Below are 60,948 nucleotides of genomic sequence, written 5' to 3'. Positions count from 1 at the left end.
TCCACCACGGTGTGGTATGTTGGTGAAAGGGTGTTGTGTGGGAATTCTACATGTGCATGATTGTTTTTTAAGTTCACAACCTCTGTAATAAAAACTTATTTTTTAAAAATAGCGTGGGTTGGGGGAAAAATACACCAAAGTAAGATAGGGACTATAGTTAGTAGTAATATTTTGACTATGCTCTTGTATAGCTCGTAACAAATGTTTCACAACCATGCAAGGTGTTGGTGGAGGTTTGATGTATGAGACCCCTGTATGATGTTATGCAGGTTTATTTTGTCAGTCAACAATCTTTACTATATACCTATTGCTTATGCATGTTCTTATATGAAGGATATACTTCAATAAAAAATTTTTTAAAAAGTGAAGTGACTACAACCTTAAATAGGTCCGAGTGGGCTTCATTCAGGCATCTTTTGAGCAAAAGCTTGAAGGAGGTAAGGGGGCAAGCTGGGCGGATATCTAGGGGAAGGTGCAGAGAGGCCCTGAGTGGAAAGTGCCTGGTGAGTTCAGGGAAAAGCAAGGAGGCTGGAGAAGGGTGAGTGAGGGGGGCCAGAAGAAGGTGGGGCAGCAGAGAGGAAATTGGGGGGGGGGGGGGACGACACACAAGCCTTTTCATTTTCCCTGGCCTCAGTTCCCTCATCTGTAAAGTGAGTATAATAATACTACCTACCTCAAAGGGCTGTTGTGAAGATGAAATAAATTAATACGTACAAAGGGCTTAGGAGAGTGACTGGCCAATGGTAAGCGCTATTAAGAGTCCTATTACTAGAGCGAGCGTCTCAGAGCCCGGCTCCTCTCTGGAAGGGGGCTCGTGGGTGCATATTCAGCCTCGGCCACCCGGGGGCAGCAGCAAGTTCGGGACAGCTCTAGTTCCGCGCGCGGGGTCAGGCCGGGTGAAGCCTTTCCCAGGTGCCTCCCTCCTCGCGGGCCGCCCCAGCCGCCGCCTCCCAGCAGCTCGGGTCCGCGCCGCGGCCACGTGCGCGCCCACGCCTGGCGCACGCCCAGCACGCCTCGCCGAGTCCCTCCTTGTCGGCGTTGGCTGTCTTCCCCACCGGCAGCACCCTTAATTCGCCATTCGGCCGCGCCTCCCCCCAGAGTTGAGTGGCCTCCTGGCTCCACCCGCGAGCGGTTGCCAGGATGTAGGAGAGGCAGGGGTGGGTGGTCTATGCAGACCTTTCTCCAATTCTCCAGGCGGTCTCACCACCTATGAAGTTTCAAGACAGCCTTTGGGTTCCAAAGGTGTCGCCTGCTTCACTTAACGTTTTATTTTTTTAAATTTAATGGTTATTAAATACTTAATGGTGGTAAAGGAAAACTCAAACAAATACAAACTCAAATACATACAATGAAAAATCTCTCTCCCCTCACCGCAGGCCTGGACAGTGATTGTTCTCTCACTGCTTTCTGCTTTTGTTTTTACTGCCCTTCACCACCACCCACTCCCCACCCAATCACAATAGCCAGAGAGGTCTGTCTAAGGGGCCGATCTGACAAGTGCAAAACCTTCAGTGGGTTTCAATCAACAGATGGTTAAACAACGTGTGGTCTATCCATACAATGGAATATCATTCAGCCACAAAAAGAGAAGAAGTGCTGCTACGTGCTACAAACACGAGCGAACCTTGAAAACATTATACAGACACCAAAGGACAAGTATTGTATGGTCTCACAGGAAGTATCTAGAATAAGCAAAGTCAAAGAGACAGAAAGTAGATTAGAAGTTACCAGGGCTGAGGCAATGGGGAGTTATTACATAATAGGCATGAAATTTCTGTTCCAGGTGGTGAAAAGGTTTTGGTAATGGATGGTGGTAAAAGCACAACTCTGTAAATGTAATTAATACCACTGAGTTGTACACTTAAATGGTTAAAATGGCAAATTTTTATGTTGCATGTATGTGACCACAATTTAACAGTAACACCAACAAAACTCCAGTGGCTCCTCACTAAGGACAAAGGCAAACTCCTTACTGGGGCTGCCAGAGCCCTTCGGGACCTGCCTCCAGGGGTCACCTCATCCAGCCCCTCTCCTTCCCGGACTCTATGCCCAGATTGTCCAGGCTTCCCTGACTTGGCCAGGTCCTATTCGTGCTGCCCCTGTACCCATGTCCCAGCCCCGCTTTGATGCTCCCACTGCCTCCTGTAGATCACATGGAAACTCACCTGTCCACAACTCTGTCTTCCTCTGCAGGACAGGAAAGGGTCTCTTTACCCAATCAATGTTTTCCTTGCCAGCAGGACTAACAGTAACACCTAACACAGGGTGCTAGTGTCACCCTGGCGCTGTCCTAGGTACTTTACGTATAGGAATTACTGTACTCCACACGATAACCTCGAGGTTTTACTCACACGGAAATTAAAGCACTGAACAGTTGAGTAACTTGCCTCAAGTATTAAATGCACGAACTGGGACAGTCTCGCTTCCCATGAACGAACCAAGGCCTGAAAGAAGGTTAGGAGCCCAGGGCAGGACCAGAGCTTGCTTGGCTCGAAGGGTCTTCCCGCCCTCTTCCGTTTTGCCCCCAGGAGCCCGTTTTATGAGTCAGGAGACAGGCCCAGAGATAACTCCGGGCGCCTGTGCGGGAAGCGTGGTACTTGTCCGGGGCCCGGAGCCGGGGCGGAGTCGGGATCCGCAGGCGCCCCCAGGTCGCGAGGCCTCCGCGCCAAACTTCAACTCCCAGGAGGCACCGGCGCCCGCGGCCTACGCGACGTCACGGCGACCGAGGACGCAAGCGGCTCGGCTCCCGGGGCCAGTCGACCGTTCGGGCCATTCCGCTCCGACCCCAGCCCCGGCCGCGGCCCCGCGGTGAGTGGAGCAGCGCGCGCAGCCCCCGTCCCGTGAGGCGCCGCCGCGCGCGGCCGCAGCCTCCACCAGGGCGCGGGAGCGCGCGCGGGTGGGGGCGGGGAGAGGGGCTGGCATCTACCATATGGAGGGGGGGATCCGGGCCAAACCAAGTGACCCCACGGAGGGGGAACCCGGACGGGGACTCCCGGGCTGCCGCGTCGACCCGCCGGCTGTGCTGGGCGCCGCACGTACGCAGGCCAGGCCCCCGGCGGCCCGGGTCTGAAGACGCTGGGTAGGGGTCAGCCCTGCCCCCGAACGAGGGTGCCCCGTACCCGAGGGAGATGGGTCGCGGCTTTCGGGGCTGGACGGGTGTGAGGGGCCCCTGCTCCCCCCAGACCTCCAGACAGAGCCCCTGGTTGCAGACTAGTGTTTCCGGAAAACAAGGTCGTTCGGGCTCGGCCTGGATGTGTCTGGGGAGGTGGCTGAAGGGGTGGGCAGGGGATGCCTGGGCTTGGGGATACCGGTGCCCACGTGGAGAACTAGCTCGGATCATCTGGACTCAGATCCTGACAAACCTCTTTCCTGCCCCGGCAGATGGGAGCTGCTTCCCGGGGCCTGAGCTTGTCAGCATCCTTCCCTGGCCCCTGCCCCTGAAGCCAGCCCACCCCCTTTTGCCCTGTTTTCGGGTCACCTCTCTCAGTCCGGCCCTAGCTGAGTCCGACAAAGGAGCGGGGCAATGATGCTGGCGTCGGTGCTGGGGAGCGGCCCCCGGGGTGGCCCATCGCTCCGGCCCCTCCTAGGGCCGGCACTCTTGCTGCGGGCCGGCTCCACGTCAGCCACCGACACACACCACGTGGAGATGGCACGGGAGCGCTCCAAGACAGTCACCTCCTTTTACAACCAGTCTGCCATCGACGTGGCAGCAGAGAAGGTGTGCAGCTGTTGGGGTGGGGGCGGAGTGGCCCGGGAGGTGGGGGTGGGGTGTTAGAGGTCCAGTACTCAAGGCCCACCTGCCCCTCCAGCCCTCTGTCCGCCTCACTCCAACCATGATGCTGTACGCCGGCCGTTCTCAGGATGGCAGCCACCTTCTGGTAAGATTCCTGCCATCTATTTTTCCTTTGGCCCCTGGAGCTCTGGCCTCATACCTCAGGCACCAGCCTTGCCTTCTCTTCTCTTTTTCTCCTAGAAAAGTGCCAGGTACTTGCAGCAAGAGCTACCAGTGAGGATTGCTCACCGCATCAAGGGCTTCCGGAGCCTGCCCTTCATCATTGGCTGCAACCCCACCATTCTGCATGTGGTAAGGTGGTCTTGAGGGCGTGGGTTTCCCCAGTGGGGAGGGTCTTGGATCAATGTGCTCCAGCCCCATGGGGCAGCTGGGGACACTAGGGCCCAGAGGCAGAGACTTGTCTGCCAAAATGTTTCAGGGCCATAGAGCAGCTCCAAGCCTTCAGGGGCCAAGGCTGTTTTCACGAAGGCTTGAAAGGCCATGAGAGAGGTCTGAACCAAGTCAGTTGGTGGTGGTGGTGATGGTGGGGTTTGCCAGGGGTATGGAAGGGGCCCACGCAGCCCTGTGATTCCCCACCTCTCTTCCTTGCAGCACGAGCTGTACATTCGTGCCTTCCAGAAGCTGACAGAATTCCCTCCGGTGAGGGCTGGGCCAGGGCAGGGTGAGGGGCTGAGAGGTGAGGCCCAGAGCAGCCATGCTGATGGCTTTGTGGCCTACAGATCAAAGACCAGGCAGATGAGGCCCAGTACTGCCAGCTGGTGCGACAACTGCTCGACGACCACAAGGACGTGGTGACGCTCCTAGCTGAAGGCCTGCGGGAGAGCAGGAAGCATATAGAGGTCAGGGCAGCGCAGTGGGGGCCAGGACTGGTGGGGGCTTGGAGGGGGTGTGGGGGTTCTAAGGTCCAACTCTTCCCCAGGATGAGAAGCTCGTCCGCTACTTCTTAGACAAGACGCTGACTTCACGGCTCGGGATCCGCATGTTGGCGACACACCACCTGGCGCTACACGAGGACAAGGTGGGGGGCTGGAACATGCAGTCTGATTGGGAGTGGCAAGGGGGCCCCCGGGGCTAGAGATCTGGGTCAAAGGCCAAGGGGAGAGGCTTGGGGCTGCTTCGGTACAAGCACTTGGTGGGTGAGGTGGGGGTGGAGGTGTTGCCTGCTCCTGACCCTCTTTCTCCTGCCAGCCTGACTTTGTTGGCATCATCTGCACTCGCCTCTCACCAAAGAAGATCATTGAAAAGTGGGTGGACTTTGCCAGGTGAGGCTAGAATAGCCACGGGTGTGGATGTCTTGGGGACAGGGAAGAAGTGGGTCTGAGCATTCACCTGGGGTTTCCCAATGCCAGCAGTACTGATATTTGGGGTCAAATAAGTCTTTGTTATGTGCAGGGGGGTGTTGTGTGCACGTTAGGACATCTTGCACCATCCCCGGCTTCTACCCAGTTGATGCCAGTAGCACTCCCATTTATGACAACCGAAAATGTCTCTGGACATTGCCACATGTCTTTTGGGGACCAGAATTTTGCACCCTGTTGAGAACCACTGGTCTGGGGACACCCGTCTGACCCTTGCTTCTATCCACAGACGCCTGTGTGAGCACAAGTACGGCAATGCCCCCCGCGTGCGCATCAACGGGCATGTGGCTGCCCGCTTCCCCTTCATCCCGATGCCGCTGGACTACATACTGCCCGAGTTGCTCAAGAATGCCATGAGGTGGCCGGCTGGATGTGCTGGGGGCAGGGGAGGAGACAGGAACTGGGGTGGGGCTGGGGTGCTATCACCTACTGGCTTTGTCCCCTCTGCATAGAGCCACGATGGAGAGTCACTTAGACACTCCCTACAATGTCCCAGATGTGGTCATCACCATTGCCAACAACGATATCGATCTCGTCATCAGGTTTGTCCTGCGTGGGAGCTGGGCTGGGGTGGACGGTGGGTTCCAGGCACCATTTCTGGCTTGCTATATGTCCTCAAGCCAGTACCCGCCCCACTCTGGGACCTGGTCCCTGGTCAGACACGACACTCTCTGGTCTTGAGATTCCCATGAACTGGATATGAATGGATCTGGGGCCAGCTGCAGGCTCCAGGACCCTGCCCCTGGCAGCAACTCAGGGGCGTGGAGTTGGGAAACTGGAGTAATCAGCTCATGATGATGGGCTGGAGAATAAATGTCCAGTCCTGTGAGAAGGGCTGGGCAGCAGTGACCCTGGCAGAGAAAAGGTAAAGAAAGGCAGCTTCTGCAGAAACATGGCCAGAGGGTCTGGGTGGATCACATTCCACCACGGGGTGGAAGGGACCCGAAGGGAGATTTAACACTGTCTGTGTGGGAGGTGGGCCAAGCTCGGGCATCTGCATTCTTCCAGGATCTCAGACCGGGGTGGGGGAATTGCTCACAAAGACCTGGATCGAGTCATGGACTACCACTTCACGACGGCCGAGGCCAGCACCCAGGACCCCCGGATCAGCCCTCTCTTTGGCCACCTGGACATGCACAGCGCCCACCAGTCAGGACCTATGCATGGGTGAGGTCCCCCTGACCAGGATGGAGGGAAGGGTTCCCAGGGACTTGAGTGTCTGAAGCCCCCTCTCCTGTCCCTATGCCCACCCCCAGCTTTGGCTTCGGGCTGCCCACATCACGGGCCTACGCGGAGTACCTCGGGGGCTCCCTGCGGCTGCAGTCCCTGCAGGGCATTGGCACGGACGTCTACCTGCGGCTCCGCCACATCGATGGCCGGGAGGAGAGCTTCCGCATTTGACCCCAGAGCCCTTGGCCCACTCGCCTGCCCAGCCTGGGCCATTCTCCCTGCAGGGACCTTCCAGGCCAGGCAGGGAACCCCTGCTCCACACGCTGCTGCATCTTGGGTCCTAGGTCCCCAGACAGATGGACTTACATGGAGCTGGGCACCCAACCCCCTTCGGCAGGGTCCATTGCTTCCCTGCCTCCAGGCCTTGGAGTGGGGATGTGGGAACTCCTGAGGCCTCCAGCATCAGCTCCATCATTCTCACTCCTGGGGGGCCTCCCACTCTGACCTGCTGTTTATTAAAGTTCACATTTTGAATGCCCTTTTGGGCCCCGTGTGTGGGGAGGGCAAGTGAGCTTTTGCTTCTGCCCCTGCCCAGGTTCCCTGGGCCTTGGGTTTAACTGGTTCACATCCCAGTCTTTCATATCCTGCAACAGCGCGGCAGACCAGAACTGGAAGTGGAACCAAGTTCTCCTGGGTTTGGTGGGAGCGGGATTGACTGGCAGTTTGTGCCAAGACTTTTCTTTCATTTAACAAGCATTTCTGGGTCCCAGACAGTATTGAAGGCCCTGGTCGGCCCAGCTCCAGGCCTCAGTTCTAACTTTTTTCTTCCTGCTAAGTCATGGGTCCTAGAGGTGAAGGTCACTACGTTAGGCAACTTCCTGAGCCACCTGACTCTTGAGCCTCAGTAAGGTTAACAATACTGCCTGCCAGCCTTGTCTCCTGCTGCCAAGGAAAGGAACATGCAAGGTTGTGTCCTTGCAGGCCTTAGCAGGAACTGGGTGCCCCACCAGAGGAAGAGAGGCCCTGACTTGGGCAGGACAGGGCTCCAGGTAGCAGGTGGGCTCAAGGTTAGACTTGAAGCAGAGCTTCCTGTGAGAAGCCAAACTCCAGATCAGATGGGAGTGCTTGCCCATCCTGCCAGGGGAGAAGAGGGAAGGCCTGAGGGCCTGTCTGTGGGTCTCGGGAAAGAGTCTTATCCCTATCCCCTGCCTTGCCACCCCTGAGCCCTAGTGGCTAACTGAGCCTGGCTCTAGGCCTGCCCCTTCTCCTGCCCTTCATGGTGATGGAGACAGGACGTTGTATCTGGAAGGCAAATGGCAAGTGTTGGGAAATCAGTGGCTTTCTGGGCTGAAAATCCTGTTGGCTGCAGTGCCAGGGGTGAGGCTGGAGAGGTTGGTCAGTGGGTGCAAAGCCTTGAATGCACAGCCACGAAGCTTGGGCAGTGGGTATCCATGACAGTTTTAAACGATGGGAATGTTAGTGAGAAGGTGCTCCTAAGAGAGACCCAGAGGGGAGAAAGGGAGGAAGTCAAGCAAAGATGTGCTCTCAAGCCAAAGTCCAGAGCCAGTTAAAATAAGCATCAGAATTGGAGGCCAGGGAGCTAAACTTGGTCATTAACTACTTGACTATCAGTGGCCAAATGCTGTGTTGGGAAGTGGGGGTGGGGAGGTACTTAAACTTCCCTGATTCTAGGCAAAACAGTTATTGGCCCCAGGGCAGTTCACCAAAGAACCCCAGGTGGTGGCCTGTGAAAGCACAACAAGCAGAAACAGCCTACCGGAAAAACAAGGGATCTCAATCTTTACCTAGTTTAAGGAAGAAGAGTGTGGGGGCTGGTGGTATGACCCTGAACAGGGATTTAAAAGGTCTAGGCTAATCCTTAACTAGAAAGGACAGCACTGATAACTGAATATGTCAAGGGAAGTAAAAAATGAGGCTCTGGGATCCTGCATTGGTGGGATATCACTACAAGGATCTAAGGGAAGGCGTAAGAATTTCGATTTTTCTTCTTGCCTGATTTTTGGTTTGTTGTTGTTTCTTGTGCTGACACCTCCATTTCCAAAATCCCCAAGTTATCAGCACTTCCCACTGCCACTCTTCACAGCTCTCAGTTATCTATTGATACCTCTGACTCCCATCCTCAGGCCGTGAGCATCCCATCCCTCTCTGAATTAAGCCTAGTAAAAAAATTATAAATCAAAGAAGGTTCCCAGAGTGGCCAAAAGTTTATTGAACACCTATCCTGACAAGCTGGGCAATATATTTATATGTGTATCTGGCTTAACCTTTACCGAGGTTCAAAGAGAAGGGACACTTGTACACTGCCCAGGGAATTAGGGGCAGCGTACCGTTAGAGCCAAGGATTCCTGAGACACTGCCTTTACTAATCTCTAGTTTGGAGGGACCTGGGCCTTTCTTCTTTAAGAGTGATTTGTTGGCTATGATTGGACACACCCATCGTACTTCCTCCACCCCGTGTTTCACAACCTGGGAAAGGGTGGCAGTTTCTACACTCTTCAACAAAGGGGTGACGTCTGTTAGGTTGGGGGGGCTGGGCAGCGGGGGAAAAGGGTTAATTCCAGGCTCAGAGAAGGCCTGAAGCAAAAGGGAAATCTACTGCGACATTTACCCATAACCCTGATTGCCAGGCAACAATGGAAGCCACCCAAATTCTGCCCGTTCACTTGGGGCAGCGCCGCTGGTAACTGGCACATCTTGGCTTCCTCTGGCACCAGGGCCTTTGGAAAGACAGAGCTGAGTCACCACATCAGGGAAGTCTTTCTCCTCTCTTCGACTCCAGGGCGCCGCCATGTTATTGGAAATTAAGAAAGGCCAAGGCTCGCCGCGCGGTAAACGTCAAGCTAGTCCCGCTGCCGCACAAATACATGAGCTCCTGCCACGTCACAGGACCCGCCCACACCAGTGAGACGGCCGTGTAAGCCAATGAGCTCCTGCCACATCACAAGCCCCCCCCCCCCCGCCCCGCCGGGCCTGAGGCTGCCTCCACCACGCAGAGCTGACCCGGAGCTAAAAGCGTGGCGCGGCGCCGGCTTCTGGCGTCACTTCCACTACAGCCATGGCGGCGCAGGGGGCTGCGGCGGCGGTTGCGGCGGCGACTTCAGGGATCGCGGGGGAGGGCGGACCCGGCCCCGGGGAGAATGCGGCAGTCGAGGGGACTGCTCCGTCCCCGGGTCGCGTCTCTCCGCCGACCCCGGCGCGCGGCGAACCGGAAGTCACCGTGGAAATCGGAGAAACGTACCTGTGTCGGCGACCGGATAGCACCTGGCGTGAGGGCGGGGCCCAAGACTAGGGGGCGGGGTTTTGGGATAGAGGGGCGGGGCCTGAGAACGGGTACTCGGAGGGACCGAGCACTGGCTGTGAATTGTTGGGGGCGGGCATGAGGAATGAGAGCTTGAAGTTGGGGACTTGAAGTAACCTGGCTGGTAATGGGAGGCTTTCACCATCGGGGTTATCCTCGACTCCTTTCAGGGCATCGCCTTCAAGCACCACCAGTCAGGCACTCACTAGAGTCTTCACTATCTATCTACAGCTCCCAGGTCACACCCTTATCCAGTCTTAGGCTTCATTCCCTATCGTGTTCACCCTGCTTCCTCACCGTCTCAGTTGTCTTTGCGTCTTCCCCTTCCATCCGTTCCCTATAGCCACCAAAAGAGAGGACCACAAAAACGAGCTTCCCATTCTCTTCCTTTCACTCATCTCCAAAATGAACCTCAAACTCCTTAGAATGGCGTTTGTCTCTGTGGCCTGCTTTCTGGTTATTAGCCGCCCCTGAAAACATATGATCAGATCAGGCTGTGCCATCAAGACCACCTGTGGCCTCTGGCTGGAATGTCCTCACTTCTCTTGTTCACCGGGCTAGCTCCCACTCATCCTACTCATTCCGTCCGCTGGGATGCCATTCTTGACCTGCTTCGGGCAACGTGACTTGTTCCCTTCTGTACGTTCCCACGGCATTCTCATACCTCAGCTGTGGTATTTATAATATTATGTCGTAATTGTCTGTCAGTGCCTTCCCCTCCAAACTCAGAACGTCTGGAGGGCAGGACCTGTTGTGATTCATTGCTGTGTTCTCTGTACCCAGCAACATGGGATAGGGTCAGACACAGTGTGGTTGCCTTCCTTGTTTATTAGTCTGCTAGATGTCAGGTGCTGTGCTAAAAACTTTCAGGTGTTAAATCACCTTCCAAGGTGGGCACTATAATCCCTGTTTCACAGATGAAGAAACTGAAGCACAAAAGCTGAAATAATTTGTGCAGTTATGTATAGCTGGGAAGTGGGGGAGCTGGAATATAAAACTCAGGCTGTCTGAAACCAGAGCTAGCTTTCTAGATACCCCAAATGAATGAATGACAGTATCAATCGTTAAGCATTGAATTTGGAGTGATACTTAAACTCACCTAAGTATTTGCTCATCCCACTTTTCAAATCTGTGATCCTGGATAAACCTCAGTTTTCTCATCTATAAAAGAGCCTGGCCCACTGCACAGTGTTGTGGGAGTGAATGGTTGGAGTGGCAGATGTGAATGGGTGAGGTTAGGTTACATGTGGCCCTAGATACTGGAAACTGTGCCTCAGTTACAGGTTCTCTGTTGTCCCAGATCTACCTTGGTGATCCTATCCATTTTTCTTCCCAGATTCCGCTGAAGTGATCCAGTCTCGAGTGAATGACCAGGAGGGCCGAGAGGAATTCTATGTACACTACGTAGGCTGTGAGTGACTTGGAATGCCCAGGGCCTGGGTGGGGGTAGGGGTAACAGAGCATCACCCTCATGACCCATCCCCACAGTTAACCGACGACTAGACGAATGGGTAGACAAAAACCGGCTGGCCCTGACCAAGACAGTGAAGGATGCTGTGCAGAAGAACTCAGAGAAGTACCTGAGCGAGCTGGCCGAGCAGCCTGAGCGCAAGATCACTCGCAACCAAAAGCGCAAGCACGATGAGATCAACCATGTGCAGAAGGTCCGGGCCCCCTACCCTTCCTTGGGGCCCCAGGAGGCCCCGCTACTTCTGCCAACTCCTGTGTGTCTCTTGGGCACCAGTGCCAAAACCACAGCACCTCCCATTTCTTGATCAACTATAGTGTGTCAGAAACTTTACTTCCTCTAATGTACTTCTCACAAATGAGAATCTGAGGCTCAGAGAGGGAAGGGCTTGCTTACAGTCCTATGGCAAGGAAGTGGCACAGCTGGGACTAGAACTCAGGCCTCCTGTACACCTAGTTTCCTCTAGCTCCTGTTTGCTGCGCCACCTTAGATTGACTGACTTGAAGTTGAAAGGAAAAAAGGAAGTGAGTAGTGTTGGGCACTTGCTATAGCCAGGTACCATGCTGAGTACTGTATGAGTTTTTGAACTCATCACGTTCTTCCCAGCAGTTTACCACCACAAGGATAATTATCTCTCTTTGTAGGTGAGGAAGCAGACTCAGAGAGGTTAGGTAACATGCCCAAAGTTGCACAGCTAGTAAAATGGTGGGCTGGAATTGGAATAATAATGCCAAACGTTTATTGACCTGTGAGCCAAGTATCATACTAACTTTATTACATCTCTGATCTCACTGAAGCCTCACAGCAACCCTATGAGGTAAGCATTACTCTCATCCCCAGTTTACAGGGGAGGCACATAGGTTTAGCAACTTGTTTAGGATTACCCAGCCAGGAATTAGATTTACACCCAGGCAGTCTAGTCTCAGAGCCTGAGTCCTTGACCACAGCTACACATTTTAGAAACTCAGACCATTTGTCTCCAAAACCCCACTCTCAGACTCAGTTTCTTGATCTATAAAATGAGGAGTGCAAATCAGACCAAGATTTATTGAGTTCCCTAGGCCTTCAGATGTTCATTTGTTTCAACCAAAGTGATTTCATCCTTCTAAGTGCTCACTGCTTTGCAGCATTGTATTTCAGACAGGGGCACAGACTGTTAGTAGATTGGAAAACCAATTCAGTAGGTTGTAACCACTGGAATTTTAAAAAGGAAAAAAAGTAGAATAATATAGAAAATATCAGTACATTGCACTTCTTTAAGGGTAAGTATTGTTTTGAGAAACTTTTATTTCAGGTACAAGTGCATGCATGTATTTACCCGATATGTCAACTGGTTTACAATGCCAGATACTCTTCTTTCTGTGAGTTGTGATTAAAACAAAATTTGAAATGCCTTGAACTAGAAAGATCTCCCAGGATCTAAGGCAGCATTGTCCAACAGAACTTTCCGTGATAATGGATATGTTCTATCTCTACCAGGTATTGTAGCTACTAGCTATATGTATCTGTTGGGCACTTGAGTTGTGTGTGGTGTGGTTAGGAATTAAGTTTTAACATTAATTTAAATTTAAATAGTCACATGATTAACAGCTACTCTTTTGGACAGCACAAGACTACTTAGGGTCCTATTAGTTTCCTGACCAGTTGACACTGGGGAGTTAAGTCTCAAAGATGTGTTTCTAAGCTGTCGAACAGCAGGGTGGAAGACAATGGACGGGTGTTGATAAAATTAAAGAATGGATATTAAAATAGTAATTTAATGATCAGCAAGGTTCTTCAGAGCCTAATTAATGTTTAACTCTAAATAAATTACAGCATTTAAGAAAAGTAGTGTTTTTGTAGTTCTTTAATACATTTGCAGAAGAGGATTGTGTTTTGTGAGAGTTGGGGAAATGCGTTTTAAAGAGGTGGGTGAGAAGAAAACTCTTTCTTCCCTTGTCTTTGTGGTGGTGAAACTCAGAGTTGGACAGACTAGGGGCCCAAGCTGATTACCAGTCCTGTGAGCTTGGGCAAGTGACTTCACCTCTCTGCACCTGAGTTTCCTCTTCTTTACAGTGGGGATAATGTGCATTCTTAGAGGCTCATTGTGAGGACTGAATGAAATAAGGCCTATAGAGTCCTTGGCACTTGGAGTCAGTGGCAGCTTAGCTAGGCCTCAAGGGCACCCCTTCTCTCCTTGCCAGTTTACCTCTCTGTAAAATAGAAATAAGAATCCTTTATCTCAGGGTTCCCGAGAGGGTTCAATGAGGCCATGTAGGCAAAGTGCTTAGCAGAAGGGGATTCCGGGAAAAATGCTGGCTCTTTTCTCCCTTTTCTCATCTGTGGGGCAAGGCTGCAGTTTACTCTGGTGTAGGTTAGAGGCCTTTTTGGGTCCCCCCCTCGATTGGCAGGCAGTTTTTGGTTCCTTCTACATAGTCTGGCCACGGGATGGGATGTTGTGAATGTGACTTGCCTTTTAGGTCCTGCTTTCTAGGACTTGGGGAGACAGGGTGAGGGTAGTGGGAAGACATGATTGATTGCTGCACTGCTGACTTGGGAAGGAGGGGGTGCATTCTGGATAGAAAGAATCCAGTCAGGCTTCCTGAGGGGACGGGCGGGGAGGACAGGGAAGAGCACAGAAAAAACAATTGCACATGATAGTTCTCAAAACCCTGCCTCAGCACGGACTCGGGGCTCATGCCCTGTGCCGCCTTGAGTAAGCACTTCCTGGCAGCATAAGGGGAGGGGGGCATTCCACGTGGAAGTCACTGCACATCATGCAGAGGCGCAAAAGCTGGAAAAAGGAAGCGTGTTGATAGCGGTTGTATCTGAGCAGCTAAGGCTGGAGGCAGCAAGTTCAAGGAGGCCTATGCAATGGTCCAGACCTAGAATGGTGGCCATGGCTGTGGGGAGTGAGTCAGAGGGACCAGCTCCAGAGATGTCGAGGAGGTAGATTGAACAGGACCGCGTCACTAATTGGACACCAGGCCAAGAGAGGGAGGAGCCTGAGCCCAGGCCTAGTTTTTCGTCTCAGACAGTTGGACTGTGAGGCGGGAACCCAGGAGGGGGAACAAGATTGGGAGAAGAAAATGATGAATTCCTTCCTGGATGCCTCGAGTCTGATGTGCCCATGGGAGGGACCTCTGAGGCAGTCCCATGTGCAGGCAGCTGCTCGAGTCTGGTACTCAGGAAAGAGGTCCGTCCAGGCCAGGGCCCACATTTGGGAGTCAGCAGCAGTTCCTGCCATGGGCACGGAAGAGACCCATGATTTTATCCAAGACTCAAAACAGCATTGGCAGAGCTGGACTGGTCCCATTGTACAGCCGAAACTCTTATCAACCCAAGAACCAGAACCAGGTCTCCTGCTCCTAGCGCCGTGCATCCGGTGAAAGGTCCAAACATGGACATCTGGGACATTGGGGATGTGTGGGTGGGCGGCTGGGCGGGCAGTCGGGAGAGGAGCTTGGACCGGCTCTCTTCAGAAGCAGGTGAAACAAGTTAGCTGTTAATATGGTTATTACTGTCATGCAGGGGATGAGATCTGGAACCCACGTGGGTTCTGGGACAAGGGAGGGACAGCCTGACCACCACTTCTGTTCACCTCTGTCTATTCCTCTTTCTTTGCCCAGACCTATGCAGAGATGGACCCCACAACGGCAGCCTTGGAGAAGGAACATGAGGCTGTAAGCAGGGGCAGGGGTCTGGGCTGCGGGCACCCCCTCACCCCTTCCTTCTGGCCCCTACTGAGCCAGCCACTGCTCCCCATTCCTACCCTGCCCTCAGATCACGAAAGTGAAATATGTGGACAAGATCCACATTGGGAACTACGAAATCGATGCCTGGTACTTCTCACCATTCCCAGAAGACTATGGGAAGCAGCCCAAGCTCTGGCTCTGCGAATACTGCCTCAAGTACATGAAATACGAGAAGAGCTACCGCTTCCACTTGGTGAGGCTGGGCAGGGCTGGGCAAGGCTGGGCTAGGCAGGGCTGGGCTGGGCAGGGCTGGGCTAGGCTGGGCCTGGTGAGAGAGGCAGGCTTGGAGGCTGAGGGCAGCCGAGTCAACACCACCAGGAAACAGGGACAGGCCCAGAGGAGTTGAGTAGAAGGCAAAGCGGTCCCTGGGTCAAGAGACCTGGCTCTGCTGCTTGTGTCATCGGCCAACTCATGGCCCTCTCAGAACTGGGAATGAAGACCGTCCCCCTGCCCTCCCTCTTCCTTGAGTCCCTCGCCCTTCAGTGCGTGCTAACCAAGGCCAGCCCAGGACCAGTCTCGGTGTAAAGAGGAAGCAGATGGCACCCCTGAGCAGTGGGACCTTAGGGTGTGGACAGGTGGGAAGGACCGGGACCAGGAGCTTCCAGGCCAAGGGACTTACCACACTGCTAGGGCAGTGGGGTGCTTCTCAGAGTGTGCAATCTGAGGCAAATGTATGCCGTTTGAGGAAAACCAGTGTCAGAGATGAGAGCCCTTTAGAGCCAGGCTGATCTGGTCTGGACACCCATCTGGCTGTGTGAGGCAGGAGTGAGTTAACTTAGCTCTCTGTCTCGGTTTCTTCGTTTGTAAAATGGGGCCATCTCTTCAGATGGTGGGATTGCTCGATGCAGGTGAGGTACTGAGCCCAGGGTCTTTAAGTGGGGACACCGTGACTCAGACATAGCGCTTGGTGGAGGGTAAGCCACCAAGTAGAGAGCCTGGGGGTCTCGAATGTACACCCTTCCACCTCCAGGGCCAGTGTCAGTGGCGGCAGCCCCCGGGGAAGGAGATCTATCGGAAAAGCAACATTTCTGTGTATGAGGTAGATGGCAAAGACCACAAGGTGAGCCTGGTGGCCGGGGGCTGGGGGGAAGCACCTCCTGGATGACCCTCACCCCAGGGGAGCAGCCAGCTTTGGGGTGAGCACTTGGCCTGTGGCGGCTGTGTAAGACACCCATGGGCCCGAGGTGCCACCCGCAGGGTCTGGTTTCTACTCCACACCTGCCCACTTTTCTTCCGAAGGGGGTAGTTCAGGCTTGGGCAGTTCTTGAGCCCAGAGTGGCGATCCTCTTGCCTCAGGCTACTCTTAGAAATCCTTTCTCTTTCTGCCTGAAGGAATTGAGGTTTGTTTTTCCGGGTGAAATTTCCTGCCTGAGCACTCTGTGGTTAAGATGTGCTGAATTCCTTGTTGCGGGAAGACTGTAACAGGGCTGGGTGGCGCCTGTAGCCGCTGCTTTTCTATTTTGAGAACTTGACATTTGCCTGGTCAGTCTGGGAATGGTCTCCTTAGGTGTCCTGGTTTCCCGAGAAGGGGCAATGGAGTGGAAGATGAAGAGGGCAAGCTTTGGAGTGGCCGCCTGCTTTCAGACCACCCTGGCGCTCCCTAGCTGACCTTGGACAAGTTACTTAATGTTTTTGTTCCTGTTTCCTCATCTATAAAACAGGAGTTATGGTCAGGTTTACCTCATAGGCTTGTTAGTGGAATAAATGAGACAGCAAATGCCAATCACTTAGCACAGTGCCCATTATCTAGTGGGTGCTTAGTAAACCCAGGCTTTGGTTACCACCGGTGGCCTGCTGGGGCTCCGTCAGCCATCGTGAGCCCAGCTTTGCCCACTGCTCTTGTCTTCCTGAGCATGAAAGGTAGGGTGGCGGAAAGGGCTCAGCTGGAGACAGGGTCCTGTGCCCAGCTCTGCTCTGTGCCAGCTCCCAGGCCTCGGGCAAGCATTTCCTTTCCCAGAGCCTCAGCTTCTTCGTATGTAAAATTGGAGGAGCAGGGAAACGGACTTGGCCCAGTGGTTAGGGCGTCCGTCTACCACATGGGAGGTCCGCGGTTCAAACCCCGGGCCTCCTTGACCCGTGTGGAGCTGGCCCATGCACAGGGCTGATGCGCGCAAGGAGTGCCGTGCCACCCAGGGGTGTCCCCCGCGTAGGGGAGCCCCACGCCCAAGGAGTGCACCCGTAAGGAGAGCCGCCCAGCACGAAAGAAAGTGCAGCCTGCCCAGGAATGGCGCCGCCCATACTTCCCTTGCCGCTGACGACAACAGAAGCGGACAAAGAAACAAGACTCAGCAAAGAGACAGAGAGAACAGACAACCGGGGGAGGAGGGGGAATTAAATTAAAAAAAAAAAAATTGGAGGAGCAATGCCAGGCTCGCGTATTTGGATCACGTGAGGGAATGGATGTGAAAGTGGTGTAAACCACAGAGCTAGGGTCGCTCCTGACACAGTCTCTTGGACCTGCTTAAGCAGGCTGGTGAGGCCCAGTAGAGGATTGCAGCCAGGAAGTCAAGCAAAGATCAGGCCTTGGAGTCAGGCTCAACATTCCGTTCAAACATTTACCAAGCACCCAGCTTGTGTGCTAAGTGCTGGGAACCCTGCCTTTATGGAACCCACTGGAACTCCTGCCCTGGCACTCACTAGGCCTGGCACCTTAGGCCAGCCTCTTACCTTCTCTGAGCCTGTCTCCTGGTTTGAAAGCCAGAGATAACAAAGTGAAGATTGAACTGGATTCTGATCCTAAAGCAGCCCCTAGTTAGCACCGCATGCTAGCAGGAATAGGTCATCTCTGCCACCGCCTCCCTGGGTGCTGAAGGCTCTCTGGCCTTTGGTTTTCCTGTTCATCAAAAACCAACTGTCTTTCAGAGTCCTATCAATTCTGAGAATGCCTGCTCCAGTGAGGAGCCAAGTCCTCACCAGCCTGGCAGTGGCTGCGCCTTGGAGCCTGGCGCAGGCAGAACCGAGGGGCGGCTTCTGCCCACGCCCCTTGAGGGCTAATCTGGGGAGTCCTGCCTGCTCCCTGAGCAGGCTCCCATCTTCCCCCTCCCCCCTCCCCACCTCAGATTTACTGTCAGAACCTTTGTCTGCTGGCCAAACTTTTCCTGGACCACAAGACATTGTACTTCGACGTGGAGCCCTTCGTCTTTTACATCCTGACCGAGGTGGACAGGCAGGGGGCCCACATCGTCGGCTACTTCTCCAAGGTGCTGCTGGACTGGGAAGTGTAGGTTGGGGAAGGGTGGGGGTGGGGGCTGAGCCTCCCCAAAGGCCCTGACCACCCATCCCCTCCAGGAGAAGGAATCCCCGGATGGGAACAACGTGGCCTGCATCCTGACCCTGCCCCCCTACCAGCGGCGTGGCTATGGAAAGTTCCTCATCGCTTTCAGTGAGTGGCCCCTGGCCCGTGCAGGAAAAGGGTAGCCATGGGAGGGCAGGTGCTAGGGCCGGGTCCTCAGGACCCTCCTTTCCACCCCTGCCAGGTTATGAGCTCTCCAAACTGGAGAGCACGGTGGGCTCCCCGGAGAAGCCGCTGTCTGACCTAGGCAAGCTCAGCTACCGCAGCTACTGGTCATGGGTTCTGCTGGAGATCCTGCGAGACTTCCGGGGCACACTCTCCATCAAGGACCTTAGGTGAGGGCCCTGGTCTCCAGCCAAGCCCAAGGTGTGCCGTCCGTCAAGGACCTCGTGAGGGAGGCCTCCCGGAACCCTGGGAGGGAAGGGCTCGCCTCGGGTGGGCTGCACTCCTGTCCCCTTGTCCCCTTGCCCCCTTCCGCAGTCCCAGCCAGGCCTCATCAGGGCCCTGTCCCCAGCACCTGCTCCAAACTCCTCCTGCAGCCAGATGACCAGCATCACCCAGAACGACATCATCAGCACCCTGCAGTCTCTCAACATGGTCAAGTACTGGAAGGGTCAGCATGTCATCTGTGTCACACCCAAGCTGGTGGAGGAGCACCTCAAAAGCGCCCAGTATAAGAAACCACCCATCACAGGTGGGTAGGGGGCTGCCTGCGGGAGGCACATGCGTGCTGGGGGGGAGGTAGGGGCTGCTGGGAGCCAAGGCCTCCCTCTTGCTGTCCTGTGTTGCCAAACCAGTCGGACTAGCTCTCGGGATGGAGCCTGGGGCAGGCTACTCATTCCTGGGCTTCCCTGCCCCCTCCCCAGGACTCAGTCTGCCCTTTTGTTCTCACCTGAGAAGGTGAAACCTGGCCTGGGCCCAGAGCAGCCAGGTGTAAGCAGGGCTGGCCCAAGGCCCGTCCTCCTCAGGCTGCTTCTCCCCACAGTGGACTCTGTCTGCCTGAAGTGGGCACCCCCCAAGCACAAGCAAGTCAAACTCTCCAAGAAGTGAGGAGTGGCCAGCACCCTGCTGCCAGACCCTGCCTCCTTGCCTGCAGCCTGTAAATATGTACAGACCTGTTTGTCCCCCTTGTCTTTTCTTTTTTAATAAAGTAACTTCTGCCAGTGGCTCTGGATTTTGGAGGTGGGAGGGAGAGGCCAAGAGCTGATGTTCTTCATCTCACCTCACACACACACAGCCAGTGAGTTGTGCTCAAAACATTTTACTCCTTCTTGTTCTTTTTATCCCGTTCTTAGATCCAAGCCCCAGCCCAGCTCCAGGGGGGGCTCAGTCCTCTGGAGTCCAGGAATCAGGGCTCAAGGGGGGCATGGCGGCCAATAGGGGCAAGACTGGGGCCTTTTCTGTCCTTGAAAACAAGTTGCCTAGAGGCAGCCCAAGCCCAGAACACAGGAAGAGGGGGACGTGGTGGGCTCATCGGGCAGGGTGATCGGGACACTGGGGCCAGCCCTTCAGCCGCATCAGCCAGGCTTCTGCCCAGACTTCTAGAAACAGCTCCTGGGGGCTTCACAGGAGCCCAGTCAACAGGCTGTGGACAAACAGGTGGAGGTGGCTGGAGGTTCTGGCCAGTACCACAGGCAGATCCGGAAGAGCAGGCTTAAAGGTCAGGTGCCCTGGCCTCCCCTCCGGGGTCCAGGGAGGAAGCAGTGGCTCAGGCCAGGCCCCAGGGCCACAGAGTGTCAGGGAGGGGCCAGGTCCATTCCTGGGAACAGGTGCCTCATCCTTGGGTGTGATGTGTCAATCCTGGAAGCAGGTGCAGCTCCCGGGTGAGTAGCTCAGGGCTCTGGCCAGAGATGGGGGAGGCCCAAGCTCAGGCCCAGTGACAGCAGGAGGGCGGGCCCCAGCCAGCCATGGGCTGGGGCCGAGCTGAAGGCTTGGTGCTTTTTGCAGAGGTTGCCGTCGGGCTGGGACTCCTGGGTTTGGGGCACCACACGGGGCTGGAGCTCTGCCACATGGTGGTGAATCCAGGAGGCATAGCTGGAGGTCAGCGTGTATACGCCAGGCCTTTTGGGGGCTCCACACGCATCACCCCAGCTCACAATGCCTGCCAGGTACCAGAAACCCTCCACGTGGCAGGAGAGGGGGCCCCCAGAGTCACCCTAGGCAGAAAAGCCACATGACAGCTGTCAGGAGCAGCCCCGGGCCTCGTCTTCCATTCCAGCCCTGGCCAGCCCATGTTTCCCAAGATACTCTCCCGAGCCCCTGACTTACCTGGCAGGCGTCCTTGCCCCCCTGCACGTAGCCCGCACACACCATGTCCTGCTGGATAAAGTGGGGCTCCTCGGGCTTGGCGTTGATGTTGTACAGGCAGTTACACGTCTCGCGGCTGATCAGGGGCACCTCCAGCTGCTGCAGGGGCCTGGGGGCCTGGAGGCTCACTGTGGGGGCAGAAGAGGCTCACCCAGGGCCACCCCCCCTGGGTCAGGCTCCCTTCCACACCTCTGCACAGCCAGCAGCCCAGCTCACCTGAGGGGGCCACGTGGCCCCATCCAGTGACGGTACATTGGAGGCCATTGGGGAAGGAGGCATTGGCGGCGGGGAGGCAGATAGGCCGGATGTTGCGGGAGAAGGTGACGGGGCTGCTGAGGCGGAGGAGTGCAATGTCGCCCTGGGAGCCCTCCTGGCGGTAGCTGTGGTGGGTGATCACCTGCGCCAGGGTGCGGACCTCGGCCTCAGGAGTGTAGGCGTCCAGCTGGTAGGCCCCCAGCTTCACCTCGTAGTCTTCCTTGCGGTGTTCCCTGCAGGCAGAGGGCAAAGGCTGGGACCCAGGGGACCTCTCCTTGTACACCCATCCCTGTTGTCCTCCAGTCCAGATTCTGACCCCAAAGGACCTCAGTTTAGGTCCCAAAACTGCATGCTAGCTTTCTCCTGTGACCTCTGACCTGTCAGCCTCCAAACTCCTGACTGGGTCATTTCAGACGACTGATAGCCTCAGACCCAACCCAAGAGTCTGTAGTTCTGGCCTGGATTGACCCCTGACCTTTGACCTCATGCCCACTTGTGACCCCCATGTCGTCTTCCCCATCCCCCTGCAGTCCAGTTGGTACCTGGGGAAGCAGTGAGCAGCTGATAGCACCCAGTCCTCAGACACGAGAGAACCGCCACACACGTGAATGGCATTGTAGGTGATGCTGACCTGCCAGGGCCAGTGGCCTTGGGCTGTGCTGTCCCCACCTGTGATGCGTGCTTGGGAGGCCATGCCGCAGGAGGCTGCTGGGAGGAAGGGGATGGGGTCAGGCCCTGAGCCCTGCCACATCTGTCTCGGAAGGTCTGATTTGAATGTGGAAGGTTGGCTCACAGAGGCCAGCTGTCCTTTTGTCCCCAGCCCACGCCTCAGCAGACACGGTCACTTCTGCCCCCTTGCTGTGCTCTTAGTTTGGCCCATTACCTCATTTGTGTCTCATGCCAGCCTCTTCCAGTCCGCTCCTTACCAGCCTGAAGATCTTTCTAAACCACAAGTCTGGTGCTCCCTGCTTAAACCCTTCCACAGCCCCCTACTTCCCTTAAAAGACATGCCCCTTCCAGTTCACCCACGACCCTGCCACCATGTCCAACACTCTTCCTGTCACACACCAGGCCGCTGGCCACTCACCTGTGGGCCTGTGCTCATCCAGGTCACTTCCTAGAATCCCTTTCCCTTCTCTCTGCCTGGCAAACTTCTACTTGCCCAGGGAGTCTCCTCAAAGGGCAGTCCCTCGGGAAGCCTGACCCGACTCTGCTGGCCGGGACGGGCATCGCCTCTCAGCGCAGAGATGGGAGCAGCACAGGGGCTCCGGGCAACTGCTTTGGGGTCTATGACTATGTTTCAACCACAGCAACCTGCACGTTCCCTGGGGACTGGGACCAAATCAGCAAGCCCCCCGGGTCCCCAGTGCCAGGCTCGGCGCACAGATGGAGGTGTGAATGAAAGGTGCCCGGGCATGGGTGTCTGTTCCAGGGTGGCAAGCCCACCTGCCCTTCCCAAGGTCACCTTCCCAGGAACAATCGAATGACCCAGCCAGGCTCCTCCTCTCCCTCCAAATTCTGGCCCTGGAGGGGCTTTCGCTTCCTTCATCTCACTGAATCCTCACTAAAGCCCCAGGAGAGACGCATCAGCTCTATCACAGAGATGAGGAAACTGAGGCTCAGAAGGGTGAGGGGCCTTGGCCAAAAGCTGTGAAGCCGAGACCGAAGGCCTGGCTGACAGCAGAGCCGGCGTGCACCGATGAAGGAGACTCTGGGAGTGTTTCCCTCAAAGTGACCTCAAGAGCCTGGGTTCAGGCCTGGATTCAGATCCCAGCTAGACTGGCTGTGTGTTCTTGGGCAAGTCACTTCTCTGCACCCCAGCTTCTTTATCCACAAAGCCAGGACTCTGGTCCCCCCTGGGAGACGGGAATAAGAAGGTGGGTAGGTGAGGCGCCCGTCAAAGGGTCAGGCGCTGGCTCCTGAGACAGACCAGCTCAATCTGCCGGCATGGCCCTCCCCTCCCCCACCCTCCCTGCAAGCCTCACCTTTGGCCCCTGGAGAGAGAGAAAGAAGGGGGCGAGTCTGCAAGGAAAAGTCCCAGACCCCTTGGCTGCAGGGAGAAGGGAGGCTGGGAGCCGGAGGAGGCTGAATCCCGGGGTGCTCGCGCCCAAGATGAGGGATGTGCCCCAGAAAAGACCGATGCCCGCCCGGCCACGCCACGCCACGCCACACCCCCGCCCCTCCCTCACTGTTCCCACTCACCCATCCCAGACCGGAACAATCCGAACAGGAGCAGAAAGGCCACCGCGTCCACTCGCCTGGGCCCCAGCCTCAGCCTCTGGGCCATGGCCCAGGACAAGGGCTCCTGGGGAGACCCCAGGCACCCAAGGAAGGGACCTAGTGTCCAAGGCCGGTTTCGAAGGCAGGATCACAGGCGTCGGGCCCAGAGGGAAGGGATCCCGGAATCCAGGCTGGGACGGGGAGGCGCAGGTGTCCAAAGCGGGCTTCGAGGCAGGCACTGGCACAGAGACGCTCCGGGTCTCCACTGCTCGCAGTGTGAACGACTCGCCAGCACGGCGCAGCCGGCCGCACAGAGCCCTCCCCCAAGAGGCGGCTCGAGGAGGGAGGCATCTACCTGCCCGCCTCTCCCCTGGCCCCGCCTTCCCGCTCAGCACCTTTCGTGCTCCTGCTGCCTCCTGACCACCTGAGTCCTCCCAGAGCCCCAAGCTGGGGGAGGGGACGGGGAGACCAAGGGGCAGCCCAGCAGGAGAGAGCCCCCTAGGCAGGACAGACACCTGCCGCCCACCTGGCCTCTCTGGTGTGTGACTGCCTCCATCTGCCCCCACCCCACAGGCTGCTGGTTCTAATGGACCAGCTATGCTCCCCCAGGGCTTGGCCCAGCTGGGGTACCCCAGGTCTCCGAGGCCAGGGCAGCGGCAGGGGCTGTCCCAGGCTAGCCCTTTCCAGGCCGTTCCTGACAGGCCTGCCTCCTCTGAGTGTGTGAGCACGCCTGCAGTGCCTATCAATGCACAAATATTTACTGAATCAAGAACCACACAAACAATTATTGAGTAATTACAAACTAATTTGTCAAGAAGGGGGCTTTGGGGGCAAATTCCCAGAGGCTCTTCAAGGAAGCACCTTTAGGGCCAAGACCTAGTGAGGTCATGAAAAGGGGTTTTTGCGGGGGACAGGGTGGTCCAGGCCAAGCCTTCTGAAGTGGAGGGTGCAGGTGGTAGAAGTTTAGGGAAAGAAGGCCTGAGGGCTAGGGCCAATGTCAAGTGGACCCTCTGTGAACCTGTGACTCAATTTCGGTCCAAGATTCATTTAAACAGGTCTCACCTCTCCTTCCCCACCAACTTTCTGGCTCGCTCTCCCAGAAGCCTGGGTGCCTGGACCTTTGAGTCAAGATTTCAGGGCTCAGGCTAGAGGTCAGGGGGTTTCCTGGAGGGGGTGAATGGGAGTGGGGGGCTGACTCTGTATGGGGTCTAAGCTGGGGAGGAGAAAGACTGGAGGTTGCAGGTAAGTTTGGGTGGAGCCTGGGGTATATTAAATGTTCGTGGGGGTGGCATCCGGGTGACTTGCTGGGTATGGGGATGTATGTCCCTGCGGGGATATAGGGGAATATTTGGGATCTGGCAGCTAAGCAAGGGCTGGTCCTTTAGGAAGTGCAGGCCCATCTCTTCAACTTCCCCGTGGGAACTTCCAGCTTCCCTCTAGATCTCCCCTCCCCCACCCTCTGCCCACCCAGAGATCTTGACCCCAGCCCCAGAGCTTATTTCTCTGCCACCCTCAGCTGGCTTCCACCCCAAGGCCCGTCCCTACCTCAGGAGTCCATACACCCTTTCTCTGAGCTCAAATACCATCCTCTCTAGGTGTCCCAATCTGTCCCCACTAGACAGGGTGCACTTAGGTGACTTATAAATCAGACTTCAATTGTGCAGTGACTTAGGGTGAAGAGGGACTGTTGGGTGAATTAGGGCAGGGAGGTACATGGGCAGGGAGCTAGGGGGAGGTAAGAGAAGGGACAGCTGACATCCCGGAGGCCCTGGGCAGGATGTAGAAGTGGTGGACCCTTGGAGGGGACAAGCATCATGGACCCTTGGGGCATCATGCATCAGGGCGTGTAAGTGGGGGGTGTCCCTGTAGGCACAGGATTTGGTAAAGGGACATCAGACTCCGGGACTGCTGGGCCTCTCCTCCCTCCCTCACCCAAGGTCCTTTAGGCTGGGGGGAGGAAGAGGAGCAGGAGGGTCCCAGCTAGGGCTGGGGACGCTGGTTCCACTGGGGAGGTGACACACACCCAGCTGGCCATGACCTCCCCCGCTCCAGGGCAGGAATGAAGGACAGCTGCCACGTTATTGGGGACACATTTCCTGGGTGCCCAAGGCCTGACTCAGGCCCCAGGAGGGAGGGCGCAATCCCTGGAGCTTCCTTTTGGTTCTAGATCCTCCGCCTGCCCCGGTGACATCACGAAGCCACGTGTCAGTGTTTATACCTTTATTGCCCACACCTCCTCTGCCCCCCAGGATTCCTAGGCCCCAAATAGCTCCACATTGGCCAATGTTGGTGGGTGGGGCGCTTTTGAGTTTCCAGGAGCCAGTTGGGCCACATTCCACCAGGAAGCACATTCCTCCGGGAAGCTGGAGGGCTGGGGTGGGGAGGGGGAGAGGAGGAAAAGGGGAGGTGACCCTGAGACCCAGGCTTCTCAGCTCTGCAGGAGGAGGAGCAGCAGCAGCAGGAGCAGAGCAGCCTGGGGGGAGCCGGAGGCCCCCGCCATTTCCGCCGAGCAGAGGTTGCTGCCCTCAGGGAACCAGTAGGGAGAGCCACTGGGAGGCAGGAAGTGGGCCTCCCCCACTGTCTGGGAGATCCAGGCCTCTTCCGGGCCAATGGAGGCAAACAGCTCCCGGCTCCCTCGCACAGCCAAGCCCGCGAGGACCCAGGAGCTTCCTCCGGTCTGGCACAGGAGGAGGGGCGCTGAGGCCACCTGCAGAGTCAAAGCCAGGCCAGAGGAGTCTGTTACCCTTTGGTTGCCGGCCTCTGGGCCCAGCCACCAAGCACTGCTTCCTTAGCCACCTGGCAGCTGGTCTCTTTCTAGGGACCAGATTTTCCCCTCCCAGGACCGGGGTGCCCAGCCCCAGTACCTCACACCTGTCCTCCTGCCCCTCTGCATACAAGACACAGAGAGTCCCAGGCGACAGAGTGCCCTGATAGAGGCACTGACAGAGTCGGGGTGTCAGGATGGAGACGGCAGCAGCCACAGGTACTAGAGAGAGGAATGACGGTTGTCCCAGGGTTCTGACCTCCAGACACCCCTGCCCCAGGGCTCCTGGCCCCTGCCCCCTCCACTCACCTCGGTCCTGTGGGTCCTTCCAGCCCAGCACCCAGCAGCTGGCCCCTGGGGGGATGCCGCCTGGGTGGAGGCAGATGGGCAGGGCTGACGGGGAGGGCTCCACCCGGGAGCCCAGCTCCAGGAGGGCCAGGGGTGGCCGAAGTCCCAAGTGTCGGGGCAGGCGGATGCTGATGACCAACCGGGACACCTGGTGGCCCTGGGGGAGGGGGCTGGCCCCTGCCCGGCCCAGGTACACTTGCATATAAGGCACCGTCGTAGAGCCTGGCCTGTTGGAACAAGGTCCAGTGTCACGTGCTGCTTCCCCCATAGCTGGTGAGGTCCTTCCCAGCCCAGGAGAACGGGTGGTGTGACTCTCCAGGGCCATGCCACCAGCTCCTCCATTACTCCTCCTTCCAAACCTCCCCTGTCTCCAACTCCACACAGCAGTCTCCCCTGTGCTGGAAGGAGGGTTCCTTTGGCCCACCTCCCAATCCGTCCCTCTCCAATCTCCTGCTCAGGAGATGGGTGAGACCCACCTGAGGACACAATGAGTGGCTGCCAGGACCCAGCCTGGGGCCACGAGGACCCCAGTGCAGACTCGCTCACCGGCCACATGCACCTCTGCCAGCCAGGGCCACAGGACCCCCATCTCAGCAGGCTCTGGCCGCAGGCCACAGGCTAGGCAGAGGAGAGGGCCACCTCAGGGAGGGCCCCACAGCGCCCGCTGAGGCCCCTGCGTGGATCTGTGCACCCCAGAAACCCAGGGTCCCCCCACTATGGTGGTTCTCTGAGCTCCTTCCTCACCACCGTGGTCTGTGGGGGGGGGACAAGCCTGTGACTCAGTCTCTTCCCCCTCCGGACCCCAGTCCCAGGCCAGCTGGTCCTCCAGGTAGGCTCCCCGGGTCACATGGCCGATCCATGGGCCGTGGGGCTGCAGTGGGGAGAAGGCTCGGGGCCGCAGGCAGTCACTCGAGGGGTCGCTGATGCCGGCCAGGAACCAGGTCCCCGCCTCCCGGCACAGAAGGCTCCAGTGCGAGTCATTCTGCAGCAAGAAGGTGTGTGTTAGGAGCCTCTTTGTGTGTGTGTGTGTGTGTGTGTGTGTGTGTGTGTGTGTGTGTGTGCAAGCAAGAGGAGAGCAGAGCCCCTGGGGCTCCTCAGGACCCGACCCTCCCGAACTCGGAGGGAACGAGTCCCACCTGCTCCCAGCAAGGCAGCAATAGTAATTCCTACAGTTCAGCCTTCGCTTGAGGGTTCCTAGCATCCTTCCTAAACCCAGGGGCGGGAGGAGACCCTCAGACCATCTCAGGGCCTATCCCGGCCCCCTCCCACAAGCCCAAGTCCTCCAAGGCCAGGCCCCGCCCCCAGCGCGTTCTGTCCCCGCCCCGCCCCACACAGACTCCGCCTCCGCTCCTTCTCCGCCCTGTTCCCAATCCCCCAGGCTCCGCCCCCAGCTCCCGCGTCCTCTCGGGTCCGGCTCCGCCCCGCCTCCCGCAGGCCCCGCCCCGCCGCTCACCCAGCAGCGGTCCGCCTCCTCCTCCTCCTGGTAGGCGGGGCAGAGCGCGTGCGGCGGGTCTCCCGGCGGCGGCACGGACGCCCCCTGGCGGCCGTACAGGCAGTGACACCACCAGCCGCTCAGCAGCTCCGCCTCCAGCAGCGCGCTGGGGCCCGGCTCCGGCTCTGCGAGGGACGAGGGCGGGAGCCCGGGCTGCGGCGGGTCCCGTCCCCTTCCCGGCGCCCCGCCCCGCGCCGGGCCCCTGCTCACCCCCGCGGCCCCAGCGAGCCAGGCGGCAGCGGCTCCCGGGCAGGAAATAGTGTTCCGGGTGGGGAAGGCACACGGGCCGCGGGGCCGCGCTCAGGTTCACGGGCGCGCGCAGCTGCAGCAGCGCCAGGTCCGAGGCGTCGTCCCACGAGGCGTTCTCGTGCGGCACGAAGCGCGCCACCCGCTCCGCGCGCGGGCGCGAGGGTAGCAGCACGCGCCAGGCGTCCAGGTCGAGGGGTGGGTAGTCGGAGCTGATGTGACTGCGGGAAAGGGAGGCAGGAGTCGAGGGCCGGATCCCGCGGCCCGCTCGAACCCCGCCTGCCTGCCTTAGACGCGGGTATCTACAGGCTGAGGTCCTGCCTCCCAGGCTGGAGCCCATGCGTTCGGACCGCACACTCAGACCTCCGCCTCCTGGGTAGATCTTGCACTATCCTTCGCGCCCCCATCTCCTTCCGGGCTGGAATCTGTACCTCCAACTCGCACCCGGCCCTCTACAGCAAGGTGCCTCCCATCCCCACCCACTCCGGAAAAAGGCTGGGCTGGGTAGATGTTGCCTCAGGCTCATGGGGTTAGTGCAAGAATCTGCCCAAGATGTGGGTTCTCACTCACTCCGGAAAGCAGCTGGCAGGTGCCAAGACCCAGCTCTCCGACACCAGTACCCCATGGCAGGCTCTGGAACCTGGCACCATCACCTGGGCCTCCCAAGGCCAGGTCCCTGGCCGCGGGGCTTTCCCGCACTCTGAGAGGTGAGAGGCCTGGGTCAGGGGGCCTCCTGACCCCGGGCTCACCCTCCAGCATTCCCTGCCCCGACTCTAAACCTCCCATCTCCAGGTCACACGCCAAGGTCCTGCCCCCTCACCTGGCAGGGCGATGGTGCAGTTCTCCTCCGTGGGCTCCGGGGGGCTCGGCTGGGGCTCCTGATGTTGTACAGGGAAGACGGGCCCGGGCTCTGAGCCCATCACCTGTTCCCGGATCCATGCCTCATAGGGAGCCACAGCAGTGAAGACTCCGGGGCGATTCCTCCGTCCACAGCCAAAGCCAAAGCTGGTGATGCCCGCCTGGAACCAACGGCCGCCTTCCTCACAGACCAAGGGCCCTCCAGAGTCACCCTGATGATAGATGCCTCCATGTCAGGGGTACCAGCCCAGGGACCCACCAGTTCAGACTGGGCCTCCTCACAGAGGGTCTTACAGTACAGCCACCACCTCCTAGAAGCCTTCCTTGGTTGTGCCTTATCCTGTATTTGTTATATACAGCCCTATCCCATGAGCAGCCAAAGCCCAGGGCACCAAGCTATTGTGTTAAAAGCCATTCAAAGGGGTCCTGCAGATCCCACTCAGAACCAAATGACTGTTGTTCAATAAACAGTTCAAATAAACCCTGTTTTGGGTTTCTAGGTTGATCCAATCTTGAGTATATCAGAGGGAGTGGATATAGCTCAGTGGTTTGAGCTCTTGCTTCCCATGTACAAGGTCTCAGGTTCAATCCCCAGTACTTCCTAAAAAAATAATAAAAAATAAAGTAAATCAGAGATGCTGGCCTGCAAGAGAAAGAGGCTATTGGAAAATAGGCAGTCTAAAAAGCAGCAAGATGGGAAGTGGATTTGGCTCAATGGATAGAGTGTCTGCCTACCACATGGGCCTCCTGACCCATGTGATGAGCTGGCCCACGTACAGTGCTGATGTGATGAGGAGTGCCCTGCCATGCAGGGGTGTCCCCCGCTTAAAGGAGCTCCACACACAAGGAGTGCAACCCGTAAGGAGAGCCACCCCGTGCGAAAGAAAGTGCAGCCAGCCCGAGTGGCACCGCACACAGAGAGCTGACACAACAAGATGACGCAACGAAAAGAAACACAGAGTCCTGGTGCCGCTGACAAGAATACAAGCGGACACAGAAGAACACACAGCAAATGGACAGAGAGCAGACAGCTGGGGCGGGGGGAAGGGGAGAGAAATAAATAAATCTTTAAAAATAAATAAATAAGCAGCAAGAAGGGACAATTTGAAAGCAAGGAAGTACACAGAACTACAATGAATAGACACTGAAACCGCAGCTCTGGGGCCAGTTAGTACTCCTTGAGGCACTGCCCAGAAGGCATCTCTGTCACCCAGGTCAAGCTGGGAGGAGGGTCACAGAGGCTCAGAATCATCTAAAGCTGCACTGTCCCAGATGCTAGCCATTAGCAATAGGTGGTTATTTAATTTTAAATTAATTAAACACATTAAAATTTCAGTTCCTCTGTCCCACCAGTCACATTTCAAAGGCTCAGTGGGCACATGTGGCTAGTGGTCACCAAACTGGACAATGTAGGTATAGAACATTTCCATCATCACAGAAAGTTCTATGGGACAGAAAATTTGAATTGTATGCAACCCTGTTCAAGAAGGCAGGGGATTATGCCTATGAATCCTGAGGCCTCAGAATTGGGAGGGACTCTGAAGGCCATCAAGCTTGAATCTCTGCCACCACCAACTCCACCACCACCAAGCATGCTTGTGTACCCTCAAAAATGTGTTTCATTTGCAAAAGGCCTCTGGGCAAAATGGTTAAATTACACTATGGTTTGACCTTCGGCTACTTATCTAGAAAGTTCCTTTCTGTGAAGTATTAATTTATGTTTTCCACAACTATTTATTGAGCACCTACCAAGTAACAGGTGCTATGCTATGGACTGAAATGGGGGATAATAATAATAGTAATAATAGCTAATAGGTATTTAGCTTTTATGAAGGTCCAGACCCTGCTCTAAGTGCTTTTAACATACATGAGTTCATTTAATCCTCATGGCAACACTCCAAGGTAGATAACATTATTATGTCCATCTTCCAGATGAGGAAATCTGGGCACAGGAAGGTTAAGTCACTTGGCCAAGTTCACACAGCTTCTAAGTGGTGGTTCTGGCTCCTAATCAGGCAGACTCACTGGAATCTGGCATTTAACTGCTGCACTGAACAGCCTTAAGTAGCTGTGGCACTTGTTTTGCCCATTTCTTTTTTTCTTTTTTAAAAAATTTTTCTATGTTTTGCCCATTTCTAATCCTCACTTCCCCGGAGCAATTGTACCCTCTTTTTGCATATGAGGTTCAGACTGACAAAAGATGGGATTTGTCTGTTCCTCATGCTGCTTCCTGTTGGGTAGGGCTCTGCTGGCCCTGACAGGCTCACCTGGCAGGTGTCCCTGCGGCCCTCTGGGTAGCCAGCACACAGCATCCCTGGCAGGAGCTGGAAGGTGAGGTTGAAGGGGCCAGGCCGACTGTACAGACACTGGCAGGCAGTGTCTCCCAGCAGCCTTAATTCCACTTCCTGTAGTGCCCAGGGGAGAGGCAGAGGGTCTGGGAACAGAACAGAAAGCAGGGACTGTAAACTAGGATGTAACCCCCAGTCCCCCAGGGCTTAGCTTTGTCCCCTCCAGCTACCTTCTGGATACCTCTATCTAGATATCCCATGGCACCTCAACCCACCACTTCCAAAAACGATCATCATCTCCTCCTGCTCTTATCTCTTCTTCCTCCACCCTCATCTCAGGAATGGCTCCATCAAGTACCCTGTGAGAGCTTCCATGAATGGTTGTGCAGGTTGTGCACTATACACAGGTACCCAAACAACAAAGGATGTGTGTAGAGGCTGAAATCACCAAGCCCTGAGCCCTGACCTGGTGTTGGCATTGGTCCAGAGGGGGTATACCCTTTTCTTAAAAACTAGATGTGGCCCTGTAGTGCATTGCCAAACATGGACTCTGAGTGTCATCCCTGGCCCCCTCTCAACTCCTGGTCCCCAGTCCGTTCCCTCATTGGTTAACTTCTCATTGGTAACTTAATGGCCCAAGTTCAGGTGGTATAACCTTAGGCCCAGGTGACTGTCCCCACCTCCCTCCTGGCTTCTCCCCCAATCCACCCTTCCCTTGCTGCTCCAAAGGAATGTCTCTAAAGCTCAGGTCTGATCTTACCAAGAAAAATAAACAGATCCCAATGTCTAAACCTGGGACCTCAGCCCTTTCCTGGGGTGAACTTGCTTTTGAAGGAAATGAAGTCTAAGGATCCAGAAAGGGATGGAGGAAAGTATAGGCAGAGCTTCCCTTCCCACTTGGAATCCTGAGAGCTCGGGTGGCAATTGAGGTGTACCTGAAGGTCAACCAGGGAGGTTCAGGGACAGTTCTGGGGATCCCTGGGAGTTGTGGGGTTCTCTGGCCCTCAGACTGACTTTCAGGCCTTCACGACTCAGCCCCAGCAGCTTTTGCAGCCTCCATGGCCTCTGGCCTCTGCACTCCAGCCAGGCAGCCTGGCTCTTGTCCATCTCCTGCACCTCACGTGGCTCCCTGAGGTGGTCTCCATCTCCCCCAACTTTGCTGCAAGGGCAGCTTATCGCCTCTCACAAAACCTCCCCAGAAATCTCTCACTCTGGGCACCTACTGTTAGAGTGTGGCCTGGCCTCACCCTCCTAGACTTCCCAGATGCTCACAAAGACACTTCCTCAACATCTCCTCCAGGAGTCCCCTCCCCCAAGCCTCCAGCACTGGCACAGGTCTGCTCCCAGCAGGTGTGGAATAATTTGGGGTCTTGCTACCGTGGAGAGGCAGCATTGGATGATGGGAAATGGACCAAGTATGTTCATTACTGAATGTATTATTTGCCTACTAGGATGTAAGCTCAGAGAAGGCAGGGGAGGTAGTTCCATTTGCTGATGTATCTCCAGTGCCTAACCCAGTGCCTGGCAGGGACTCAAGAAATAACCATTAAATGAATGAATGAATGAACGAATGTGAGCAGGAGGTGGAGGACTAGAGAGATGTATGGAGAATCTAATGAAGGAAGAGGGGACAGGAGGAAAGGAGGGCAGGAACCGACATGTTCGGAACAGTTACTGTATGTAGGTGCTGTGCTTTAGTGCTTAAACATGGATGACCCAATGCCAGGCACTACGGTATAAGTTTTTTTATTTTTTATTTTTTTAAGATTTATTATTTTTATTTATTTATTTCTCCAGACCCCCTCATTGTTTGTACTGGCTGTGTCTGTCTTCCATGTTTCTTTAGGAGGCACCAGGAGCCGAACCCAGGACCTCTGATGTGGGACGGAGGCACCTAATCCCTTGAACCACCTCCGTTCCCTTACGCTATAAGCTTTCTATAAAGTGGGTGCTACTATTTTCCTCATTTTACAGAGGAGGAAATAGACTGGGTGAAGGTAAGTGCTTTGTCTGAAAGTGCAGAACTGGAATGAGAACCCTAGTTGGATCCTAAATGCAGGAAAGAACACACTGGAAGGAAGGGAAGGGTGAAGAGAGAATGGGGGTGTGTGTGACTCATCAGCCCTAGCCTGACAACCTGGACTGAGGAAGCTGGATGGAGAAAGGAGGTGCGGGGGTTACTGGTGGCCAGGGAGAAACTCGCCCCGAGGCCCCGCCCCGAGCCCCGCCTCCCGAGGGCCCCACCTCCCCAGGCCCCGCCCCGAGCCCCGCCTCCCGAGGGCCCCACCTCCCCAGGCCCCGCCCCAAGCCCTGCCTCCCGAGGGCCCCGTCTCCCCAGGCCCCGCCCCGAGCCCCGCCTCCCGAGGGCCCCGTCTCCCCAGGCCCCGCCCCGAGCCCCGCCTCCCGAGGGCCCCGTCCCCCCAGGCCCCGCCCCGAGCCCCGCCTCCCGAGGGCCCCACCTCCCCAGGCCCCGCCCCGAGCCCCGCCTCCCGAGGGCCCCGTCTCCCCAGGCCCCGCCCCGAGCCCCGCCTCCCGAGGGCCCCGTCTCCCCAGGCCCCGCCCTGAGCCCCGCCTCCCGAGGGCCCCACCTCCCCAGGCCCCGCCCCGAGCCCCGCCTCCTGAGGGCCCCGTCCCCCCAGGCCCCGCCCCGAGCCCCGCCTCCCGAGGGCCCCACCTCCCCAAGCCCCGCCCCGAGCCCCGCCCTCTGACGGCCCCGCCCCCACGGCCCCTCGGGGGCGCGCGGCGCGCTCACCCGCCTCCTGCACGTCCCCCCAGCCGGTGGCCCAGCAGGCGGTGCCGTGAGCGAAGCGGTGCGAGGCGCGGGGCAGGCAGACGGGCCGCACGGCGGGGCCCAGGCGCGCGGGCGAGGCGAGGCGCAACAGGGCCAGGTCGGAGCCCAGCTCCACGCGGCTGTAGTTGGCGGGCACCAGGATGGCGGCGACGGCGCGGGCGTGCGCGCCTGCCGGGGGCGCGTCCTGGGAGTGCACGCCCAGCAGCACCGACCACTCGGCCGCGGGCTCCAGGGTCCCGTTCCTGCGCCGAGGCCCAGGCGGGGGGCGGTTAAGTTGGCCCGAGGGAGGGGGCAGACCCTCGGGGGGGGGGGGCGGGGAAGCCGAGAGGGTCCGAGTCGTTAGAGGTCAGATGAGATGGACCGTCAGAGGGAGAGGAGCGAATCTCCGTGGAGGTGGCGATTGGTGGCCTTGGGCGCAGGGATGGCGTGGTGGGACGGAGTCCGCCAGCAGCCTCGCCCTGCCCCGAATCCTGAGGCCCGACCAGGGTCTGCCTTTGGACCCCTGGCGGGCGCGGCGGGAAGGGGGGGGGAGAGGCGGGGCAGCTCCTCTCCAAGTTAGCCTTGAGGCCGGCGGGGTCCAGCTGCGGGCCAGGCTTGACCTTCGCAGGTGAGAGGGGCTGAACAAGGGCGGATACTTACTCCACGAAACAGTGCGCGGCAGAGAGGACCCAGGAGGGGGCGATGAGGGAGCCCCCGCAGACGTGGCCCCCTCTCTGATGCAGGCTCACCTGCCACGGCCAGGCGCCCGGCTGCGCGGCGGAGCCCCCCATGATGCGGGCAGAGGGCTCAGGGCGCCCGCAGTCTGCAAGGGGGCACCCCGGGGGTCAGGGCCCACCCTCTCCTCCCACTCCAGGGGTCCAAGGATAAAGCCCCGTGCCCCACCCGCTTCAGTTTGCCCCTCTGAATAAAGAACAGAGAAGACCTAGACACGTCTCAACCCCCTCCAGCCTCAACCTCCTTGAAGACCCCAGGACCCCAGGCCTCTTCTTACCCAGATCTTCAGGTTCGTCTTGGGAAGGGTTGCAAGCCAGGAGGCAGAGGGTAAAGGAAGGCAGACATTGGCCCTCCATCCCCTGCCACTGCCCAGCCCCATCTTCCTGCTATCCAGCCCCCCCCCCACCTTCCCCTACCTCAATTCCCTGCCCTTTCAGCACCCCCTGCCAGCACCCATGTCACCCGTCCTGTCTTCTCTGCCTGGCTCGTGACTTTCTCCCAGTCCCGCTGACTTACCTGGGTCCCATGAGGCTCCAGGGCTGGGGCCGAGGGCTGGGAAGAGAGAGGCAGGAAAGGCTGGGAACCCGCGCAGGTGGTGTACGGAGCCTCCCCAGCTCTCCGGCCTCCTTTCCCCCTCCTCTGACACACCCTCTCTCCCTCTGGACACCCCACTCCCCACCAGATCCCAGGCATCCTGTTTTCCATCCCCCAGGTGTGAGGACTCAGGCCCCTTGCAGTCATTCCTGGCCCCCCAAGGTTACCAAAGATCAAAAGAGGAAAGAGCAGGTGCTGGGACATGGCACTCTGGAGCAGGTCGGAGGCACAAGGGATGGGTGAAGGTCCGTTCCCTGCCACCGCTCTGGCCCTGCCCAGGCAGCCCGTGACTCCCGATGGTCCCAGGAGCAGCCCCACCCTCCCTGGCTGGAGCCCATTTCTGGGAATCTGAGAGGTTCTGGGGCTGGAAGGGGGAAGTGGGGAGCCCAAAGGCCCCAACCAGAGCCCAGTGCGCATCTCACATCTCTGGTGGCTAGGGTGGGGGCTGGGGGATAGGCGGGTGTCCTAGCTCCCAGATACCTGGGGGGCGGGGTAGAGGAAGTGGGCAGAGGTGGAAGTAGAGGACAGTGGGTGGAGTGGGGGAGGCCAGTGTCCTGGGTCTTTTGTGAGCCTTAGCCCTTGGGACAGAGGAGGGGGCCCTCGTGGGCATGACTCACCTGAGACCTCACCTCTGTTCGGGGTGTGGCTGCCCCAATGGCCTGGCCTATTCTTCTCACACAGCTCTGGTTACTGGACTTACTGGCCACGTCCGGGACCGGGGCCCTAGGGAATTCAATCCCATAGCAACAAAAGGATCACAGATTCCGGCAGATTGGGCAGGGTGTAGGGATTCTGGGAGGGGGCCGGGCAGGCTGGCAAGGCTGAACAGGACTTCAGCCCTTTTTGTGTCAGGGCGAGTATGCACCAGGCTCTTCTGCTTCCTCTTTGGGTGACCTCGGACAAGTCACTCAGCCCCTTGGTATAGATCCATGCGAAGATGGTCAGGAAACGTGGCACCTCCGCGAGGAAGGGAGGAGAGTTTCATGAAGGAAGGTATGGGCAGGTTGAAGGGAAACCCACAGGGATGGGGCAGCACCCTGGGGTTGGCAACAATGAGAGCCCCTACTAGTCCCAGAGTGGAAGGAGCTCCGGGAGAGGTGCTGGAACCCAGGAAGAGCTGCAGCTGGAGGAGGGGTCTGGGCCTGGTGGCTTTGCTAGAGGAGGGACTGGTAGAGGAATGCAAGCTTAATCAACCTGTGGCCCAGCAGGGAAAGAGCTGGGGAGTTAAAATCCCTAGCAACCTCTCCTCCTACCCTCTGCTCACCTGTTAGAGCCTCCTGTTGCCTGAAACTAGATGCAAGGGAGCTTACGATGTGGTCCATCCAGAGCCCCCTCTGGGAGGAAACTATCAGTGGAGGAAGGTAGAGAGTGAAAAGGGAGGGTCAACGAAAGACTATCCACACATGCGCGTCTATCTTCTCGCGAGTAATAGCAACTAATAACATGATTCTCTTCATCCAACTTCTGTAGAAAACAGTGGCCTGGGCAATGCCACTTGCTCATACTGTATTGGGTGGGGCAATCCCAGGGCAGCAAGAGGGAGAAAAAAGAAGTGGGACAGAGAGGGAGGAAATGCAGGTGCAGCAGTGGACTGGCCTCAACCACTAATCTTGCAAGCCCTGGTTAGTCCTCAGCGAGTAATGACGAAGGTGAACTGAGAGCGTCCGAAGCTTCGAGCCGGTTGTCACAAATGGTGACGACTTCAGACTTGTTCGCACAATCCTGGGGTTACATGGAGCTTGCCACTTTGGTCAGCATTTGCCCCTCAAAGGATAAAGAACCGGTCGTTCATTCAGCAGGCACTGAGAAAAATGAGGGAAAAGAAGAGAGAGAATGCCTAGTGATTGCTAGTGATGCTCACAGTTTAGGTCTCAGGATCCCTTTCCATTCTGAAAAGTTATTGAGGCATCTAAAAAGTTTTTCCTTATGAGGGTCATAGCTACCAATATTTTCTGTATTTGAAATTAAAACTGGGAAAAGATTTAAAGGATGTATTAATTCATTTAATAATAAAAATGTGGTATACATGCATGTAAATGATTTCTTTTATGAAAATTACTTTCTTTGTTCGAATTTTTTAATTTAAATGCCTTTTTTTTTTAAAGATACATAGATCACAAAAAATGTTACATTAAAAAATATATGGGGAAGTGGACTTGGCCCGGTGGTTAGGGCGTCTGTCTACCACATGGGAGGTCCACGGTTCAAACCCCGGGCCTCCTTCACCGTGTGCAGCTGACCCATGCGCAGTGCTGATATGCGCAGGGAGTGCTGTGCCACACAGGGGTGTCCCCGCATAGTGCAGCCCCACCCACGTGCAAGGAGTGTGCCCCGTAAGGAGAGCCGCCCAGTGCAAAAGAAAGAGCAACCTGTACAGGAATGGCGCTGCACACACGGAGAGCTGACACAGCGAGATGATGCAACAAAAAGAAACACAGATTCCTGTGCCGCTGACAACAACAGGAGTGGACAAAGAAGAACACGCAGCAAATAGACACAGAGAACAGACAACTGGGGTGGGGGGGAGGGGATAGAAATAAATCTTTAAAAAATATATATATATGAGGTTCCCATATGCCCCACTCCCCAACCCCCCACTCCTACATCAACCTTTTTCATCAGAGTGGCACATTCCTTGCATTTTGGAGCACTGCTACACTGCATGGATTATAATTTACATTGTAGTTTACACTCTCCCCCAGTCCATTCAGTGGGTTATGGCAGGATATATAACATCCAGCATCTGTCCCTGCAATATCATTTAGGACAACTCCAAGCCCCCAAAATGCCCCCACATCACATCTCTTCTTCCTTTTCCCTGTCCTCAGGAAGTACCGTGGTCACTGTCTCCACATCAATGATACGATTTCTTCAATTGCTATTCACAATAGTTCTATAGTAGAATACTAGTAAGTCCACTCTAATCCATATTTTATTCCTCCATCCTGTGAACCTTGGATGGTGATGTCCACTCCACCTCTAAATTGATGGGGGGAAGTGGACTTGGCCCAGTGGTTAGGGCATCCGTTTACCACATGGGAGGTCCACGGTTCAAACCCTGGGCCTCCTTGACCCATATGGAGCTGGCCCATGCACAGTGCTGACACACACAAGTAGTGCCGTGCCACGCAGGGGTCCCCCCCGCGTAGGGGAGCTCCACGTGCAAGGAGTGTGCCCCATAAGGAGAGCCGCCCAACGCGAAAGAAAGTGCAGCCTGCCCAGGAATGGCGCCGCACACACGGAGAGCTGACACAAGATGACGTACCAAAAAGAAACACAGATTCCCGTGCCGCTGACAACAACAGAAGTGGACAAAGAAGAAGACGCAGCAAATAGACACAGAGAACAGACAACTGGGGCGGGAATGGGGGAAGGGTAGAGAAATAAAATAAATAAATATTTTTTTAAAAATTGATGGGGATTAGATCCCACAAGACTGATGAGTGGAATTCTCCTGTTTGCAGCCATAGGCTCTCGCAGTTTTCTGGTGTGGTGGTTGACCATCTTCAACTCCCTGTTAGCTGATCTCGGTAAGTCCAACGAACTGGAGAGTAGAAGTTGTAACACTGCTGAGGCTCAGGGCCCAGCTGGCACTTGGCCAGTCCAGAGATTCAAGTCTCCTGAGTATACACCAACCCCAGCGTCAACCACAGTTTCAGTAAAAGTGACAGAAAAGGTATGTGTAGAAAGGTTATATCTGAGTCCAACTCCATCACACTCAGGAACACAAATTACAAAGTAGGGCCCACTGGCAAGACACTGAACTCCAGAGTCATCTGCCATGACCACAGAACCTATGTGTCTCTGTAGTCCGCCTCAAGAGCACCAGTACCTGGGGTTGTATCTACTTTGACTTTCTCTTGGATGCTCCTGAGCCGTGTATAAGTGTGACCCCTCTGATGACCTCCCAACTCTTTTTTGAAGACTCTTAGCCATATAAACTCATTTGTCTTTACCATTATCTCCCTTTTATTCAAAGTCTTTTTCTAGTTGCATCACCGGCTAGCAATTGGTAGTAATCCCTTGGTGCCAGGGAGGCTCATCTCCAGAAATCATGTCCCACACTGGGGGGAAGAAAAACACTTTCTAAAACAACAAAAAAGCAAGAAATGTGGCAATGTTTTATATTTTTGCAAATCTCTTCAACATCTGGTTAGTGGAAAATGGCTGGATTCTCACATCTGCTTTTTTCCCCCCACCCCCCTCTTGGAAGGTATCAGGGATTGAACCCAGGACCTTGTACATGGGAAGCAGGCACTCAATCACTGAGCTACATCCACTCTCCAATGAGAGTTGTTTTGTTTGTTTGTTTGTTTGTTTTAGGAGGTAGGGGGAATGAACCCCAGACCTTGTACATGGGAAGCAGGTGCTCAGCCACTTGAGCTACATCTGCTCCTCTCTCACATCTGCTTTTGCATTCAATCTGTTCTGATGCTGCATGGCATGGAGTTTCTGGATAACGACATTGCACATGTTGACAGTATGAGAGTGGAAAGGGCAAATGAATGACATTACTATAAAAATAGTTTTTCACCTCAGGCGCCCCTTGAACACCCTCTTGGGGACTTTCCTCACCCAGGAGTTCCTAGAATCGCTGCTCTAAGACAATGATTTTTTTTTTTTTTTTAGGTACTGGGGCCGGGCATTGAACCCTGGACCTCGTACAAGGGAAGTTGGCAGTCAATCACTGAGCCACATTGGCTGCCCTGAGTTGTTTTTCTCTTTTGTTTGCTTGTTGTTTTTGTTTTTAGGAGGCACTGGGGACTGAACTTGGGACCCCATGTGGAAATAGGTGCGCAACTGCTTGAGCCACTCCCACTCCCTAAAACAATGATTCTTAACCCTTTCCCCAATCCGACAGATCTGAGGAATAGGGCATGCTCCTTTGTAAGTGGCTCAGTGGCTCACCAAAGTGATGGATCTTGGGGAGCACTTTCCTCTAGGGAAACAGGAATTTCTGGGGGTGGCAAGCGCAGTTGGCAAAAGCTTCCCAGGTGATTCTGATTGCTCCTCCGTCCCAACATGCCCTGTTTGAGAACCACTTTTCTAAACTCCCTAGCAGCCAATGCAATGAGGAAAACTCAGGCAGGGGTCTCTCTCTTCCAGGTACCAGGATAGACAAGAAATTTCTTTTGTGGGTTTTCATAGGGAGGATACCTCCATGTAATGAATTCTTCCTCAAAAACACCATTCTGGCAAAAACAGCCAAGAGTTTTATCAGCTGGATTTTTATGGTGCTGCTTAACGGCAGCCAAACACCATTTGGCAAAAACAGCAAAGAGTTTTATCAGGTGGATTTTTATGGCAGCCAATGAAACCATAACCAAACCACTGTCAATAAAATAATTACCTGGGGAGGAGTGCCCCTGAGTAAGAAAGGATGAGTACATGGATCCATGGTGATCTGCAGTCTGACTAGCAGAAGGGGAAATTACAGGTAAGCTAGTACTTTTTTTTTTCTACTGCTGCCATAACAAATAGCACAAATTCAGTGGCTTCAAAGAATACATGGTTTATTATCTTTCAGGTCTGTAAGTTAGAAGTCAAGTTGCAGCAGGCTGGGTTCCTTCCTAGAGGCTCAGGGCGAGCATCTGTTTCATTGCCTTTTCCCAGAGGCTTCCCTCATTCCTTGGCTGCTGGGCCCTTCCTCCATCTTCAAAGCCAGCAACATTGCATCCACCTGGCCCTCCTTCCATCTTCGTATCTCTCTCTTTTCCCCAAACCAGGAGTGGTCCTCTGCTTTTAAGGATTCATGTGATGTGCTGAGCCCACCTGGCTACTCCAGGCTCATACTCCAGGTTCCTCTCCCTGCCTCGGAGTCCGGTACTCTTCATTACATCTGCAAAATCCCTTTTGCCATGTGTGGCAGTTTGATACTATTTATGAACTAAAAAAAAAAAAAAATTGTTTGTAAACTGGTCTATTCCTCTGGGCATGATATCCTTTGTGTTAAATTCAAAGGTTTTAGATTTACTTGATTAAATCAAGATTAGGCTTTGGGGAAGCGGACTTGGCCCAATGGATAGGGCATCCGCCTACTACAAGGGAGGTCTGTGGTTCAAACCCCGGGACTCCTTGAACCATGTAGAGCTGGCCCATGTGCAGTGCTGATGCACGCAAGGAGTGCCCTGCCACGAAGGGGTGTCCCTGTGTAGGGGAGCCCCACACGCAAGGAGTGTGCCCCGTAAGGAGAGTCACCCAGTGTGAAAGAAAGTGCAGCCTGCCCAAGAATGGCTCTGCACACACAGGAGAGCTGACACAACAAGATGACAACAAATTCCTGGAACCACTGGTAAGGATAGAGACGGTCACAGAAACGCACGGCGAAAGGACGCAGAGAGCAGACAACGGTGTGGGGGGGGCAGGGGAAGGGGAGAGAAATAAATAAAAATTTTTAAAAAATCTTTAAAAAAAACAAAGATTAGGCTTTGATTTGACCACATCAGTAGGGCATGACTCAGGGTTGAGTCCCTGCCCTCTTAGAGGGTGATATAAACAGACGTTCACTCAAGAAGACGCACACAAGAAGATACAGAATAAGAGAGATCTTCAGTTTTGATCCTGAAGCACCTGGGAGAGAAGAACCATTCGGCTGATAGTTTACAGCTGACCCTGTGAAGAGACCAGAGCAGCTGAGAGGCCCTGAGAGAGCCCTCTGCCAGCCTGCAGCTGAGGTCAGAGGAGGGTGGGCCTGGAGCCTGAAGCGGAAGAGAAAGGAGGCACCAGGCAGGGCTCAGCGACCCTCTTGCTTCAACACGTGACAACAGACTTTGGTGAGAAACCAACCTTGAGATGGACTCTTTAGGGTCCTGTAACCGTAAGCTTTTATCCCAAATAAATATCCTTAATAAAAACCAACCGATTTCCGGTACTTTGCATCAGCACCCCTTTGGCTGGCTAATACACCATGTAAGGTAATATATTCACAAGTTCTGGCGATTAGAGTGTGGACGTCTTTGGGGATCACTGTTCTGCTTTCCACAGTCAGACAAGTGGTGACTCACAGGTCACCTGCCTTCCCCATGTGTCCTGAGATCAAATTTCAGGAAGTCCCTCATATTCGGATGGGGAATTCGAGGCTCCACTGGGGCCAGGGCTGGCCTAGTTCTGCTCTCGTGTTTCTTGGCCACGGGGCTCATGAACGCCTCGTGGCTCAGCCCAGGCGTTGTGGGGAGTGGGGCGGGTTGTCAACAGCTAATGTGCATGTGTGGGAGTGGGCGTTGACTTTAATGAATAAAAATGAGCACTAGCTATGGCCGTCACCAGAAAATGAGAAGCAGCTGGTGAGACTCCTGGTTGAAAGTGAGTGGCGCGAGAGGACTCTGTCTCATTCGCAATGGAAAAACTCTTGTTTTACAGAATCCTAATTAAGAAGCACTGAGAAAAAGCCAACTCGATGTGGGGGGACGGGACTGTATTTCAGTTATCTGTTGCTGCATAACAAACCACCCACAAACTTAGTGGATTAAAACCATTTCCTTATCTCCCGTGGTTTTATAGGATGACCGGGCCCCGCCGGGTGGTTCTTCTGCTGGTCTTGCTGGGGGCCTCTCATGCTTTTGTAGTCAAATGTAGCCGGAGCTGGCATCGTCTGGAGGCGCACCTGGATGCCGGGATGGCTGGGCCTCTCTCCTCCACGTAAATCTTAAGGTCTCTGCTCTCCATGTGGTCACTCTATAGGGTCTGTCCAGCTGAGTAGCGGGACTCCTTACGCGGCACCTCAGAACTCCCAGAGCTCCAAAGCGGAAGCTGCCACACCTTCTTAAGGCGTAGGCCGGGGGCCTGGGTCGGTGCCGCTTCTGCCGCCTTCTATTGGTTCAAGTGGGTCACACCCAGCCCCGCTTCTAGGAGGGAGAGGACTCCGCGAGGGCGTGAGGACCAGGAGGCATGGTTCTTTGGGGCATCTTTGGAGATGAGCTATCCCAGCTTTCAACGGGCACTTGACAAAAGAGGATGCCCAAATTGTCAGGGTGCATGTGAAAAATTGTGCAAGGTCATGATTCCGAGAAATGCAAACTTAGGTCACCACCACATACTCACCGGAATAACTAAAAATAAAAAGACCGATAACACCAAATCTGAGTGAGGATACAATGCAATTGAAATACTTATACCTTGCTGGGAGGGGGAAACTAAACTCCTGTAGAAAACTGTTTGGCAGTATCTACTATGGCTAAACATATTCCTGTATTATGACTGACAGTTCTACTCCTCGGTAGAGACCCAAGAGAAATGAGTACACCAGAAGAGGGATGCATAAAGTTGGAATACAGACTGTGTTATGTTAATGTTAATTTCTTGACCTTGATAACTGTATTTAATGTAATTATATCAGTGAATATCCTTGTTCCTAGGAAATGTTCATGGAAGTGTTAAGTGTGCAAGGAGGCTGATAAATGCAACCTACTCTTGAATGTTTAAAAAATAAATTGATGTTTAGACAAACGGAATGATAAAACAAACGTGGTCAAATGTTAAAACTGTTAAATCTGGGAAGTGGGTTTGGCTAAACAGATAGAGCATCCGCCTACCACATGGGAGGTCCAGGGTACAAACCCGGGCCTCCTGACCCATGTGATGAGCTGGCCCACATGCAGTGCTGATGTGCACAAGGAGTGCTGTGCCACGCAGGTGTGTCCCCCGCATAGGGGAGCCCCACACGCAAGGAGTGCGCCCTGTAAGGAGAGCCACCCCACGTGAAAAAAGTGCAGCCTGCCCAGGAGTGGTGCTGCACACACAGAGAGCTGACGCAGCAAGATGACACAACAAAAAGAGACACAGATTCCCAGTACTGCTGACAAGAATACAAGCGGAAACAGAAGAACACACAGCAAATGGACATAGAGAGCAGACAACTGGGGAGGGGGCAGGGGCGGGGAAGGGGAGAGAAATAAATAAAAAATAAATCTTTAAAAAATTGTTAAATCTGGGTGTATTATTCAGCCAAAGGGGTGCTAATGCAAAATACCAGAAATTGGTTGGTTTTTATAAAGGGCATTTATTTGGGGTAGGAGCTTACAGATACCAGGCTATAAAGCATAAGTTACTTCCCTCACCAAAGTCTATTCCACATGTTGGAGCAAGATGGCTGTTGGCGTCTGTGAGGGTTCAGGCTTCCTGGGTTCCTCTCTTCCAGGGTCTTGCTTTTCTCTGGGTTCAGGTTCCTGCCTTCCCAGGGCTTATTTCTTCCTGGGCTCAGGGTTCCTCTCTTCCTGAGACTGGCTTCTCTTTCCTCTGTGAGCTTACTTCCTGGGGCTCCAGCTTAAGGCTTCAGCATCAAACTTCAACATTAAAACTCTAATCAAAGACCCTCAGCATGGGAAGCGGACTTGGCCCAGTGGATAGGGCATCCGCCTACCACATGGGAGGTCCGCGGTTCAAACCCCAGGCCTCCTTGACCCGTGCGCAGGTGGCCCATGCGCAGTGCTGATGCACGCAAGGAGTGCTGTGCCACACAGGGGTGTCCCCCGCGTAGGGGAGCTGCACGTGCAAGGAGTATACCCCTTTAGGAGAGCCACCTAGTGCAAAAGAAAATTCAGCCTACCCAGGAGTGGCAGCCGCACATGCGGAGAGTTGACACAAGATGATGCAACAAAAAGAAACACAGATTCCCAGTGCCTCTGATAAGGATAGAAGTGGTTACAGAACATCACACAGGGAATGGACACAGAGAGCAGACAACTGGGTGGGGGGGAAGGGGAGATAAATCAATAAAAATAAATGATCTTTAAATCTTTAAACTCTCAGCATCAAAAAGCTTCAACTCTGTCCTTTGCCATGCCTTTTTAAAAATTTTTATTCCCCCCTACCCCCTTGCAGCTTGCTTACTGTCGCTATGCATTCTTCTGTGTGTCTGTAATTATTTTTATTAATTCCCCCCCTTTGCGCCTTGCTTGTTGTCTGCTCTCTGTGTCCATTTGCTGCATGCTCTTCTGTGTTTTTTTTATTTGTCTCCCTTTTTTTGTTGTGTCATCTTTGCTGAGTCGGCTCTGTGGCACTTGTGGGCTGGGAGGCACTCTGCAGTGCTTGTGGGCCGATGGCTCTCCACAGTGGGGGGGGTGAGTCTGCCCTCACAAGGAGGCCCCAGGAGGCAAACCCAGGGCCTCCCATATGGTAGACGGGAACCCAATTGATTGAGCCACAGCCGTTTCCCTGCCGTGCCTTTTATCTGTGAGTCCCCACCCATCAAAAGGTGGGGATTCAACACCCAAAGATGTGTCCCAATCAAAGCCCTAATCATAACTTAATCATGCCCGGGTATAGCCCAGATTACAAACATAATCCAATATCTATTTTTGGAATTCATAACTATATCAAACTGCTACACTGGGTATCTGGGTAGGGGGCATATTGCAGTTCTGTGCATTGGTTTTGTGTTATTTTTGCAACAGTCCTGTAAGTTTGATGTTATTTCAAAATAAAAGGTTAAAAAAAGACATGCATAGCATAGTGTTCATAGCAGTTTTATTCCCAAGAGCCAAAACCCGGAAACAACACAAATGTCTAATAAGAGGTAAATTAATAAATTGTGGTATATTCATACAATGGACTACTGTGCATCAATTTAAAAAAGAATGAATTATTAATATGTATGACAACGGGTGAATCTCGGAAAAATGTTTAATGATATATGTCACAATGTATGATTCCAATTAGACGAGGCTTAGGAACAAGCAAAACGAATTGATGGAGCTAGAAGTCAGAATAGTGGTCAGCTCTGGTGGAAGCACTGACTAGGAAGGAGCACTTACTGGAGGGCAGGAAACATTCTATTATCTTGATGTAGGTGGTGGTTATACAGGTATATACAAATTCAAATTTGTTTTCATTGAGCAGGGCTCTTATGCACTTTATGCACTTTACTGTATGGTGTTATACCTGAATAAAAAGAGATGAAACACATTTTGCAATTAAGTAGGCTCCAGGGTCAGTTAAGGAAAGACTGAATGAGCCAGCTCCAAAGATGCTTTCCTTAACCACAAACTTCAGTAAAAGGTGCAGCATTACATTAGAAATGCCAGGGCACTGTGTTATGTAGTTTCTGAAAGTTTAGTCAAAATAATGAAGGTCTTTAGTTATTGGAAAAACAGTAAGAGCATGCTTCAGCAAAGTTGCTATTATGTTTCCTGATTAAGAAGATTACTTCTTTTTTTAAAATGTGTTTACTTTTTTCTCAGCTGGACTTCTCACCAAAAAGGTTATCACTGACCTAGAAAACACACATTCTTCAGACAATCCTTGAAGAATATTGTTTCTCTCGGTCAAGTCTTTTAAAGGTGCTGAGCAGAGGGAGCAGGTGACCATTTCACAGGTAAAAGGCAGAGCCACGTGCGCTCCTCGTCAGTTAAGGCAGAGCAGTGCTGCATGTCCTTGTGAAAATTGAGGAATATGGTTGGGAACTGGAAATCACTCCACTTCTGGTCAGAGCTGTTCTGTGGAAGATCTTGTGGGCAGGGCCACACGTCTCCTCAGGAAAGAATTTGGGGGAGCGACGTGGCTTAAGCAGTTGAGTGCCTGCCTCCCACATGGGAGGTTCCGTGTTCAGTTCCTGGTACCTCCTAAAGAAAAACAAACAAACAAGGAGCAGACAAGGAGCAAAAACAAAATGAGCAGGGAGCAGAGCTCCCATGTGGGTGGTCCCAGGTTCAGTTTACATTGCCTCCTAAAGAAAACAAAACAGTGAGCAAAAACAACAAGCAGACAACAAGCAAAACAAAAACAAAAACAAGCAAACAATGAGCAAACATGTGGAAGCCAACTCAGGGGAGCCAACGTGGTGCAGTGGTTAGTGCCAGCCTCCTGCATATGAGGTCCCAGGTTCGATCCACAGTCCTGGTATCCCCCCCCAAAGAAAAGAAAAGAATTTGGGGTGTCTGCTCACAGGCATACCAGAATGAGTGCTGTCAAAGAGCAAGACACAAACATTTTCTTTTGGAAAACTGTTAAAGCAGGTGTAGCCCCCTGTGGTAGATGCATCCCAGAAAACTAGCTATGTTCTTAATCCATTCTTGTGGGTGTGAGCCCAACGTAAACAGTACATTCTGAAGAAGTTACTGTTAGCGAAGGTGTGGCCCGACAGAATGAGGTCAAGCCTTAGTCTTATTACAGGAGACTTTATGAAGACAAAGCCAAATGGAGAAGAAGCTAGAAGTCAGTGGAACCTGGAAAAGAAAGGAAAGGACATTGCCATGTGATAGAAAAGCCACATGGCAAGGCTTGCTGGCAGCCAGCCCCAAAGCCCTACCGTCTTCCGGGAGGAAGTACTGTCTTGCTGATGCCTCAATTTTGGACTTCTAGTCTCAAAACCGTGGGCCAGTAAATTTCTGTTGTTTAAGCCAACTCCTTGTGTGGTACTTGTTTTAGCAGCTGGGAAACTAAGGCACCCTCTTTTAGAGTTGCCAGATAAAATAGAAGATGCCCAGGTAAATCTGAATTTCCGATAAACAATGAACAAGTTTTTGGCTTATGTCCCATGCAATATTTGGGAGATACTCATATTCAAAAGTGATCTGTTGTTTATCTGAAATTCAGATTTAATTGGGCATCCTGTATTTTCATTTGCTAAATATGCCCACAACCTGCAACTGGCCCACAATCTTACTCCCTTGTTATTGAGTCTCCTTGTGAAAAAATGGGACTCTCTGGTGTGTGCTCCGAAACAAACTGGGGTACGGTCAAGAATGCACACTCCATGTTACTCAGTGGAGTGAACCCCTAGGGAGTGATATTTGAAGGACCCCTGATGAAGACTGGGGACATGCTGACCAGAAGCCAAGCGGACCGGTGTATTAAGAGGGCTCCCCTGGAGCTCCCCCTTGTGGCAGAAAGAGTAATTGCTCCTCTTCCAGTTGCATTCTGCCGGATCCGGGTGGGCAGTGGGACTTGGGGGGTGGGGAGTGCCCTTCGCGCTGGCACCAAGTCACCACCTAGCCTCCTGCCCTTTCCCAGGTACAGCCCTTGAGCAGCTGAGGCCTCTTGGAGTCAGGAATTGCCCCAGGACTCCGCACTGTGGTCTCAAATGGGGTGCTCTACTTCAAGTGTACCTCACTTTGGGGAGAAGCGCTTCACGCCGTTTGGAGGGTGGTCCCTGAGAGACAAAGGGAAGGAGCTGGGATGGGGTCTCAGGAGGTGTCAGCTCACTGCTGGGGGTGACACTCTCAGCCTCCGAGGAGAGCAGTTGTGGGGCGCTCCTGCACAAACTGGTGGCTTGAGGCTGAGCCTGGTGCAGCAGGAGGGGACCCACCTGAGGAAACCGGTTTCTGAGTCCCAGATGGAGGCAACAAAGCCCTGAGGCCCTGACGTGGAGGCGGGGCACAGGGAGCTTTCTGGACCTCTCTGGTAAACTTGGGGGGGGGCGGTGCATTGTGGGACTTTGGGTACTGATGCCTTGGCAGATATTTCTCTGATAGGTTGTTTGTGTTTTCTGGATTCTGAATGTCAAAGATGAGAGTGTGTATGAAGCTGTAGGTAACAAACACATTCAGATTAGCTTAATCAAAGCCAGGGGCAGTATAGGATGTTGGGGTTCTCTGAAGAGACTAGAAGCTCATGTGCTGAACTTCTAGACCTATGTTGTCCACAACAGAGGTTACTAACCACAAGTAGCTTTTAAATTTAAGTTAAAATTAAATTAAATTACGAAGTATTGAAAATTCAGTCCCTCAGTTACCCTAGTCACATTTCAAGTGCTCAGTAGCCACATATGGTTCCTGGCTACCGTTTTGGATAGCACAGATATAGAATGTTTCCATCGTGGCACTGCTCTGGGTGGTTTGTCCAGCAGTTAACAATCCTTCCCCTAACTGCTCCCCTGAACCACAGGAATGAGGCCTTAGCTGCCAATAAATCAAATACAACATTGTTTTCCCCCTGCTTAAAAGCTTAAAGGAGCACAGGGCCCTTACCATAAAACTCAGACTTCTTGGTATGGCCTACAGTGTGCTACAGGAACAGGTCCTGACACCTTTTCCAATCTCATATAGCAGCCGTTTTGAAAGACATGACCTAAACACACAGAGAGCAGACAATGGCGGGGAGGGGGGGGAAGGGAAGAGAAAAAAATAAAATAAATCTTAAAAAAGAAAAAAAAAAAAAAGACATGACCTCACCTCCCTGGCTGGTTCTTGGTCCTGGACAGTTGACTTAAGGCCAGCCAGTTAAGGAGTTAGGAGGGAGGGATGTTTGATGGTGACCTTGATGGGCCCTTCCATCTGATGGACTGGTATCATAGTTCTCAACAGAGGGCACCCATTTTGTATCTTTGAAATTGGGTTTGCTCCCTTGGGAGCTGACCCTTCCTATAGAACCCAGAGGGTTCTGCTAACATATTTGGCGAGCCAGACCAGGAGACAAGGAAAACAATGAGTGCGACTTCTCTAGCATTCCAGCACATACCCCAAGGAGTGTCTTCTCAGGAACTGGGACAACCTGTCTGTTGATGGTCTATAAAGGAAGAGACTAATCTTTTCCTGCCACACCACGTGGCCACAGTACAACCAAGAGTGGGCTCTGTGTGGGACCCTGAATTCCAGTTAAACCTGTGGTTACTTGAATCCAGGCTCCACGTCAGCAGGAACCTGGCCCCAAGCTGCCTCACCACCCAGACCACTGGGGCTTTGCCCAGGGGAGGAAGGAAAGGGCCTGAAGCCACACGTGAACCGTCAACCAGGAGGAGCCTTGGGTGACCCTTGACGTGGCAGGTGTGGACTCCAATTTTCCTACTCTGGGCAAGAGTCCAAAGTGACCCCATGACCTTTGGGAAGCCCTTGGCTCTTGGGGTTGCACTTCCACTCCTTCAGTCAAGCAGCTACCAGAGTCCTGTTTATCTCTGAGGACTGGGGAGTGGGGACCTCCCACCTAGAGTGTCAAGATCCAAAAGCAGCAGGCATGAGAAGAAACCAGTTTTTCTAGAGACTTCAATGACTTCAGTGAGTGAATACTGGAATTGGTATTGTTCATCCAAGATCTGTTAAAGTAAAAATGAGAAATAAGCAAAGCTCTGTAGTAAAGGAAAATGACGTAGATTGTATTTATAGCATTGGGAACAATTTGCTTTTAAGCTGTGACAGTTAGGCTAATGTGTCAACTCAGGTAATTGTGTCCAGTTGTTTGGTCAAACAAGCACTGGGCTAATTGTAATGCAAGGGCATTTATGGGCTTTAGTCACCACTGACTTTACTGCAGTGGCAAATCATAAATGGCTGATAGAATTACATCAATCAGGGAAATTGCCATCAGCAATGAGTGACACTTTATCCAAACAGTTGAATGCCTTAAAAGGGGACGTGATTCTAGCAGTGAGTGAGAATTTCCCAGCTCGTCTTTGGGCAGTCAGTGTCTCCCAGAACTCATCAAGAAACTTCACTGGACTTTCATTGGAGGTCCTGGTTGCAGCCTGCCTGCGGAGCCTGGACTTGTGCACCCCCATGGGCATGTGACAGATACTTATAAAACAACATACTATTGACAGATATCTCTTGTTGATTCTGTTTCCCTAGAGAACCCTGACTAATGCATAAGCCAATAATTAAAAGGACTGAAATTCTTGTGCAGAACTGCATGGCCACAGTGCAGATTAGAAAAATCAGAAATAGCCTTCAAAGAGATCTTTTATGTTATTTTATAGTTCAACTTTGTAAGAAAATGAAAATCAAAAGTGACATTAGTGAGTTGTGTTTTTGTGTCTAACTCTCTATTCGTGTCTATTTACTCAGTGTATATTTTCACTGATGGTAATATCAAATTACCAAATTATGAAAAGAAAAGTCTTAAAAGAGCTCTATTCAGCAGTGACATGAATAGACACCTACACACCGATGTTCATAGCAGCATTATTGACCACAGCCAAAAGATGGAAACAACCCAGGTGTCCATCAACAGATGAATGGATAAACAAATTGTGGAGTATACACATGATGGAATATTATACAATGGTAAGAAGAAATGAAGTCATGAAACATATGACAACATGGATGAACCTGGAGGGCAATTATGTTGAATGAAGCAAGCCAGACACAAAAGGACAAATACTGTATGATTACCCTATTATGAACTAAATATATTATGTGAAATATGAATATGGGTAGAATTACATATATAAGACCATTTTTCTTTGAAGTTGAACAAATGTAAGTTAATAGTACAAAATATTAATATCAGACAAAAAAATTATACTAAGTGAAGGAGACCAGGCACAGAGTACTACATATTGTATGATTCCATATATAAAATGTAATTATAAATCAATTTATAAAGATGAAAGAGGATTAGTGGTTATGTAGGTCTGAGGAAGGAATGCTAAGGGGTATGGAGTCTTTCTTTTTGGAGTAATGAGATTTTTAAAATTTTTGAGATGATGAATGTATAACATTGTGATCATACTAAAAGCTATTGATTATACACTTTGGATAGAAAAACCACAAATGGCAGCTATGCACAATGGGGGTAGCATAGACAGATTGAGAGATGAGGAATTTTCTGTTTGTCTGTTTTTTGTTTATTATTATTATTGAAATAATGAAAATAATAATTGAAGTGATAAATGTGCAACTATGTGATTATACCAAATACCATTGATTGTGCACGTCCGATGACTTGTATGCTTTATTAATATGTATCAATAAAATTGATTTGTTTAAAAATATTGAATGGGGAAGTAGATGCAGCTCAACCTATCGGGCTCCCGTCTACCATACAGGAAGCCCTGGGTTTGCTTCCCAGGGCCTCCTTGCAAAGGCAAGCTGGCCCACGTCCACAGAGAGCTGACAGCCTGCGCCTGCGCCTGCAGAGAACTGGCGCAGCAAGATGACGCAACAAAGGGAGACAAGCAGACACAGAAGAACGTGCAGCGAATGGACACAGAGAGCAGACAGCAAGAAGCCGCAAGGGGGCGGGTAAATAAATAAAGCATAAATTTAAAAAAATACTCTGATACAAAATCTATAAAATTATATGGTGCAAACCTTCTAAAATTGTATGCTGTAAAGTGTAAAACATAATGTAAACTATAGACCATGGTTAATAGCAATGCTTCAATATGTGTACATCAATTTTAATAATTGTACACTTTTTAAAAAAAAGATTTATTTATTTCTCTCCCCTTCCCCCACCCCCCGCCCGGGTTGTCTGTTCTGTGTCTATTCGCTGCGTCTTCTTTGTTCACTTCTGCTGTTGTCAGCGGCACTGGAATCTGTGTTTCTTTTTGTTGTGTCATCTTGTTGTGTCAGCTCTCCGTGTGTGCGGCGCCATTCCTGGGCAGGCTGCACTTTCTTTCGTGCTGGGCGGCTCTCCTTACAGAGTGCACTCCTTGCGCGTGGAGCTCCCCTATGCGGGGGACACCCCTACACCGGGGACACCCCTGCGTGGCAGGGCACTCCTTGTGCGCATAGGCACTGTGCATGGGCCAGCTCCATATGGGTCAAGGAGGCCCGGGATTTGAACCACGGACCTCCCATGTGGCAGACAGACGCCCTAACCACTGGGCCAAAGTCTGCCGCCAATTGTACACATTAATGACATTAATGAAAGATGTTGTTAGTGGGGAAAAGTGTGGGAGGGGGAGGTGGTGGGGTGTATGGGAATTCCTATATTTTTGATGTAATATTTATGTAATCTAAAGCTTCTTTAAAAATAAAGAGGGGAATGGATGTGGTTCAGGCAGTTGGGCACTTGCCTCCCACACAGGAGGTCCTGGGTTTGTTTCCCAGTTCCTCCTTAAGAAGACAAACAATGAGCAAAAAATAAAAAGTACACAATGAGCAAGAAAATGCACAAACAGTGAGCATACAGGGAGCAAAAACAAAACAAGCAAGGAGTGGATGTGGCTCAAGCAGTTGGGTGCCTACCTCCCACATGGGAGGTTCCAGGCCAGTTCCTGTTGCTTCTTAAAGAAGAAACAAGCAGACAACACGCAAAAACAATGAGCAAGGAAGCAGATGTGGCTTAAGTGATTGAGCTCCCGCCTACCACATGGGATGTCCTGGTTCAGGTCCTGGTGCCTCCTGGAGAAGATAAACAAGGCAGTGAGCTGGTGTGATGGGCAGGTACAGTGAGCTGATGCAACAAGATGATGCAACAAGGAGACACAAAGAAGAAAAACAATGAGAGATCAACAAAGCGGGAAGCTGAGGTGGCTCAAGTGATTGCCTCTCTCCCACATGGGCGGTCCCAGGTTCAGTTCCTGGTGCCTCCTAAAGAGAAGATGAGCAGACACAGAGAGCTCACAGTGAATGGACACAGAGAGCAGACAGTGAGCGCAAAACAACAAGTGGGGAGGATAAATAAATAAAAATAAATCTTAAAAGAAAACAAAAATGAGCAAACAGATGAGGGAGCCATCTTGGGGGGACAATAAAGGAAAAAACAACAACAACAACCTTTGTTGAGTTAAGCTGTTGAGATTTTGAGGTTGTTTATTACCACAGTATACTAATCGAGCCCAGCAGTTCTCAAAGTGAGGTCCAGGGACCCCTGGGGTTCCCAAACTCTTTACAGCATTCATGAGATGGAAACTATTTTCTTAACAATGCTAAGAGGTTATTGGGCTTTTTCACTCTCTAGAGTTTTCCAGACTAATGTGCGGACCTCACTCTGTTGTATGCTTGTGCATTCTTGTGTTTTTAAAAAAATTTGTTCTAGGGAACCAAGAGTGCCTACAACTGCAAACAGGAGAATTGCATGCATCATCCAAGTGGAATCTAAGCACGCCCTCAATATAGAGGTGGAGCGGACATAACCCACCACCCCAGGGCCCACAGAATGCAGAAATAGAGTATGGATTAGAGTGGACTTACTGATACTCTATTCTGGAACTATTGTGATTAGGAATGGAAGTAAATGTAGCATTGAGATGGAGAAAGTGGCCATGGTAGCTGCTGCGGGTGGGGAGTGGGAAGAAGAATTGTGATTGGGAGCATTTTTGGGACTTGGAGGTGTCCTGGGTGGTACTGCAGGGATAGTTACTGGACATTATATGTCAGAGATGTTTTCACCAAGTGCAATGAATGTCCCAAGATGTTGGAGGAGCTGTACAGCTTAAAGCTCAAGTGTGAGAGAAAAGGGCCTTTATTCATGTTCCAGGCCCGGTTAAGAGTGATTTGTTTAGAAATATTTTTGCCTGTTGTCAATAGCATTCAGGACAAAGAGCCACCTTGTGTTACCCCTGTGGAGTAATATATGCCCTGTCTGTGATTCCAATTTTACACTGTGTGATTCGGTTTTTAGGTGAAGTGAAGATGTTTCTTCTTCTGTCCCCACAGAGAAGAACTACGTCTTGATCTAATAAGCATTTCTTCCTATTTCAATCAGAATCATCAAATCATCAAGTAAGAAAATCCCTGAAATGGAAAGCAAATCTCCTAGTTTTTTATGCCATGTCTTTTTTTCACATGATTTAAAAAAATTTTTAAAGCCATTAAACCTTTCCGAAATTATTTTATGTGAAGGTTTCACTAAGGAAAGGAAGCAGTTGCTGAATTCTCAGGTTTCTAATCAGCTAAGAGACAGGAGCCTTAGGACAAAATTTTAAACAAAAAAATCTGCTTAGTTGGAAACAGAAAAAATCCATTGTTGAAATTGCAAGAGATGCCCTTCAGTGTTGTCTGTGCATTCTTGGTGTGTGTGGCCTGGCTAGGTTCAACTTAGTAACCACCAGATTTTGAAACCTAGTACTAAGAAAAAGAAATGTAAATTGTTTCACTTTTTTTTTAAGGTGGTTCCTAGAATATTTGAAATTACTTAAGTGAATCGTATTATATTTCTATTGGACAGCACTGTGCTAGATAGTTCCCTTATGATAGCTGTTATTTTATATTGTTTTATTTTTACTTTATTATTTAACCTATGTAATTTTCATTTTAGTTGTTCCACAGAGGAAGTCTAGAGAACTCTTCTGGGTAGTTTTACATGTGTAGTTTCCTGTTGAGATAGGCAAATAAACCTTCAGATAAAAATAAATATTCAGATTTCTTTGAATAGCTATTCAGATTCATTTGTATGTGTTACGCCTGTTAAGGTTAAAATCTTTTCCTGGTAGGTTCAAACATACACACATTTCTTCAGATTCCTTTGGGTATTTGCCAGGAAGCCCCAGCACGGCTACCCTTTCTTGGCTCCTTCCTTCTCCTTGATCTTTAGAGCAAGAGAGCCTGGAGCCTGGAGCTCTTAAGAAAGGCAGTGATTTGGAAATGCTAAAGGAGCCTTTGACATTACATTTTTGTGAGCCAGGTACTGGCATTTGGGGGCTGGGGGGCATGCCTAATTTGCTCCCCTGGGACTACTAACCTGTTTGGAAGGGGACCTGGCACTGGGATGGGAGGATCCCCCACTCTGTCTCCTTGGCTCCATGACCACCACCTGCTCACCGCAGCCCCCTCTTCCCCACTCCAAGCCCTGCCTCCCTGCAGGCCTGGCTCACTCACCCCCAGACAACCATGCTGCCCTTTGCTAGCTGGTCCAAGCTGGCCTTTCCTTGCTGGAGACCCATTATCCAGCCCGTGTTGACGTGCCCAGTTTGTTCACCGTGACAACCTCAGGTAGAGACCTAAAACCTGAGTGGGCCCCACACAGGCTGTGGTGCAGCCCATGCTGGGCGCTGCCCAAGGAAGTAATATGCAATGATTTCTTGCATTAGGCTGTACAGCTATTTTTTTTTAAGGACGTACAGGGGGGTTGAACCCAGGACCTCGTACATGGGCAGCGGGCGCTCAATTACTTGAGCAATATCCGCTTCCCAGGCTGTACAGCTTAAAGCACAAGTGTGAGAGAAAAGGGCCTTTATTCATGTTCCAGGCCCGGTTAAGAGTGATTTGTTTAGAAATATTTTAATACTCACAGCAGGCCTATGAGACTGCTTTCTTTTATTCCCTTTTGGAGTCTGAGGAAATTGAGGTGTCAATACAGTAACAGGAAAGGGCCGAGTTGCTGTATAACTCTGGGCCTCTACTGGGGATTGCGTGGGTTTCATTGCGCACCAATTGCCTGCTGAGGCAGCAGATGGGGACTGGGTGAAGTCCCGTCTCAGCTCTCTTCCCCAAGCTTGGGCCCTACGTGAGCAGTGCCTGCCTGGAGGAAGGCGCCTTTCTCTAATTTACTCAAAGACGACTTGCAGGCTGGAGGTGGCCTGGGTCTGGCCCGAAATCACCCTTTCTCCGACCGTCCACGTGTTCCTCAGGCCAAGTGAATGCTCCTGGCCATCCTACATGGCAGCCAACGTGCCTGGCTGGGACAGGTGTCCTGTTTGCCCCTCCCTCCTTCCTCTGTTCCTGCCATTCTTGGGTTAATAAATGCCTTTTCAGCTGGAAAACTCCTGGCTGAAAAGTCATCTTCTCAGGGAAGGCTGACTCACCCCACCCTACTCACTGCAAAACCCCTCTCCTGTGGCCCAACTCTGTCATCTCCTTTTGTTACCTACCCTGCCAGGCTGCTCTGTGAGAGCCATTACTTTGTTTCTTGAATTGGTCAACGTGTGCTCATGGTGAAAATGTAAAATGTTATAAAGGAGGATCCAGGGAAAAGTGAATTTCTTTCACACATTTGACTCTGGGTTTCTCAGATTTTTCCCCAGAAATAACCACTATTACCAGTTTTCTCTTCCCAGAGGTATTTCATGAATAAACAAACACATATGTCGGTAACTCTTCTCCCCCACTCTTGTAAAACCTAAATAATGCATATTATACACACTGTTAGCACCCCTCCCCCACCCTCCCTTAATAAAAGAGCTTGCATAGCCTTTAGATCCACCCTATTTTTTTTTTTTTTACCTCTTGGTACAGCTGTATCACAGTGGTTCTCTGTATGATAATTAAATCAACATGATCCTCTACTGATGAACATTTAGGTTCCTTCTAACCATTTTTTTAGGAGGTTCCGGGGATTGAATCTGGGACCTCAAACACAGGCAACATGTGCTTAACCACTGAACTATCCACACTCCATGCTCCTCATCTTTTGATCTATAAATAATACTGCAACACAATGGTATAAACTGATGTTCTTAGTTGCAGATGACATAATCCACTTTAGTGTGTTTAAACAGAAAGAGATTAAGATAGGTGAAGAGATTATGAGAGGTGGTAATCAAATTTCTGGGAGGGTCTGAGTCAAGCTTGGATGCTTCCCAACCAGGAATACATACCAGGTTACGGGTCCAGCAACACTGTAGGAATTCTCTAGTGGAAAATTCAGCAGTGTTGCTTCATGCTGTCAGCATCTATGATATTGAGGATGTTGTAACTTCCACCAGAGCTGGTCCTGAAGAATCAAAGCCAGAGTCTGAACTTTCCACTCCTGGCTGCTGCCTCAAATCTTTCATGATGTGTTTGCCTGCTAAAACTGGGCTGGAGATGACCAAAGGACAGGTCTGGAAATCAGGAAAGTCAGGCCTGGACATACAAATTTGACGTGAATGAGATTGTCTAGAACCAGAATTCTTTTTTTCTATTTATATACTTTAAAAAGTTTTTTTAGATACTTAGATTACATAAATGTTACATAAAATATATAGGGGATTCCCACTCTCTACCCCTCCCACACTTTTCTCACATTAACAACATCCTTCATTAGTGTGGTACATTTATTACAACTGATGAACACATTTTGGAGCATTGCCACTATGTATGGATTATAGTTTATATACTGTCCTGCACAATTTTGTAGATTATGACAAGATATATAATGGCCTGTATCTGTCATTGCAATGTCATTTGGGACAATTCCCAAGTCTTGAAAATGCCCCCATATTACACTTATTTTCCCTTCTCACTCCCCTTAGAACCTCAGGTGGCCACTGCCTTTACATCAATGATAAAAGTTTTTCCATTGCTAGAATCACAGTAAGTCTATAGTAGAATACCAGTAAGTTACTCGTCCATTGTTCATTCCCCAGGCTGAGGATTCTGGGATGGTAATGCCCACTCCACCTCTAATTGAGAGGTGGCTTAGATCCCATGGGGCAGAATTCTTAATCTGGAGTCCCTTGATGGGGTCTGCATTCCGTGGTCACAAACTTAGACAGGAAAACATTATATCTTTATGTGGACTAACAAATGCCATTTGGCATTTTTCTCAATATGATGGCTGGAGGCCACAAATCACAGCAGTATTAGCTGTACCTAGGTCTTTGCCACCAACAGAAATCTTACACACTTTCATATCACATCACACATGTTACAGATAATCTTAAAATATTTCTTTCATTCCACTCTACTTCAGAATTGATATTTACTACACTTGCCACTAGATTTTTATGTTGAATGCATTAGTATAGGACGAAGATGTTTTTAAACAATATTTTGATAACTATTTTCATTCAATATTTCCTTTGCATTTAAAACTGTTACTCTAAGAAGGGTCCACAGACTTCACTAGACTTTGTAGGGGGTTTGACACACAAAAAAGGTTACGGGGGAGGGGGGAAGGGGAGAGAAATAAATAAAAATAAATCTTAAAAAAAAAAAAGGTTATAAACCCCCAATATGAGAAGAGGTCACAAATCTAACTGACTTTTAAGGGCCTTCTTGGTTTTCCTACTTTTGAAGAGAAGAAATATTTCCTTTTTTTTGAGGTATCAGGGATTGAACTGAGGACCTTGTACATGGGAAGCAGGTGTTCATCCACTTGAAGTATATCTGCTTCCCTCCCTTTTCTTTTAACTCTAAGGAAAACTGTATTAACAACTAAAGTAAGTGGCAATTGACACTGGCTTCTATGTCAGAAATATTAGGGAGTCAGGGAGACTGTGGTGAATTGCAAGCGTGTGCCCCAGTTAAAGACTTCTTATTCCTCTTGACCCTTGCCCTATGAGAAAGTAGGCCCAGGATGGTCTGAACTTCCAGTTTCAAGCAAAGCCAGAAGTTTTGGGTTTTGGTGTAACATTTCTCTATTTTTAATATGTGCAACTAGTTAAAAACATTAAAGTACAACAGGAAAGCCCACAGCAGGCTGCATTAAATGCCAGACCACAGTTTGGGCCTCGTACCTTGAGGGAGGCTGATGACAGCCTCTGGTGAGCAGAGGAAAAGAATGCAGAAGGAGACAGGGAAGCAACAGTAGGAGAGGTGGGAGGGCTGGGAGTGGGCGTGTCAAGTAAGGAGGCTTTTGAGAAGCACTAAAAGGCCCCGGTGTTATATGCTCAGAAGTCCACTGAGAGAGATAAGCCTGGTGAAACGGCTACTAGATGTAGACTTTCAGGGGCCACAGTTTGAGCCTGCCAGGCCCCACCACTCTGCCCAGTGGGTTCCCTTCCCCTCACTCCTGGGCCTTTGCTCTATTATTCCTTCTGCCTGACACACCCTTTCCTCCCTCCAGCCTGGGTGAACGCCTCATCCTGCAAGTGCCGGCTTCAATGTTGTAACATTCTCTTTAGCCTTCTGTCCACCTGGTGGATGGATGGCTCTCCCCACAGAATTTCTGGAGTCCTTGATTCTATGGTGTAGCCCTTTATACTTTTGATTCAAGTTCTGTTTGGGGTCTGTGTGCCCATCTCACCTACTGGCCACAAGGTCCTATGGTTCAGGGACTGGGTCTTCTTTTATCCTTCTCGCTCCAGGTCTGTCCTATTTTTGGCACATGCTATGCAGTGCTCAAGTGATGTTTATTGAAGTAGGAACTCTGAGCCAGGCTGCCCCAGTTGGGCTACTTTTTGTGTAGCCCTGGCATAGCTTTTGACCCTTTGTGCTTGTTTCCTCATCCGTAAAATGCAATTCTCACGCCAACCCTGTAGATTAATTGTGAAGAATAAGATTAAACAAGTTATACTCAAAGCACTTGGAACAGTGCCTAATACTTTGTAAGCCTTATCTAAGTGTTATTTATAAATATATTATGTATGAATATAAAAATATTATATGTAGAATACATATATATTATTATTAAATGTTAGCTTTATCTGTTTTATACACTGTTGTATTCCCCTAGTGACTAGAACAGTGCCTGGAACATAGCAGGCATTTAATAAGTATTGTTGAATGAATGAATGAATGAATGAATGAACTTCCCTCTGCTTTCACTCCAGAGCCACACTGCTGCTTTCTATGAGGGTGGGGGTGGACTGAAGGGTTCAAAGGCCATCAAATCCCTAATCTGGCCTGGGGCATAGCCTTCATTGTTTCTTTAGGAAAATGTGTCCAACCTACCAGGAAATTTCTGGAACTCAGGCCAGGGTAAAGTGGGAAGGAAACTGCATGACCAGTACACCCAGGAGTAACCGGCTCTGTTTTTTAGTTACTAGTTTCAAATTGCCTTCTCCAGGCAAGGCTGATGACAGTGCAAGCTGCAAGTTAATTTAAATTTCACTTTTTGCTCTTGTTCTCGCAGGGGAAGTGAACAGGCCTCCGAACCCTCCAAAGTGTTCGTGTAACCAACAAGAGTGCTTTGCAGTCACACAGACCTGGGTTCGAAATACGACTCGTGATCCCTTAGTTGCCCTGCAATCATGGATGTACTTGGCTGGAGTCGCAGTTTTCTTATCCATAAAATGGGGATACCTTCACTTTCTTCACAAGACGGCGATAGGAAAGCAAGTTTAGTGTGCATCTGAGACCACTTATGCTCTTTACAAATGTAATTACTGGGATCAGCAAGCTGGTTACTTGATGGGGCTTAGGTAAATAAAAAGCAGCCCCCCTCTCAGTAAAAGGCGGGAGGGGGGGTCCCCTAACGTAGGGTCTAGGAGAGCCTGGGCTTTCCATGGCTTGTCAGGGGCAAGGCCAAGGAGGCTTAGGGTGAGAACACAGTGCCAGACCAGGCTGGGACCAAGAGGTCCAGCTAACATCATCCATGCCTTCTTTGAGGGCAAACGTCACAACCCACAAGCCCTCACAAGTAGCGACAACCCTGAAAGAAGTAGAAGTGAAAACCCAGACGCCAGGAAGGTGAGGGTCCGTGGGTGTGGTCGGGGGAGGAATGTTAGAGCCAGAGAGGGTGTGAGAGCGCAGGGG

The 60,948-nt window shown here is 52.4% G+C and overlaps 4 protein-coding genes across 9 annotated transcripts; 2 read left to right on the top strand and 2 right to left on the bottom strand.

The window, feature by feature from the left end:
* The first annotated feature begins 2,687 nt into the window (after nt 1-2,687).
* On the top strand, nt 2,688-6,855 carry BCKDK (branched chain keto acid dehydrogenase kinase). Of its 3 annotated transcripts, none has more exons than XM_004479416.5 (12): nt 2,688-2,808; nt 3,382-3,718; nt 3,810-3,878; nt 3,974-4,084; nt 4,385-4,432; nt 4,513-4,632; nt 4,713-4,811; nt 4,982-5,055; nt 5,381-5,509; nt 5,604-5,693; nt 6,160-6,318; nt 6,408-6,855. In XM_004479416.5, exons 2-12 carry the CDS (start codon nt 3,524-3,526, stop codon nt 6,550-6,552), a joined length of 1,239 nt encoding a protein of 412 aa, XP_004479473.1. In that variant the 5' UTR covers nt 2,688-2,808; nt 3,382-3,523; the 3' UTR covers nt 6,553-6,855. The 3 variants fall into 3 exon arrangements, with proteins under 3 accessions (XP_004479473.1, XP_004479474.1, XP_058142013.1); XM_004479417.5 differs by lacking the exon at nt 2,688-2,808 and adding an exon at nt 2,968-3,079; XM_058286030.2 differs by lacking the exon at nt 2,688-2,808 and adding an exon at nt 2,971-3,079 and having other exon boundaries at nt 3,488-3,718.
* Nucleotides 6,856-9,344: 2,489 nt separating this feature from the next.
* KAT8 (lysine acetyltransferase 8) lies at nt 9,345-19,300 on the top strand. Of its 3 annotated transcripts, none has more exons than XM_004479414.5 (11): nt 9,353-9,608; nt 10,977-11,051; nt 11,129-11,304; nt 14,717-14,770; nt 14,871-15,035; nt 15,813-15,902; nt 17,902-18,042; nt 18,131-18,224; nt 18,319-18,469; nt 18,649-18,828; nt 19,120-19,300. In XM_004479414.5, the coding sequence occupies exons 1-10, from the start codon at nt 9,398-9,400 to the stop codon at nt 18,809-18,811; spliced, it is 1,320 nt and encodes a 439-aa protein (XP_004479471.1). In that variant the 5' UTR covers nt 9,353-9,397; the 3' UTR covers nt 18,812-18,828; nt 19,120-19,300. The 3 variants fall into 3 exon arrangements, with proteins under 3 accessions (XP_004479472.1, XP_004479471.1, XP_004479470.1); XM_004479413.5 differs by having other exon boundaries at nt 9,363-9,608; nt 18,674-18,828; XM_004479415.5 differs by lacking the exon at nt 19,120-19,300 and having other exon boundaries at nt 9,345-9,608; nt 18,615-18,813.
* Nucleotides 19,301-19,852: 552 nt separating this feature from the next.
* PRSS8 (serine protease 8) lies at nt 19,853-23,105 on the bottom strand. Of its 2 annotated transcripts, none has more exons than XM_004479421.4 (5): nt 22,899-23,105; nt 21,239-21,404; nt 20,658-20,929; nt 20,403-20,569; nt 19,853-20,290 (listed from the first exon to the last, which is right to left on the bottom strand). In XM_004479421.4, the coding sequence occupies exons 1-5, from the start codon at nt 22,981-22,983 to the stop codon at nt 19,967-19,969; spliced, it is 1,014 nt and encodes a 337-aa protein (XP_004479478.2). In that variant the 5' UTR covers nt 22,984-23,105; the 3' UTR covers nt 19,853-19,966. The 2 variants fall into 2 exon arrangements, with proteins under 2 accessions (XP_004479478.2, XP_004479479.2); XM_004479422.4 differs by having other exon boundaries at nt 21,239-21,401.
* Nucleotides 23,106-25,056: 1,951 nt separating this feature from the next.
* Nucleotides 25,057-34,773, bottom strand: PRSS36 (serine protease 36). Its single transcript, XM_004479461.4, has 13 exons — nt 34,695-34,773; nt 34,343-34,505; nt 33,665-33,945; nt 30,892-31,058; nt 28,587-28,836; nt 28,337-28,466; nt 27,731-27,987; nt 27,482-27,645; nt 26,773-27,010; nt 26,505-26,646; nt 25,990-26,255; nt 25,781-25,902; nt 25,057-25,623 (listed from the first exon to the last, which is right to left on the bottom strand). The coding sequence occupies exons 1-13, from the start codon at nt 34,771-34,773 to the stop codon at nt 25,345-25,347; spliced, it is 2,538 nt and encodes an 845-aa protein (XP_004479518.3). The 3' UTR covers nt 25,057-25,344.
* Between the last annotated feature and the right edge of the window lie 26,175 nt (nt 34,774-60,948).

The sequence above is a fragment of the Dasypus novemcinctus genome, chromosome 23 (genome assembly GCF_030445035.2).
Source record: "Dasypus novemcinctus isolate mDasNov1 chromosome 23, mDasNov1.1.hap2, whole genome shotgun sequence".
In the NCBI taxonomy this organism is placed as follows: Eukaryota; Metazoa; Chordata; class Mammalia; order Cingulata; family Dasypodidae; genus Dasypus; species Dasypus novemcinctus.
The sequence above is the reverse complement of the archived record's forward strand: the minus strand, read 5'-3'. Positions and strand labels throughout refer to the sequence as shown.

Bases quoted from the DNA above. Each gene is read 5' to 3' on its own strand.
- BCKDK (XM_004479416.5), top strand. From the start codon at position 3,524: ATGATGCTGGCGTCGGTGCTGGGGAGCGGCCCCCGGGGTGGCCCATCG. The intron at 4,633-4,712 runs GTCAGGGCAGCG...ACTCTTCCCCAG, and splicing joins AGAGCAGGAAGCATATAGAG to GATGAGAAGCTCGTCCGCTA. The intron at 4,812-4,981 runs GTGGGGGGCTGG...TTCTCCTGCCAG, and splicing joins TGGCGCTACACGAGGACAAG to CCTGACTTTGTTGGCATCAT.
- KAT8 (XM_004479413.5), top strand. From the start codon at position 9,398: ATGGCGGCGCAGGGGGCTGCGGCGGCGGTTGCGGCGGCGACTTCAGGG. The intron at 9,609-10,976 runs GTGAGGGCGGGG...TTTTCTTCCCAG, and splicing joins GCGACCGGATAGCACCTGGC to ATTCCGCTGAAGTGATCCAG. The intron at 11,305-14,716 runs GTCCGGGCCCCC...TTCTTTGCCCAG, and splicing joins AGATCAACCATGTGCAGAAG to ACCTATGCAGAGATGGACCC.
- PRSS8 (XM_004479421.4), bottom strand. From the start codon at position 22,983: ATGGCCCAGAGGCTGAGGCTGGGGCCCAGGCGAGTGGACGCGGTGGCC. The intron at 21,405-22,898 runs GTGAGTGGGAAC...CCTTCCTCCCAG, and splicing joins ATTGTTCCGGTCTGGGATGG to CAGCCTCCTGCGGCATGGCC. The intron at 20,930-21,238 runs GTACCAACTGGA...CTCTGCCTGCAG, and splicing joins GCTGCTCACTGCTTCCCCAG to GGAACACCGCAAGGAAGACT.
- PRSS36 (XM_004479461.4), bottom strand. From the start codon at position 34,773: ATGGAGGGCCAATGTCTGCCTTCCTTTACCCTCTGCCTCCTGGCTTGC. The intron at 27,988-28,336 runs GTGAGTGAGAAC...CCTTTCCCGCAG, and splicing joins CCTGCCAGCTGCTTTCCGGA to TCACATCAGCTCCGACTACC. The intron at 26,647-26,772 runs GTGAGGAAGGAG...TCCTCTGCCTAG, and splicing joins CCCCCCCACAGACCACGGTG to CCTGTGGCCTGCGGCCAGAG.